The sequence below is a fragment of the Dendropsophus ebraccatus genome, unplaced genomic scaffold (assembly GCF_027789765.1).
Source record: "Dendropsophus ebraccatus isolate aDenEbr1 unplaced genomic scaffold, aDenEbr1.pat pat_scaffold_83_ctg1, whole genome shotgun sequence".
NCBI lineage: Eukaryota > Metazoa > Chordata > Amphibia > Anura > Hylidae > Dendropsophus > Dendropsophus ebraccatus.
Window position 1 is genome coordinate 1,538,643 of NW_027210439.1, and position 72,089 is coordinate 1,610,731.

Below are 72,089 nucleotides of genomic sequence, written 5' to 3' on the forward strand. Positions count from 1 at the left end.
GGGGTCCCCCCTGGGCACCGCAGACCTAAGCTTGTTTAACTCCTACCTCTTAAAGGGACCGAGAAAAAATGACCTTTTCTGCACTCCAATGTAAGTCAATGGGGCGATTTTTTGGCTATGTGCTAGAAATGAAATTCAGTGCGGATTGGATGACAGGCACCCTAGGCACCCAGGATCGGCTTTAGTTTCACGTGTATCTCTTAAGCCGGCAGAGAAAACCCACCTGATATGCGCTCCACACAATTGAATAGAGACGCCGTTGATTTTCTATGGGAATTGCAGAAATGACTTCTAAGCCTCAAAATAATGACTTTTTTTCCTAAGGTGGTAGGAATGAAACTCAGTGCGGGCTGGATGGGGTCCCCCCTGGGCACCGCAGACCTAAGCTTGTTTAACTCCTACCTCTTAAAGGGACCGAGAAAAAATGACCTTTTCTGCACTCCAATGTAAGTCAATGGGGCGATTTTTTGGCTATGTGCTAGAAATGAAATTCAGTGCGGATTGGATGACAGGCACCCTAGGCACCCAGGATCGGCTTTAGTTTCACGTGTATCTCTTAAGCCGGCAGAGAAAACCCACCTGATATGCGCTCCACACAATTGAATAGAGACGCCGTTGATTTTCTATGGGAATTGCAGAAATGACTTCTAAGCCTCAAAATAATGACTTTTTTTCCTAAGGTGGTAGGAATGAAACTCAGTGCGGGCTGGATGGGGTCCCCCCTGGGCACCGCAGACCTAAGCTTGTTTAACTCCTACCTCTTAAAGGGACCGAGAAAAAATGACCTTTTCTGCACTCCAATGTAAGTCAATGGGGCGATTTTTTGGCTATGTGCTAGAAATGAAATTCAGTGCGGATTGGATGACAGGCACCCTAGGCACCCAGGATCGGCTTTAGTTTCACGTGTATCTCTTAAGCCGGCAGAGAAAACCCACCTGATATGCGCTCCACACAATTGAATAGAGACGCCGTTGATTTTCTATGGGAATTGCAGAAATGACTTCTAAGCCTCAAAATAATGACTTTTTTTCCTAAGGTGGTAGGAATGAAACTCAGTGCGGGCTGGATGGGGTCCCCCCTGGGCACCGCAGACCTAAGCTTGTTTAACTCCTACCTCTTAAAGGGACCGAGAAAAAATGACCTTTTCTGCACTCCAATGTAAGTCAATGGGGCGATTTTTTGGCTATGTGCTAGAAATGAAATTCAGTGCGGATTGGATGACAGGCACCCTAGGCACCCAGGATCGGCTTTAGTTTCACGTGTATCTCTTAAGCCGGCAGAGAAAACCCACCTGATATGCGCTCCACACAATTGAATAGAGACGCCGTTGATTTTCTATGGGAATTGCAGAAATGACTTCTAAGCCTCAAAATAATGACTTTTTTTCCTAAGGTGGTAGGAATGAAACTCAGTGCGGGCTGGATGGGGTCCCCCCTGGGCACCGCAGACCTAAGCTTGTTTAACTCCTACCTCTTAAAGGGACCGAGAAAAAATGACCTTTTCTGCACTCCAATGTAAGTCAATGGGGCGATTTTTTGGCTATGTGCTAGAAATGAAATTCAGTGCGGATTGGATGACAGGCACCCTAGGCACCCAGGATCGGCTTTAGTTTCACGTGTATCTCTTAAGCCGGCAGAGAAAACCCACCTGATATGCGCTCCACACAATTGAATAGAGACGCCGTTGATTTTCTATGGGAATTGCAGAAATGACTTCTAAGCCTCAAAATAATGACTTTTTTTCCTAAGGTGGTAGGAATGAAACTCAGTGCGGGCTGGATGGGGTCCCCCTGGGCACCGCAGACCTAAGCTTGTTTAACTCCTACCTCTTAAAGGGACCAAGAAAAAATGACCTTTTCTGCACTCCAATGTAAGTCAATGGGGCGATTTTTTGGCTATGTGCTAGAAATGAAATTCAGTGCGGATTGGATGACAGGCACCCTAGGCACCCAGGATCGGCTTTAGTTTCACGTGTATCTCTTAAGCCGGCAGAGAAAACCCACCTGATATGCGCTCCACACAATTGAATAGAGACGCCGTTGATTTTCTATGGGAATTGCAGAAATGACTTCTAAGCCTCAAAATAATGACTTTTTTTCCTAAGGTGGTAGGAATGAAACTCAGTGCGGGCTGGATGGGGTCCCCCCTGGGCACCGCAGACCTAAGCTTGTTTAACTCCTACCTCTTAAAGGGACCGAGAAAAAATGACCTTTTCTGCACTCCAATGTAAGTCAATGGGGCGATTTTTTGGCTATGTGCTAGAAATGAAATTCAGTGCGGATTGGATGACAGGCACCCTAGGCACCCAGGATCGGCTTTAGTTTCACGTGTATCTCTTAAGCCGGCAGAGAAAACCCACCTGATATGCGCTCCACACAATTGAATAGAGACGCCGTTGATTTTCTATGGGAATTGCAGAAATGACTTCTAAGCCTCAAAATAATGACTTTTTTTCCTAAGGTGGTAGGAATGAAACTCAGTGCGGGCTGGATGGGGTCCCCCCTGGGCACCGCAGACCTAAGCTTGTTTAACTCCTACCTCTTAAAGGGACCGAGAAAAAATGACCTTTTCTGCACTCCAATGTAAGTCAATGGGGCGATTTTTTGGCTATGTGCTAGAAATGAAATTCAGTGCGGATTGGATGACAGGCACCCTAGGCACCCAGGATCGGCTTTAGTTTCACGTGTATCTCTTAAGCCGGCAGAGAAAACCCACCTGATATGCGCTCCACACAATTGAATAGAGACGCCGTTGATTTTCTATGGGAATTGCAGAAATGACTTCTAAGCCTCAAAATAATGACTTTTTTTCCTAAGGTGGTAGGAATGAAACTCAGTGCGGGCTGGATGGGGTCCCCCCTGGGCACCGCAGACCTAAGCTTGTTTAACTCCTACCTCTTAAAGGGACCGAGAAAAAATGACCTTTTCTGCACTCCAATGTAAGTCAATGGGGCGATTTTTTGGCTATGTGCTAGAAATGAAATTCAGTGCGGATTGGATGACAGGCACCCTAGGCACCCAGGATCGGCTTTAGTTTCACGTGTATCTCTTAAGCCGGCAGAGAAAACCCACCTGATATGCGCTCCACACAATTGAATAGAGACGCCGTTGATTTTCTATGGGAATTGCAGAAATGACTTCTAAGCCTCAAAATAATGACTTTTTTTCCTAAGGTGGTAGGAATGAAACTCAGTGCGGGCTGGATGGGGTCCCCCCTGGGCACCGCAGACCTAAGCTTGTTTAACTCCTACCTCTTAAAGGGACCGAGAAAAAATGACCTTTTCTGCACTCCAATGTAAGTCAATGGGGCGATTTTTTGGCTATGTGCTAGAAATGAAATTCAGTGCGGATTGGATGACAGGCACCCTAGGCACCCAGGATCGGCTTTAGTTTCACGTGTATCTCTTAAGCCGGCAGAGAAAACCCACCTGATATGCGCTCCACACAATTGAATAGAGACGCCGTTGATTTTCTATGGGAATTGCAGAAATGACTTCTAAGCCTCAAAATAATGACTTTTTTTCCTAAGGTGGTAGGAATGAAACTCAGTGCGGGCTGGATGGGGTCCCCCCTGGGCACCGCAGACCTAAGCTTGTTTAACTCCTACCTCTTAAAGGGACCGAGAAAAAATGACCTTTTCTGCACTCCAATGTAAGTCAATGGGGCGATTTTTTGGCTATGTGCTAGAAATGAAATTCAGTGCGGATTGGATGACAGGCACCCTAGGCACCCAGGATCGGCTTTAGTTTCACGTGTATCTCTTAAGCCGGCAGAGAAAACCCACCTGATATGCGCTCCACACAATTGAATAGAGACGCCGTTGATTTTCTATGGGAATTGCAGAAATGACTTCTAAGCCTCAAAATAATGACTTTTTTTCCTAAGGTGGTAGGAATGAAACTCAGTGCGGGCTGGATGGGGTCCCCCCTGGGCACCGCAGACCTAAGCTTGTTTAACTCCTACCTCTTAAAGGGACCGAGAAAAAATGACCTTTTCTGCACTCCAATGTAAGTCAATGGGGCGATTTTTTGGCTATGTGCTAGAAATGAAATTCAGTGCGGATTGGATGACAGGCACCCTAGGCACCCAGGATCGGCTTTAGTTTCACGTGTATCTCTTAAGCCGGCAGAGAAAACCCACCTGATATGCGCTCCACACAATTGAATAGAGACGCCGTTGATTTTCTATGGGAATTGCAGAAATGACTTCTAAGCCTCAAAATAATGACTTTTTTTCCTAAGGTGGTAGGAATGAAACTCAGTGCGGGCTGGATGGGGTCCCCCCTGGGCACCGCAGACCTAAGCTTGTTTAACTCCTACCTCTTAAAGGGACCGAGAAAAAATGACCTTTTCTGCACTCCAATGTAAGTCAATGGGGCGATTTTTTGGCTATGTGCTAGAAATGAAATTCAGTGCGGATTGGATGACAGGCACCCTAGGCACCCAGGATCGGCTTTAGTTTCACGTGTATCTCTTAAGCCGGCAGAGAAAACCCACCTGATATGCGCTCCACACAATTGAATAGAGACGCCGTTGATTTTCTATGGGAATTGCAGAAATGACTTCTAAGCCTCAAAATAATGACTTTTTTTCCTAAGGTGGTAGGAATGAAACTCAGTGCGGGCTGGATGGGGTCCCCCCTGGGCACCGCAGACCTAAGCTTGTTTAACTCCTACCTCTTAAAGGGACCGAGAAAAAATGACCTTTTCTGCACTCCAATGTAAGTCAATGGGGCGATTTTTTGGCTATGTGCTAGAAATGAAATTCAGTGCGGATTGGATGACAGGCACCCTAGGCACCCAGGATCGGCTTTAGTTTCACGTGTATCTCTTAAGCCGGCAGAGAAAACCCACCTGATATGCGCTCCACACAATTGAATAGAGACGCCGTTGATTTTCTATGGGAATTGCAGAAATGACTTCTAAGCCTCAAAATAATGACTTTTTTTCCTAAGGTGGTAGGAATGAAACTCAGTGCGGGCTGGATGGGGTCCCCCCTGGGCACCGCAGACCTAAGCTTGTTTAACTCCTACCTCTTAAAGGGACCGAGAAAAAATGACCTTTTCTGCACTCCAATGTAAGTCAATGGGGCGATTTTTTGGCTATGTGCTAGAAATGAAATTCAGTGCGGATTGGATGACAGGCACCCTAGGCACCCAGGATCGGCTTTAGTTTCACGTGTATCTCTTAAGCCGGCAGAGAAAACCCACCTGATATGCGCTCCACACAATTGAATAGAGACGCCGTTGATTTTCTATGGGAATTGCAGAAATGACTTCTAAGCCTCAAAATAATGACTTTTTTTCCTAAGGTGGTAGGAATGAAACTCAGTGCGGGCTGGATGGGGTCCCCCCTGGGCACCGCAGACCTAAGCTTGTTTAACTCCTACCTCTTAAAGGGACCGAGAAAAAATGACCTTTTCTGCACTCCAATGTAAGTCAATGGGGCGATTTTTTGGCTATGTGCTAGAAATGAAATTCAGTGCGGATTGGATGACAGGCACCCTAGGCACCCAGGATCGGCTTTAGTTTCACGTGTATCTCTTAAGCCGGCAGAGAAAACCCACCTGATATGCGCTCCACACAATTGAATAGAGACGCCGTTGATTTTCTATGGGAATTGCAGAAATGACTTCTAAGCCTCAAAATAATGACTTTTTTTCCTAAGGTGGTAGGAATGAAACTCAGTGCGGGCTGGATGGGGTCCCCCCTGGGCACCGCAGACCTAAGCTTGTTTAACTCCTACCTCTTAAAGGGACCGAGAAAAAATGACCTTTTCTGCACTCCAATGTAAGTCAATGGGGCGATTTTTTGGCTATGTGCTAGAAATGAAATTCAGTGCGGATTGGATGACAGGCACCCTAGGCACCCAGGATCGGCTTTAGTTTCACGTGTATCTCTTAAGCCGGCAGAGAAAACCCACCTGATATGCGCTCCACACAATTGAATAGAGACGCCGTTGATTTTCTATGGGAATTGCAGAAATGACTTCTAAGCCTCAAAATAATGACTTTTTTTCCTAAGGTGGTAGGAATGAAACTCAGTGCGGGCTGGATGGGGTCCCCCCTGGGCACCGCAGACCTAAGCTTGTTTAACTCCTACCTCTTAAAGGGACCGAGAAAAAATGACCTTTTCTGCACTCCAATGTAAGTCAATGGGGCGATTTTTTGGCTATGTGCTAGAAATGAAATTCAGTGCGGATTGGATGACAGGCACCCTAGGCACCCAGGATCGGCTTTAGTTTCACGTGTATCTCTTAAGCCGGCAGAGAAAACCCACCTGATATGCGCTCCACACAATTGAATAGAGACGCCGTTGATTTTCTATGGGAATTGCAGAAATGACTTCTAAGCCTCAAAATAATGACTTTTTTTCCTAAGGTGGTAGGAATGAAACTCAGTGCGGGCTGGATGGGGTCCCCCCTGGGCACCGCAGACCTAAGCTTGTTTAACTCCTACCTCTTAAAGGGACCGAGAAAAAATGACCTTTTCTGCACTCCAATGTAAGTCAATGGGGCGATTTTTTGGCTATGTGCTAGAAATGAAATTCAGTGCGGATTGGATGACAGGCACCCTAGGCACCCAGGATCGGCTTTAGTTTCACGTGTATCTCTTAAGCCGGCAGAGAAAACCCACCTGATATGCGCTCCACACAATTGAATAGAGACGCCGTTGATTTTCTATGGGAATTGCAGAAATGACTTCTAAGCCTCAAAATAATGACTTTTTTTCCTAAGGTGGTAGGAATGAAACTCAGTGCGGGCTGGATGGGGTCCCCCCTGGGCACCGCAGACCTAAGCTTGTTTAACTCCTACCTCTTAAAGGGACCGAGAAAAAATGACCTTTTCTGCACTCCAATGTAAGTCAATGGGGCGATTTTTTGGCTATGTGCTAGAAATGAAATTCAGTGCGGATTGGATGACAGGCACCCTAGGCACCCAGGATCGGCTTTAGTTTCACGTGTATCTCTTAAGCCGGCAGAGAAAACCCACCTGATATGCGCTCCACACAATTGAATAGAGACGCCGTTGATTTTCTATGGGAATTGCAGAAATGACTTCTAAGCCTCAAAATAATGACTTTTTTTCCTAAGGTGGTAGGAATGAAACTCAGTGCGGGCTGGATGGGGTCCCCCCTGGGCACCGCAGACCTAAGCTTGTTTAACTCCTACCTCTTAAAGGGACCGAGAAAAAATGACCTTTTCTGCACTCCAATGTAAGTCAATGGGGCGATTTTTTGGCTATGTGCTAGAAATGAAATTCAGTGCGGATTGGATGACAGGCACCCTAGGCACCCAGGATCGGCTTTAGTTTCACGTGTATCTCTTAAGCCGGCAGAGAAAACCCACCTGATATGCGCTCCACACAATTGAATAGAGACGCCGTTGATTTTCTATGGGAATTGCAGAAATGACTTCTAAGCCTCAAAATAATGACTTTTTTTCCTAAGGTGGTAGGAATGAAACTCAGTGCGGGCTGGATGGGGTCCCCCCTGGGCACCGCAGACCTAAGCTTGTTTAACTCCTACCTCTTAAAGGGACCGAGAAAAAATGACCTTTTCTGCACTCCAATGTAAGTCAATGGGGCGATTTTTTGGCTATGTGCTAGAAATGAAATTCAGTGCGGATTGGATGACAGGCACCCTAGGCACCCAGGATCGGCTTTAGTTTCACGTGTATCTCTTAAGCCGGCAGAGAAAACCCACCTGATATGCGCTCCACACAATTGAATAGAGACGCCGTTGATTTTCTATGGGAATTGCAGAAATGACTTCTAAGCCTCAAAATAATGACTTTTTTTCCTAAGGTGGTAGGAATGAAACTCAGTGCGGGCTGGATGGGGTCCCCCCTGGGCACCGCAGACCTAAGCTTGTTTAACTCCTACCTCTTAAAGGGACCGAGAAAAAATGACCTTTTCTGCACTCCAATGTAAGTCAATGGGGCGATTTTTTGGCTATGTGCTAGAAATGAAATTCAGTGCGGATTGGATGACAGGCACCCTAGGCACCCAGGATCGGCTTTAGTTTCACGTGTATCTCTTAAGCCGGCAGAGAAAACCCACCTGATATGCGCTCCACACAATTGAATAGAGACGCCGTTGATTTTCTATGGGAATTGCAGAAATGACTTCTAAGCCTCAAAATAATGACTTTTTTTCCTAAGGTGGTAGGAATGAAACTCAGTGCGGGCTGGATGGGGTCCCCCCTGGGCACCGCAGACCTAAGCTTGTTTAACTCCTACCTCTTAAAGGGACCGAGAAAAAATGACCTTTTCTGCACTCCAATGTAAGTCAATGGGGCGATTTTTTGGCTATGTGCTAGAAATGAAATTCAGTGCGGATTGGATGACAGGCACCCTAGGCACCCAGGATCGGCTTTAGTTTCACGTGTATCTCTTAAGCCGGCAGAGAAAACCCACCTGATATGCGCTCCACACAATTGAATAGAGACGCCGTTGATTTTCTATGGGAATTGCAGAAATGACTTCTAAGCCTCAAAATAATGACTTTTTTTCCTAAGGTGGTAGGAATGAAACTCAGTGCGGGCTGGATGGGGTCCCCCCTGGGCACCGCAGACCTAAGCTTGTTTAACTCCTACCTCTTAAAGGGACCGAGAAAAAATGACCTTTTCTGCACTCCAATGTAAGTCAATGGGGCGATTTTTTGGCTATGTGCTAGAAATGAAATTCAGTGCGGATTGGATGACAGGCACCCTAGGCACCCAGGATCGGCTTTAGTTTCACGTGTATCTCTTAAGCCGGCAGAGAAAACCCACCTGATATGCGCTCCACACAATTGAATAGAGACGCCGTTGATTTTCTATGGGAATTGCAGAAATGACTTCTAAGCCTCAAAATAATGACTTTTTTTCCTAAGGTGGTAGGAATGAAACTCAGTGCGGGCTGGATGGGGTCCCCCCTGGGCACCGCAGACCTAAGCTTGTTTAACTCCTACCTCTTAAAGGGACCGAGAAAAAATGACCTTTTCTGCACTCCAATGTAAGTCAATGGGGCGATTTTTTGGCTATGTGCTAGAAATGAAATTCAGTGCGGATTGGATGACAGGCACCCTAGGCACCCAGGATCGGCTTTAGTTTCACGTGTATCTCTTAAGCCGGCAGAGAAAACCCACCTGATATGCGCTCCACACAATTGAATAGAGACGCCGTTGATTTTCTATGGGAATTGCAGAAATGACTTCTAAGCCTCAAAATAATGACTTTTTTTCCTAAGGTGGTAGGAATGAAACTCAGTGCGGGCTGGATGGGGTCCCCCTGGGCACCGCAGACCTAAGCTTGTTTAACTCCTACCTCTTAAAGGGACCGAGAAAAAATGACCTTTTCTGCACTCCAATGTAAGTCAATGGGGCGATTTTTTGGCTATGTGCTAGAAATGAAATTCAGTGCGGATTGGATGACAGGCACCCTAGGCACCCAGGATCGGCTTTAGTTTCACGTGTATCTCTTAAGCCGGCAGAGAAAACCCACCTGATATGCGCTCCACACAATTGAATAGAGACGCCGTTGATTTTCTATGGGAATTGCAGAAATGACTTCTAAGCCTCAAAATAATGACTTTTTTTCCTAAGGTGGTAGGAATGAAACTCAGTGCGGGCTGGATGGGGTCCCCCTGGGCACCGCAGACCTAAGCTTGTTTAACTCCTACCTCTTAAAGGGACCGAGAAAAAATGACCTTTTCTGCACTCCAATGTAAGTCAATGGGGCGATTTTTTGGCTATGTGCTAGAAATGAAATTCAGTGCGGATTGGATGACAGGCACCCTAGGCACCCAGGATCGGCTTTAGTTTCACGTGTATCTCTTAAGCCGGCAGAGAAAACCCACCTGATATGCGCTCCACACAATTGAATTAGAGACGCCGTTGATTTTCTATGGGAATTGCAGAAATGACTTCTAAGCCTCAAAATAATGACTTTTTTTCCTAAGGTGGTAGGAATGAAACTCAGTGCGGGCTGGATGGGGTCCCCCCTGGGCACCGCAGACCTAAGCTTGTTTAACTCCTACCTCTTAAAGGGACCGAGAAAAAATGACCTTTTCTGCACTCCAATGTAAGTCAATGGGGCGATTTTTTGGCTATGTGCTAGAAATGAAATTCAGTGCGGATTGGATGACAGGCACCCTAGGCACCCAGGATCGGCTTTAGTTTCACGTGTATCTCTTAAGCCGGCAGAGAAAACCCACCTGATATGCGCTCCACACAATTGAATAGAGACGCCGTTGATTTTCTATGGGAATTGCAGAAATGACTTCTAAGCCTCAAAATAATGACTTTTTTTCCTAAGGTGGTAGGAATGAAACTCAGTGCGGGCTGGATGGGGTCCCCCTGGGCACCGCAGACCTAAGCTTGTTTAACTCCTACCTCTTAAAGGGACCGAGAAAAAATGACCTTTTCTGCACTCCAATGTAAGTCAATGGGGCGATTTTTTGGCTATGTGCTAGAAATGAAATTCAGTGCGGATTGGATGACAGGCACCCTAGGCACCCAGGATCGGCTTTAGTTTCACGTGTATCTCTTAAGCCGGCAGAGAAAACCCACCTGATATGCGCTCCACACAATTGAATAGAGACGCCGTTGATTTTCTATGGGAATTGCAGAAATGACTTCTAAGCCTCAAAATAATGACTTTTTTTCCTAAGGTGGTAGGAATGAAACTCAGTGCGGGCTGGATGGGGTCCCCCCTGGGCACCGCAGACCTAAGCTTGTTTAACTCCTACCTCTTAAAGGGACCGAGAAAAAATGACCTTTTCTGCACTCCAATGTAAGTCAATGGGGCGATTTTTTGGCTATGTGCTAGAAATGAAATTCAGTGCGGATTGGATGACAGGCACCCTAGGCACCCAGGATCGGCTTTAGTTTCACGTGTATCTCTTAAGCCGGCAGAGAAAACCCACCTGATATGCGCTCCACACAATTGAATAGAGACGCCGTTGATTTTCTATGGGAATTGCAGAAATGACTTCTAAGCCTCAAAATAATGACTTTTTTTCCTAAGGTGGTAGGAATGAAACTCAGTGCGGGCTGGATGGGGTCCCCCCTGGGCACCGCAGACCTAAGCTTGTTTAACTCCTACCTCTTAAAGGGACCGAGAAAAAATGACCTTTTCTGCACTCCAATGTAAGTCAATGGGGCGATTTTTTGGCTATGTGCTAGAAATGAAATTCAGTGCGGATTGGATGACAGGCACCCTAGGCACCCAGGATCGGCTTTAGTTTCACGTGTATCTCTTAAGCCGGCAGAGAAAACCCACCTGATATGCGCTCCACACAATTGAATAGAGACGCCGTTGATTTTCTATGGGAATTGCAGAAATGACTTCTAAGCCTCAAAATAATGACTTTTTTTCCTAAGGTGGTAGGAATGAAACTCAGTGCGGGCTGGATGGGGTCCCCCCTGGGCACCGCAGACCTAAGCTTGTTTAACTCCTACCTCTTAAAGGGACCGAGAAAAAATGACCTTTTCTGCACTCCAATGTAAGTCAATGGGGCGATTTTTTGGCTATGTGCTAGAAATGAAATTCAGTGCGGATTGGATGACAGGCACCCTAGGCACCCAGGATCGGCTTTAGTTTCACGTGTATCTCTTAAGCCGGCAGAGAAAACCCACCTGATATGCGCTCCACACAATTGAATAGAGACGCCGTTGATTTTCTATGGGAATTGCAGAAATGACTTCTAAGCCTCAAAATAATGACTTTTTTTCCTAAGGTGGTAGGAATGAAACTCAGTGCGGGCTGGATGGGGTCCCCCCTGGGCACCGCAGACCTAAGCTTGTTTAACTCCTACCTCTTAAAGGGACCGAGAAAAAATGACCTTTTCTGCACTCCAATGTAAGTCAATGGGGCGATTTTTTGGCTATGTGCTAGAAATGAAATTCAGTGCGGATTGGATGACAGGCACCCTAGGCACCCAGGATCGGCTTTAGTTTCACGTGTATCTCTTAAGCCGGCAGAGAAAACCCACCTGATATGCGCTCCACACAATTGAATAGAGACGCCGTTGATTTTCTATGGGAATTGCAGAAATGACTTCTAAGCCTCAAAATAATGACTTTTTTTCCTAAGGTGGTAGGAATGAAACTCAGTGCGGGCTGGATGGGGTCCCCCCTGGGCACCGCAGACCTAAGCTTGTTTAACTCCTACCTCTTAAAGGGACCGAGAAAAAATGACCTTTTCTGCACTCCAATGTAAGTCAATGGGGCGATTTTTTGGCTATGTGCTAGAAATGAAATTCAGTGCGGATTGGATGACAGGCACCCTAGGCACCCAGGATCGGCTTTAGTTTCACGTGTATCTCTTAAGCCGGCAGAGAAAACCCACCTGATATGCGCTCCACACAATTGAATAGAGACGCCGTTGATTTTCTATGGGAATTGCAGAAATGACTTCTAAGCCTCAAAATAATGACTTTTTTTCCTAAGGTGGTAGGAATGAAACTCAGTGCGGGCTGGATGGGGTCCCCCCTGGGCACCGCAGACCTAAGCTTGTTTAACTCCTACCTCTTAAAGGGACCGAGAAAAAATGACCTTTTCTGCACTCCAATGTAAGTCAATGGGGCGATTTTTTGGCTATGTGCTAGAAATGAAATTCAGTGCGGATTGGATGACAGGCACCCTAGGCACCCAGGATCGGCTTTAGTTTCACGTGTATCTCTTAAGCCGGCAGAGAAAACCCACCTGATATGCGCTCCACACAATTGAATAGAGACGCCGTTGATTTTCTATGGGAATTGCAGAAATGACTTCTAAGCCTCAAAATAATGACTTTTTTTCCTAAGGTGGTAGGAATGAAACTCAGTGCGGGCTGGATGGGGTCCCCCCTGGGCACCGCAGACCTAAGCTTGTTTAACTCCTACCTCTTAAAGGGACCGAGAAAAAATGACCTTTTCTGCACTCCAATGTAAGTCAATGGGGCGATTTTTTGGCTATGTGCTAGAAATGAAATTCAGTGCGGATTGGATGACAGGCACCCTAGGCACCCAGGATCGGCTTTAGTTTCACGTGTATCTCTTAAGCCGGCAGAGAAAACCCACCTGATATGCGCTCCACACAATTGAATAGAGACGCCGTTGATTTTCTATGGGAATTGCAGAAATGACTTCTAAGCCTCAAAATAATGACTTTTTTTCCTAAGGTGGTAGGAATGAAACTCAGTGCGGGCTGGATGGGGTCCCCCCTGGGCACCGCAGACCTAAGCTTGTTTAACTCCTACCTCTTAAAGGGACCGAGAAAAAATGACCTTTTCTGCACTCCAATGTAAGTCAATGGGGCGATTTTTTGGCTATGTGCTAGAAATGAAATTCAGTGCGGATTGGATGACAGGCACCCTAGGCACCCAGGATCGGCTTTAGTTTCACGTGTATCTCTTAAGCCGGCAGAGAAAACCCACCTGATATGCGCTCCACACAATTGAATAGAGACGCCGTTGATTTTCTATGGGAATTGCAGAAATGACTTCTAAGCCTCAAAATAATGACTTTTTTTCCTAAGGTGGTAGGAATGAAACTCAGTGCGGGCTGGATGGGGTCCCCCCTGGGCACCGCAGACCTAAGCTTGTTTAACTCCTACCTCTTAAAGGGACCGAGAAAAAATGACCTTTTCTGCACTCCAATGTAAGTCAATGGGGCGATTTTTTGGCTATGTGCTAGAAATGAAATTCAGTGCGGATTGGATGACAGGCACCCTAGGCACCCAGGATCGGCTTTAGTTTCACGTGTATCTCTTAAGCCGGCAGAGAAAACCCACCTGATATGCGCTCCACACAATTGAATAGAGACGCCGTTGATTTTCTATGGGAATTGCAGAAATGACTTCTAAGCCTCAAAATAATGACTTTTTTTCCTAAGGTGGTAGGAATGAAACTCAGTGCGGGCTGGATGGGGTCCCCCCTGGGCACCGCAGACCTAAGCTTGTTTAACTCCTACCTCTTAAAGGGACCGAGAAAAAATGACCTTTTCTGCACTCCAATGTAAGTCAATGGGGCGATTTTTTGGCTATGTGCTAGAAATGAAATTCAGTGCGGATTGGATGACAGGCACCCTAGGCACCCAGGATCGGCTTTAGTTTCACGTGTATCTCTTAAGCCGGCAGAGAAAACCCACCTGATATGCGCTCCACACAATTGAATAGAGACGCCGTTGATTTTCTATGGGAATTGCAGAAATGACTTCTAAGCCTCAAAATAATGACTTTTTTTCCTAAGGTGGTAGGAATGAAACTCAGTGCGGGCTGGATGGGGTCCCCCCTGGGCACCGCAGACCTAAGCTTGTTTAACTCCTACCTCTTAAAGGGACCGAGAAAAAATGACCTTTTCTGCACTCCAATGTAAGTCAATGGGGCGATTTTTTGGCTATGTGCTAGAAATGAAATTCAGTGCGGATTGGATGACAGGCACCCTAGGCACCCAGGATCGGCTTTAGTTTCACGTGTATCTCTTAAGCCGGCAGAGAAAACCCACCTGATATGCGCTCCACACAATTGAATAGAGACGCCGTTGATTTTCTATGGGAATTGCAGAAATGACTTCTAAGCCTCAAAATAATGACTTTTTTTCCTAAGGTGGTAGGAATGAAACTCAGTGCGGGCTGGATGGGGTCCCCCCTGGGCACCGCAGACCTAAGCTTGTTTAACTCCTACCTCTTAAAGGGACCGAGAAAAAATGACCTTTTCTGCACTCCAATGTAAGTCAATGGGGCGATTTTTTGGCTATGTGCTAGAAATGAAATTCAGTGCGGATTGGATGACAGGCACCCTAGGCACCCAGGATCGGCTTTAGTTTCACGTGTATCTCTTAAGCCGGCAGAGAAAACCCACCTGATATGCGCTCCACACAATTGAATAGAGACGCCGTTGATTTTCTATGGGAATTGCAGAAATGACTTCTAAGCCTCAAAATAATGACTTTTTTTCCTAAGGTGGTAGGAATGAAACTCAGTGCGGGCTGGATGGGGTCCCCCCTGGGCACCGCAGACCTAAGCTTGTTTAACTCCTACCTCTTAAAGGGACCGAGAAAAAATGACCTTTTCTGCACTCCAATGTAAGTCAATGGGGCGATTTTTTGGCTATGTGCTAGAAATGAAATTCAGTGCGGATTGGATGACAGGCACCCTAGGCACCCAGGATCGGCTTTAGTTTCACGTGTATCTCTTAAGCCGGCAGAGAAAACCCACCTGATATGCGCTCCACACAATTGAATAGAGACGCCGTTGATTTTCTATGGGAATTGCAGAAATGACTTCTAAGCCTCAAAATAATGACTTTTTTTCCTAAGGTGGTAGGAATGAAACTCAGTGCGGGCTGGATGGGGTCCCCCCTGGGCACCGCAGACCTAAGCTTGTTTAACTCCTACCTCTTAAAGGGACCGAGAAAAAATGACCTTTTCTGCACTCCAATGTAAGTCAATGGGGCGATTTTTTGGCTATGTGCTAGAAATGAAATTCAGTGCGGATTGGATGACAGGCACCCTAGGCACCCAGGATCGGCTTTAGTTTCACGTGTATCTCTTAAGCCGGCAGAGAAAACCCACCTGATATGCGCTCCACACAATTGAATAGAGACGCCGTTGATTTTCTATGGGAATTGCAGAAATGACTTCTAAGCCTCAAAATAATGACTTTTTTTCCTAAGGTGGTAGGAATGAAACTCAGTGCGGGCTGGATGGGGTCCCCCCTGGGCACCGCAGACCTAAGCTTGTTTAACTCCTACCTCTTAAAGGGACCGAGAAAAAATGACCTTTTCTGCACTCCAATGTAAGTCAATGGGGCGATTTTTTGGCTATGTGCTAGAAATGAAATTCAGTGCGGATTGGATGACAGGCACCCTAGGCACCCAGGATCGGCTTTAGTTTCACGTGTATCTCTTAAGCCGGCAGAGAAAACCCACCTGATATGCGCTCCACACAATTGAATAGAGACGCCGTTGATTTTCTATGGGAATTGCAGAAATGACTTCTAAGCCTCAAAATAATGACTTTTTTTCCTAAGGTGGTAGGAATGAAACTCAGTGCGGGCTGGATGGGGTCCCCCCTGGGCACCGCAGACCTAAGCTTGTTTAACTCCTACCTCTTAAAGGGACCGAGAAAAAATGACCTTTTCTGCACTCCAATGTAAGTCAATGGGGCGATTTTTTGGCTATGTGCTAGAAATGAAATTCAGTGCGGATTGGATGACAGGCACCCTAGGCACCCAGGATCGGCTTTAGTTTCACGTGTATCTCTTAAGCCGGCAGAGAAAACCCACCTGATATGCGCTCCACACAATTGAATAGAGACGCCGTTGATTTTCTATGGGAATTGCAGAAATGACTTCTAAGCCTCAAAATAATGACTTTTTTTCCTAAGGTGGTAGGAATGAAACTCAGTGCGGGCTGGATGGGGTCCCCCCTGGGCACCGCAGACCTAAGCTTGTTTAACTCCTACCTCTTAAAGGGACCGAGAAAAAATGACCTTTTCTGCACTCCAATGTAAGTCAATGGGGCGATTTTTTGGCTATGTGCTAGAAATGAAATTCAGTGCGGATTGGATGACAGGCACCCTAGGCACCCAGGATCGGCTTTAGTTTCACGTGTATCTCTTAAGCCGGCAGAGAAAACCCACCTGATATGCGCTCCACACAATTGAATAGAGACGCCGTTGATTTTCTATGGATTTGCAGAAATGACTTCTAAGCCTCAAAATAATGACTTTTTTTCCTAAGGTGGTAGGAATGAAACTCAGTGCGGGCTGGATGGGGTCCCCCCTGCACCGCAGACCTAAGCTTGTTTAACTCCTACCTCTTAAAGGGACCGAGAAAAAATGACCTTTTCTGCACTCCAATGTAAGTCAATGGGGCGATTTTTTAATAAGTGCTAGGGTGAAATTCAGTGCGGATTCAATGACAGGCACCCGTTAGGCAAGGATCAAAATTAGTTATTGCATCCTTAAGCCGGGAGAAAAATGATACCTCCACACAATGAATAAAGACACCTTGATGGGAATTGCAGAAATGACTTAGCCTCAAAATAATGACTTTTCCTTAAGGTGGTAGGAATGAAACTCCCGTGGAAGGGGTCCCCCCTGGGCACCGCAGACCTAAGCTGAAGAAGCCTCACCCTCTTGAAGAACCGAGAAAAAATCCAGGCAGTCCAATGTACAATGGCCCGATTTTTAAGCTATGTCCCAGAAATGAAATTGAGGCGGATTGGTGACAAGCCCCTAGGCACTATTTTCGGCTTTAGTTGACGTGTATTCTCTTAAGCCGCAGAAAAAACCCACCTGATTTCGCTCCAGAAATTGAATTCTAGACGCCGTTGATTGATTGGGAATCTGCAGAAATGACTTCTAAGCCTCAAAATAATCCTTTTTTCCTAAGGCTAAATGAAACTTAGTGCGGCTGGATGGGGAAAATTGAAGCAGACCAAGCTTCTGAACTCCTACCTCTAAAGACAGAAGAGACCTTTTGACTTTTCAATCCATGTAAGTCAAAGAATTATCGGTGCTGAAGTGACACCCCTATCTCAGCCGGTTTAATCCCGGCGAGAAGGGGGCAGAGAAAACCACCTAGAGGGGCGTTCCAGCTGAGGCGAGTGACTTCGTCAAATTAAAGACATTTGGACTTCTAAACCAGATGTTGGTTTTTTTCCCTCTGTACAAATAAAAACTAGATTATAAGCCCACTGAAACATATTTTCTTGGTTAAATGTAACCAAATAGTCACTACAAGGGTCCATTGAAGCCTGTAGGTCCGTGGGAAGGCCCTGGCAATGTGCTTAAAAAAATGGAAAGGATTTTGAAAACACACTATGCGCCATATATAAAAGAGACGGAATCTCAGAAGGGTTAGAAGGAACCTCCGAGCCTTTCAGAAATTGACAATTTCTTTAGCTAAGAGTTGTCCTTGGATACAGAAATCTAGTGCGAGAGGATGCCCCCCTGGGCACCGCAGACCTAAGCTTGTTTAACTCACCTCTTAGAGGGACCTGAGAAATCACCTTTTCTGTCACTCCATGTAAGTCAAAACTAAAGGGCTATGTGAAGAAATGAACTTCAGTTCGGATTGGATCTCTTCCTAGGGTAGTCGGCTTCAGTGGGAGTATCTCAAGGCAGAGAACCCCCGGCTGATATTACAAAGTAATAGAGACGCATGATGGGAATTGCAGAGAATGGTTCTCTTCAAAAAAGACTTTTTTAAGGTGGTAGGAATGAATCTCAGTGCGGGCTGGATGGGGTCCCCCCTGGGCACCGCAGACCTAAGCTTGTTTAACTCCTACCTCTTAGAAAAAGAGCCGCATCAAAAAAAACAATATACATAGTCTCCCTTAGAATGTCGGTATTAACAATACTAGGAGGCTTCCACTGTAAAGCCGGTGGAGAAGGATGAATCGCCTAACAAAAAGGACTCCTTTAGCAGGGTAGACTGCCGCAGGGAAAGCCATTAGAATTCTTCCTAGGCATATGAATGAAACTCCGAAAGGTTAGATGACAGAAAGTAATGGGTCCCAGATCTAAACTGGATAATGTAAAACACATACAGTAAAACATTTATCTGACTAATGGTCAATGGATAGAGCTAGGCTGCTCAAGGTTCCCGTCGAGGGCTGTGAAATCCTAAAACAGGGTAGCAGTCATTTATTTTAATGCAATAAGTTTGATGTGGGCTACCACACAGAAGGGATTAGTTCTACCTTACGAGACCCTAAGTGTAGCTCACTAAGGGGTAACAAAAAATTTTTTTTTTTTTTTTTTTCAGGGGCAGCAGAATTTAATGTCTTCTAACTAGCTAATGTGCCGGAAAATTTACTTAATTTTGAAGAGTGGCGATGTAGCGTCCTCTAGAAACGAGCAGCGCCTTTGGATATTGTTTCCCTATCAGCCATATCCACTATAGGGCAGTGTATGCTAAGCAAAAACTGGACGTGAAGGTGCGGCGTGTAACAGAGGAGAACGGTTGATAATTCTATTAGCAGAATGCAGTAATGGTGCTTTTCACTAAGTCCGGAATACCTTAGTCGGACTGATACTTAGCCCCAAACATCCCTAGGTTCCCTCTCCAAACTCAGAGTAGTAGTGACAACAGCCATCCTTTTCGGATTTTCTCAGTCCAATAAATGAAACATCCTGCCCATTGGATGAAAGGGGAAGAGGGATAATGAGGTTTTTTCATAGATCTAAGATAGAGATCATCCTGATAGCTTAGCCATTAAGGGCGAGAAAGCCTCCACTCGTACGCAGAAATTTCTTCTAGAAGCCAGTTAATCGTGCTTTCCAAATGGAGGGAACTCTCCCGTGGAAACGTTCTTCTGGCGCACCCCCCTTGAGCTTTTTAGTTCTCCCTGAAAAAACGGGGTGAGGTAACGAGAAAGTGCACTCAAAAACACATTTTCCAGTACTAGTTTAGAGCATAATGGATGACGTATTCCGAGACTCCGGCTTCAGTATCCTTAAGCGGGGAAAAATTTCACATGGCAAGAGCACCTCCTTGTGCGTTAATCTGGAGGGGACTGTGATGGTGCTCAGAACCTGATGGACGGCCTTTAGTGTAGGCTGAAAAGTCAGATGGCTTTTTTGAGCCAGAAGTTTAAAACTTGCATCCAATAAAGAGGATTGTAGCTGGTATCCACTGCCCCCAGTAGAATTTGCATTTGGAAGTAATGTGTGATATGAGGGAATAATCACCGTAATCCAAGTGCATTATATGTAGCAATACATGTCCCCTGTGTGATTTCATGCATGAGGTCTGAATCCGTTCATCGAGTAGGGGACGGCAAAGACAGGAAAGCAAATCCTGCGATCCGAATGCAAGAGGAAACTGATAACGATTGTCCACAGGAATGGCAGATCTGGATTAATAAGACCTTGGGAGAACCATAGATTATATTTCTGATTGATACCTGATATTTCAGCCGTTCTGCGAGATTGTAAGTTGCAGAGTGGTCACAAGCCTACTGGTTACTGTTTCCCAAACTGTAAGCAAACTCAGTGCAGGCAATTTGCAGAAGGATCCTATGGAAGAAAATCTGAAAATATCCTGTAAAATTCTGTGACTCTCCTGCTGATTATCATTTGGCAGAGAGTTCATATGTAACAGAAAATAGAAATTTGGATAAGCAGGCAACATTCAGGGATATATATGGAGTCCTCTTAAGTTGCACAAAATCAAAAAACCCAGTGAACAAACCTTAGAACTACCCAGAAAGTGAATAGGCATATGACTTGACTACTCCATCTAGGCGCCTTATACAGAAATCCCATCTGTATGTGTAGATGGAGGGAAGCAAAAAAAACACAGGGTGGACAAACTCTTAACAACTCCAAATAGTATAATTCTTTTAATAAATCAGTACAACTGGTGTGAAATATCCCCGAGTTCAGAAAAAAATTCATTCCCCTATGGCGTCACTGCAAAAAGCAGATTAGAACAGTGATCGTCCAAATTATAACCAGTCAGGGATTCCCCTCAGCGTTGGGGTGAAAGAAAGCAGAAAAAGCTTCCAACTCAATCAAAGTATAGAATCACCCTTTAAGCTGGCTCTGGGAATTTTGGAGTAGAAACTCCTCTCCAGCAGGCTCAGTGATACCCAGATCTCCCTAAAAGTAGATGATGGGAAGTAGTAAAACAAGCTCATCATCAAACACTTCCAAATATTTTACGCTGTAACTCAGGATAATTTGATTCAATGATTAAGGAGGGGAGCAGATAACAAAAAAAAGCATAATTTTCCAGCTGGATCGCAGCAAAAACATAAGCCTCTGTCAGATCTAATCTTAGATGAAAAAGGGAAGTACAGAGATGTGTTCCAGGGATGCCTATATTAGACTCCAAGTAGTAAAGGGGGGGCGGAAAATTACGTGCAAATGTGTGACAGAAATATCTACCTTTACTAGCATATAGTGCGGTTAGGGAATTCAGTGTCATGAAGATAACTATGCTGGAACTCTAGGGGATGGTACGTGGTACCGTGCATAGAGTGAGGGTTTTCAGACGGGCGTCTTTGGCCCATTAAGATACAATGTGTAATTGGCAATGTCAGTCACCGTAACTTGGCTAATGAAGAATAAATGGGAAAACCCACTATCAGTCTGAGCGTTTTGTCTTCACCATGTCCACGCAATGTTAGGTTGCCAAGGACGTAGTAGGTATGACAGGACCATGGATCAATGAATGTCGTGGTGGTCCGTACTAGGTCCTAGGATATCAGGTCATAAGATGTCAGTACACCAGGAGGATGAAGGGCAATAGGAACAGACCCATTCTCAGAGGAGGAGATAAAACAAACAGGAACCATGCAATCAAATGAATATAAATGGCCAGACATTAGGACCTCCGCAATGGTCTCTGCAAGCAAGACATCACCGGGAGGACTTGGAGGGCATGTAGTCCTGTCCCATTAATGAGAACGGGTAGGTATTGGAACCATGCCCAAATGAATATGGTGGACGACATAGTCCTCCGCATATAGGTAATAGATATCAGGTATTAGGGAGGACTATGCGGAATGGATCGATAAAAACATCTATCCAAAAATCCCATTACCTGTTACCCATATAGATAGCAACCCTCGAGCTCCAATGCAACTGATAATTATCTAAAATATGTTAAAACAACAAACAGAAGCTCCAAGATTGCTACCAATCTAATAAAGTCCTTCCCCTAAAACACTTCTCTATCACTATGGGAACTATCCTTAGTACTGACGTTTAAACAATAAAATATCTGAATAAAACTAACAATCCGCTGCTACTCAAGGAGGAAAAAAAAAATGCACAGCAACAAAAACATCATATAAACAACTTAGTCAGGGAGTAGCATCTCGGTCCAATCTTCAACGCGGTCTCGGTTGTTGGTTCCTCTGCGTCTTCCTCTCCCTCTCTCTTTGCGGCAATGGTGGCAGGTCCCGTCTCTCGGCGTCCTCCGTGTCTTCAGGTCTTGGTCTCGAGATATAGCTAGGCGGAGGTAATATCATGGTCTCGTGTAGCTCGCACCACTCATGTAGATAAAGATTTTGAAGCTTTAACGCAGTCAGGAACTCCGGCAGGTCTTTGGGTTCTCTTAAAGTAAGAGTGCCTCCCTCGAATCTCACCGATAAAGAGAACGGGAATCCCCACTTATATTGAATATTGAGCTCCTGCAATTTTTGCGTTAATGGTCTAAGCGTAGCTCTTTGTCTCAGAGTCAGTAGTGATAAATCTGTAAAAAGCTGGATCTTAGCACCATTAAAATCAATATTATGGATTTCTCTCGCCCTCTTCATGATGTCTTCCTTTAATGAGTAATAATGCACTCTGCATATGGTATCTCTGGGCCGTCTTGCATCTTTTCCCTTTGGCTTTAGAGCTCTGTGAACCCTATCCAATTCTATATGGGTATCAAGAGGTCTTCCCAGAATCTTGTTAAATAAAGACGACACCGCACCATATAGTTCCGCCGACTTAACCTCTTCTGGTAGCCCTCTAATCCTTATATTGTTACGACGGCTCCTATTCTCGACGTCATCAAGTCTGAGGGTTATCATCTTCTGGGAAATTTTTAGGGTTTCTGTAATGTAGGTCAGTTCCCTTATTTTATCCTCGTGTTTCGTCTGAGATTTTTCAATGCCCACTGTTTTTTTCTCCAGGATTGTAACTTTATCCTGCACCTCAGTGAGATCTCTTTTCCATGCTGCCTTAAGATCTTTTCCTAGATTATTCAAATCTTGCTTGGTAGGGATTAGCGACAGCAACGCCTGTAGCTCAGGATGACCCTCTAAGGCCTTCATAGCATTTTCCGAAGTGGCTGTATGCACATGCACATTTGTCATAGGCTGATGTATTACAGAGTCAGCAGAGGAGGTCGAGGATTCATCAGATGATGATAAGTCATGAGCGTAGAACGACTTATTCATCTCCAACTTATTTGGCGTTTTCAATAGCTTCCTCTTATTTGGGGGCGTGCTTTCCTCATCTGAATCATATGGAGTTGAATAACCCTCTGAAACATCGGATTCCTGCGATCCCCTTTTACATTGCGCAGATTTATGTAAAAGAGCGGAGTCTTGCCCCATGATACTATTTTCGCCTTGAGATCGGGATATATCCATATCGCAGATCTGATCTCCATGGGATATGACAGCTTTTGGGGCTGGGAGTGCAAACACTTTATCAGTAAGCTTATTACTAGAGAGCAGCCTTTTCCTGTGCTCCTCATCCAATATGGCCGACTGAGCACATGCTGCTATGGCAGGCCTCTCTTGGGCATCAGCGCCTTCAACAGGGGGTACTTTTAAATCTGCGGGCTGCCTCTGCATCAGCGGGTCCCATTTAACAGTAATCAAGTTCTTTTTAGGGACTGCACCCAAATCCCCTTTGCCGTTGATTTTCTATGGGAATTGCAGAAATGACTTCTAAGCCTCAAAATAATGACTTTTTTTCCTAAGGTGGTAGGAATGAAACTCAGTGCGGGCTGGATGGGGTCCCCCCTGGGCACCGCAGACCTAAGCTTGTTTAACTCCTACCTCTTAAAGGGACCGAGAAAAAATGACCTTTTCTGCACTCCAATGTAAGTCAATGGGGCGATTTTTGGGCTATGTGCTAGAAATGAAATTCAGTGCGGATTGCATGACAGGCACCCTAGGCACCCAGGATCAGCTTTAGTTTCACGTGTATCTCTTAAGCCGGCAGAGAAAACCCACCTGATATGCGCTCCACACAATTGAATAGAGACGCCATTGATTTTCTATGGGAATTGCAGAAATGACTTCTAAGCCTCAAAATAATGACTTTTTTTCCTAAGGTGGTAGGAATGAAACTCAGTGCGGGCTGGATGGGGTCCCCCCTGGGCACCGCAGACCTAAGCTTGTTTAACTCCTACCTCTTAAAGGGACCGAGAAAAAATGACCTTTTCTGCACTCCAATGTAAGTCAATGGGGCGATTTTTTGGCTATGTGCTAGAAATGAAATGCAGTGCGGATTGGATGACAGGCACCCTAGGCACCCAGGATCGGCTTTAGTTTCACGTGTATCTCTTAAGCCGGCAGAGAAAACCCACCTGATATGCGCTCCACACAATTGAATTAGAGACGCCGTTGATTTTCTATGGGAATTGCAGAAATGACTTCTAAGCCTCAAAATAATGACTTTTTTTCCTAAGGTGGTAGGAATGAAACTCAGTGCGGGCTGGATGGGGTCCCCCCTGGGCACCGCAGACCTAAGCTTGTTTAACTCCTACCTCTTAAAGGGACCGAGAAAAAAATGACCTTTTCTGCACTCCAATGTAAGTCAATGGGGCGATTTTTTGGCTATGTGCTAGAAATGAAATGCAGTGCGGATTGGATGACAGGCACCCTAGGCACCCAGGATCAGCTTTAGTTTCACGTGTATCTCTTAAGCCGGCAGAGAAAACCCACCTGATATGCGCTCCACACAATTGAATTAGAGACGCCGTTGATTTTCTATGGGAATTGCAGAAATGACTTCTAAGCCTCAAAATAATGACTTTTTTTCCTAAGGTGGTAGGAATGAAACTCAGTGCGGGCTGGATGGGGTCCCCCCTGGGCACCGCAGACCTAAGCTTGTTTAACTCCTACCTCTTAAAGGGACCGAGAAAAAAATGACCTTTTCTGCACTCCAATGTAAGTCAATGGGGCGATTTTTTGGCTATGTGCTAGAAATGAAATTCAGTGCGGATTGGATGACAGGCACCCTAGGCACCCAGGATCAGCTTTAGTTTCACGTGTATCTCTTAAGCCGGCAGAGAAAACCCACCTGATATGCGCTCCACACAATTGAATAGAGACGCCGTTGATTTTCTATGGGAATTGCAGAAATGACTTCTAAGCCTCAAAATAATGACTTTTTTTCCTAAGGTGGTAGGAATGAAACTCAGTGCGGGCTGGATGGGGTCCCCCCTGGGCACCGCAGACCTAAGCTTGTTTAACTCCTACCTCTTAAAGGGACCGAGAAAAAATGACCTTTTCTGCACTCCAATGTAAGTCAATGGGGCGATTTTTTGGCTATGTGCTAGAAATGAAATGCAGTGCGGATTGGATGACAGGCACCCTAGGCACCCAGGATCGGCTTTAGTTTCACGTGTATCTCTTAAGCCGGCAGAGAAAACCCACCTGATATGCGCTCCACACAATTGAATTAGAGACGCCGTTGATTTTCTATGGGAATTGCAGAAATGACTTCTAAGCCTCAAAATAATGACTTTTTTTCCTAAGGTGGTAGGAATGAAACTCAGTGCGGGCTGGATGGGGTCCCCCCTGGGCACCGCAGACCTAAGCTTGTTTAACTCCTACCTCTTAAAGGGACCGAGAAAAAATGACCTTTTCTGCACTCCAATGTAAGTCAATGGGGCGATTTTTTGGCTATGTGCTAGAAATGAAATGCAGTGCGGATTGGATGACAGGCACCCTAGGCACCCAGGATCGGCTTTAGTTTCACGTGTATCTCTTAAGCCGGCAGAGAAAACCCACCTGATATGCGCTCCACACAATTGAATAGAGACGCCGTTGATTTTCTATGGGAATTGCAGAAATGACTTCTAAGCCTCAAAATAATGACTTTTTTTCCTAAGGTGGTAGGAATGAAACTCAGTGCGGGCTGGATGGGGTCCCCCCTGGGCACCGCAGACCTAAGCTTGTTTAACTCCTACCTCTTAAAGGGACCGAGAAAAAATGACATTTTCTGCACTCCAATGCAAGTCAATGGGGCGATTTTTTGGCTATGTGCTAGAAATGAAATTCAGTGCGGATTGGATGACAGGCACCCTAGGCACCCAGGATCAGCTTTAGTTTCACGTGTATCTCTTAAGCCGGCAGAGAAAACCCACCTGATATGCGCTCCACACAATTGAATAGAGACGCCGTTGATTTTCTATGGGAATTGCAGAAATGACTTCTAAGCCTCAAAATAATGACTTTTTTTCCTAAGGTGGTAGGAATGAAACTCAGTGCGGGCTGGATGGGGTCCCCCCTGGGCACCGCAGACCTAAGCTTGTTTAACTCCTACCTCTTAAAGGGACCGAGAAAAAAATGACCTTTTCTGCACTCCAATGTAAGTCAATGGGGCGATTTTTGGGCTATGTGCTAGAAATGAAATTCAGTGCGGATTGCATGACAGGCACCCTAGGCACCCAGGATCAGCTTTAGTTTCACGTGTATCTCTTAAGCCGGCAGAGAAAACCCACCTGATATGCGCTCCACACAATTGAATAGAGACACCGTTAATTTTCTATGGGAATTGCAGAAATGACTTCTAAGCCTCAAAATAATGACTTTTTTTCCTAAGGTGGTAGGAATGAAACTCAGTGCGGGCTGGATGGGGTCCCCCCTGGGCACCGCAGACCTAAGCTTGTTTAACTCCTACCTCTTAAAGGGACCGAGAAAAAATGACCTTTTCTGCACTCCAATGCAAGTCAATGGGGCGATTTTTTGGCTATGTGCTAGAAATAAAATGCAGTGCGGATTGGATGACAGGCACCCTAGGCACCCAGGATCAGCTTTAGTTTCACGTGTATCTCTTAAGCCGGCAGAGAAAACCCACCTGATATGCGCTCCACACAATTGAATTAGAGACGCCGTTTATTTTCTATGGGAATTGCAGAAATGACTTCTAAGCCTCAAAATAATGACTTTTTTTCCTAAGGTGGTAGGAATGAAACTCAGTGCGGGCTGGATGGGGTCCCCCCTGGGCACCGCAGACCTAAGCTTGTTTAACTCCTACCTCTTAAAGGGACCGAGAAAAAATGACCTTTTCTGCACTCCAATGCAAGTCAATGGGGCGATTTTTTGGCTATGTGCTAGAAATAAAATGCAGTGCGGATTGGATGACAGGCACCCTAGGCACCCAGGATCAGCTTTAGTTTCACGTGTATCTCTTAAGCCGGCAGAGAAAACCCACCTGATATGCGCTCCACACAATTGAATTAGAGACGCCGTTGATTTTCTAACAAATTTAAATTTTATTAAAGAAATTAAAGATTAACAAAGAGCACCATAATAAAGCAATCTATAAGCTACAATAACAACTTAACGGTGAATTAAGGAGAGGAGTAGGTAAAGAGAAAGGGGAAATAAAGGGGAAGGGAAAAAATAAAAAGGGGGGTCAGGGGGTCATCAGGGAAATCAAATAAATCTACCGTTAAATTTTAATGCAGAGTAACAATAGGTAGTTTATTTTACATATCCGGGTGTGTTTCCATAAAATACCATATAAGCATGCTAAGTCTCACCCCTTAAATGACCTTACATAGGATAAGGATAAGGTAGGAACCATCCCAAAATAAACAAAGATAGGGTAGTAAGTGGAAACTAGAAAAAGAGATAGAATTGTGCATAAGTACTGCGGTTGTGTACTAATAAGGCCCATGGCCTATCTTGTTCCTATCTTCTTTATAGATATCATCTCATGTCCAACAGTAGACACAACGTACCTTTATAATTGTCGTTGGCAACAAAGAGGCACCGATCAGATCAAGGCTTCAAGAATTGGCTTCTTCTATGAAGTATGGACTAAATGAACGTCAATGTTCCTCCGTATGATGTATGTAAATGATTACTACTTTATATTGTCACTCTGTGGATCTATCTATGTTGTGTGATTGGTGGGATCTGCACTCAATAAAAATTTATATTGATCTGATTCTTTAAAATTTACCCAGTTAATCCATTTAGTGTGAAATTTCTTCCCAATATCCAAGTCCTCTGATACTAATTCTTCTAATCGATGAATCATATTTACTTCATCAACCCATTCAGATATATGGGGTGCTGAAGTGGATCTCCACTTTCTCGCTATTATTGCTCTAGCTGCGGTCAGGAGAAAGCCAACCATAGAGTTTTTCACAGTGTGTCTCTGTCCTGGGATCATTGATAATAAAACTTGTTTGGGCTGATTATCCACCTGTATATCCACGATGTTGTTTATGATATTAATTACATCTGACCAGAATCTTTTTACTATGGGACAAGCCCACCATATGTGTAACATAGTGCCTCTCCCCACACCACATCTCCAGCAGAGATCACTACGATTCGGGTACATTGAAGCTAATTTGGCCGGTACAAGGTACCATCTAGCCAAAATTTTAAAGTTCCTCTCTTGTATTTTGCAAGAGATGGAAGTCTTGTGCGTTATATAAAAGGCCATAGAGACCTCCTCAGATGTAAAGGAGACCTCTAGTTCCCTTTCCCAACTTGTGAGATAATCCGGGCGAGATTCCTCATCACTAGATACCAGTAATTTATAAATCACTGACACTGCCTTAGACGTGGCGGAAGGAGAGACACATAATTCTTCAAAGGGCAATAGATTCCTGACCAATCTGAGTGTATTTTTCTGTCTTTCAATAAACGAAACTAACTGTGCGTATTGGAGTCGTACTGTTTCCACTGGAAGAGCTTCTCTTTCCTCCTTAAAAGGGAGGTCCTCTAGTTGTTTAACACCGGTCTTGGAAAGTAGTGAGTGAAATGTGATGTTCCCTTCAGTAGGAATACCTAAGAAGGAGCTTTTGTGTAAGGCTGGAAGGAATCTCAGATTTCTGCCTAACGGTATAAGGGGGCCGTCCGGTTTAAATTGTTCAGACACCATATGTTTGGGAGAATTTATTAAAGATGCAATGGAGGCACTAATTGGAGATGAATAAATAGATCTAATATCCTTCAATATGTCTTTAGGGGTCCACAAGATAGCTGCTGGTTCAAAATTTGTAATATGTGCTTCCAATTGTATCCACAATTTGTCATTTCTATGTTTGAAAGCATCCAACACCCTATTCAGAATAGCCGCCTGGTAGTATGCTTTACAACTTGGCAATGTTAAACCTCCCTCTAATTTGGGTCTGATGAGTGTCTTGGAAGCTATGCGTGCAGGTTTTTGGGCCCAAACAAATTTAGTGAAGGTCGAGTTCATCCTGGATAGATAGGGCTGCTTCAAGGTTGCCGGTACAGCTTGAAATAGATACAACAAGCGTGGCAGAACATTCATTTTTAGAATATTAATCCTTCCTATCCAGGAGAACTCCTTCCTTTCCCACCCTCCCATATCACTTTTTATTTTTTTCATTAAGGGGTCAAAGTTCTCTTTTATTATAGTTTCTGGGGAAGTCGCTATTTGTGTCCCTAAATAGCTAAGTGCATTTGTCCTCCAATTAAACGGGTAATTTTCCATTAAATGTTTCCTGATCTCGTCTGATAGAGCGATGGTAAGCGCCTCACATTTGTTTACATTAAGTTTATAATTACTATGAAGGGCAAATTCCTCAATGGTGGCCAATAGGGAGGGCAAGGATGTATGTGGCTGTGTAATAAAAAGGAGAAGATCATCTGCATAGGCTGAGCAGACATGGTGTCTTTTCCCTAACCTGATACCTCTAATGTCCGGATTATTTCTTATCGAGATCAGCAAGTGTTCCATGCATAAAACATAGAGAATTGGTGAAAGAGGGCATCCCTGACGTGTTCCATTTCTAATATTTATTGTACGGGATAATGTGCCGTTAATTTTTAATTTAGCGGTAGGGTTATTATAAAGTGCCATTATTTTAGATGTTAGATTTGGGCCTAATCCAATTTGTTTTAGCGAGAGCTCCAAAAACCTCCAATCGACCCTATCAAACGCTTTCTCGGCATCTAGAGCAAGAAGCACTGTGCCGAGTTTTGCGTTGTGTGAGTAATTAGCAAGAGCAAACGCTCTAAGCGTATTGTCTCTTGCTTCTCTATTTTGAATAAATCCCACTTGATCCGGATCGATTAAAGACCCCAAGAGCCCCGCAAGTCTATTCGAAATGATTTTTGAGTATATTTTTGTGTCTACGTTCAGCAAGGAGATCGGCCTATAGTTGTTACAAGAGCTAGAGTCCTTGCCTTCTTTCGGGATTACTGTAATGAATGCTTCTAAAGCTGATGGAGGAAACTTTTGCAATGTGGAGATGGAGTTAAATGCTTTTAGGAGATATGGAGATATGAAATCTAAAAATAATTTATAAAATTTAGCTGTGTAACCATCTGGGCCCGGGGATTTGCCATTTGGAAGATTTTTAATGACTTCTTTAATCTCAATTAACGTGAAATCTTTATCTAGCATACTACTCTCATCAGGGGATATTTCAGGGAGTCTAGTTTTGTTGATATACTCTGTCAGGGAATCAGAAGAGGACGCTATATCTGAAGATCTGTTGTTCTTGGGAAGCTGATATAGTTTATCATAGAAATTTTTAAATGTATCTGAGATTTCTTCTGTCTTATATGTGATCACCCCTTTTGTATTTCTGATAGAGGGTATGATATTAGCCGTTCTTTTATTATTTAGGGCGTTTGCCAAAAATCTACTAGGCCTGTTACTCCAAATATAAAAACTCTTACCACAAATTTGTACAGTCCTTTTATACTGCTCGTGAATTATATCCTTTATTTTACTTCTAGTTTCATTCAGCTCTATTAACGTCTCTGACAGCAAGGACGTTTTATGTACAGCTTCTAAGTCGTTCAATTTGGATAAGAGGCCATTCAGCTTTTTTGTTTTGTCCCTTTTAAGTCTTGCCCCGTGTGAAATCAAAATACCCCTTGCAGAGGCCTTAAAGGCTTCCCACTTAAAAACATCTGCAGTAGAATCTCCTTTATGTGCCTGTTCAAAAATATCAAATGTGTTTTTGAGGTCTGCAACACAAACCGCATCGTCTAACAGAGACTCATTCAATCTCCATATCGCAGCCGGCTTCTTTTTAGGAAGAAGGGCCAAAGTGGTGTGAACTGGTGCGTGATCAGACAGGACTATATTTCCTATTATGGCGTCTTTAACTGAACTCAGAAGGGAATGTGCTGTGAAAATATAATCCAGTCTAGAGTATGAGGCGGTTGGGGCTGAAAAAAAAGAATAATCTCTTCCAGTGGCATTCAGCAGTCTCCATGAATCATACAATTTAAGCTCCCTCAAGGATTTTTGGATCTTTTTAATTTCTCTAAAGGCAATTTTTGTTTTACCTGATGATGTGTCTACCAGCGGATTCATAGGAATATTAAAATCCCCTCCAAGTAGTATCTGACCCTTCGCAAATATTTGTAGCGCGTTAAGTGTCTCAGTGATAAATTTGGCCTGATTTTGGTTTGGAGCATATAGGTTTGCTAAGGTTAGTGTCTCTTCTGCTATTATGCAATTGATAAAAATATATCTGGCCTCTAGATCGATTTTTACATCTACTAGTTTGTAAGGAAGTGTTCTATGGATGCCTATAGAGACCCCCTTTGTCTTTTTATCGGGGGAGGTTGCGTGAAACCAGTTTGAGAAATATCTATTTTTCCCTAGGTCAGGGATTTTGCCTGTTTTAAAATGGGTTTCTTGAAGCATAACTATGTGTGATTTCCTTTTATGTAGTGAGTATAGTATGTTTGAGCGTTTTTCAGGTGTATTAAACCCATTAACGTTTAATGTTGTGATGGTGATGTCTGTCATCGTGCTTGTGAGAATGTATGACTTACAATTGGGCGGATGTCTATGTCTGTCGTGTTGTCTTGTTCTTGTCGTTCAAAGATGTCCTCTGTGTTGCCAAGGACTGTTCGTAACCACAACCGCAGGAGGATGAAGGGTGAAGGGAAGGACTAGACGGAACTAGGAAAAAGGAGAAGATAAGATTAAGCACTTCAGAAAGAAAAATACAATCAATATGAACAGATAAAATTAAACAGAGGAAAAGAGAAAAACAAAAACTAAACTAACAAAAAAAGCGATATAAATCGCAAGGAACTATTTATGACAATTAGTCAATGAGTCTTGTTAAGCAAGACAAACTATTGGGAGGGTGGGTTGGAACGTTGATAGGCCTAAATGAGAACAAAAGTGTCTTGGCCTATTCTACATCATAATACCGTTTAGGAGGGAATAGAAAAGCAGTGTAATTAAAATATTTATTAGAAAGTCCTATATGGAATCTTTTGATAAAACATCTATCCAAAAATCCCATTACCTGTTACCCATATAGATAGCAACCCTCGAGCTCCAATGCAAATGATAATTATCTAAAATATGTTAAAACAACAAACAGAAGCTCCAAGATTGCTACCAATCTAATAAAGTCCTTCCCCTAAAACACTTCTCTATCACTATGGGAACTATCCTTAGTACTGACGTTTAAACAATAAAATATCTGAATAAAACTAACAATCCGCTGCTACTCAAGGAGGAAAAAAAAAATGCACAGCAATAAAAACATCATATAAACAACTTAGTCAGGGAGTAGCATCTCGGTCCAATCTTCAACGCGGTCCAGGCTGTTGGTTCCTCTGCGTCTTCCTCTCTCTTTTCGGCAGTGGTGGCAGGTCCCGTCTCTCAACATCATCTGTGTCTTCAGGTCTTGATCTCGAAATATAGCTAGGCGGAGGTAGTATCATGGTCTCATGTAGATCGCACCATTCATGGAGGTAGAGATTTTGAAGCTTTAACACTGTCAGGAACTCCGGCAGGTCCTTGGGTTCTCTTAAAATAAGAGTGCTTCCCTCAAATCTCACAGATAAAGAAAACGGAAATCCCCACTTATATGGAATATTGAGCTCCTGCAATTTTTGCGTAAGTGGTCTCAGCGTAGCTCTTTGTCTCAGAGTCAGTAGTGATAAATCTGTAAAAAGCTGGATCTTCGCACCATTAAAATCAATATTATGGATTTCTCTCGCCCTCTTCATGATGTCTTCCTTTAGTGCGTAATAATGCACTCTGCATATGGTATCTCTAGGCCTTCTTGAATCTTTTCCCTTTGGCTTTAGAGCTCGATGGTCCCTATCAAGTTCTATGTGGGTATCAAGGGATCTTCCTAGAATCTTGTTGAATAATGAAGACACCGCGCCATATAGTTCCGCAGACTTAACCTCCTCTGGTAGCCCTCTAATCCTTATATTGTTACGACGACTCCTATTCTCGACGTCATCAAGTCTGAGGGTTATCATCTTCTGGGAAATTTTTAGGGTTTCTGTAATGTAGGTCAGTTCCCTTATTTTATCCTCGTGTTTCGTCTGAGATTTTTCAATGCCCACTGTTTTTTTCTCCAGGATTGTAACTTTATCCTGCACCTCAGTGAGATCTCTTTTCCATGCTGCCTTAAGATCTTTTCCTAGATTATTCAAATCTTGCTTGGTAGGGATTAGCGACAGCAACGCCTGTAGCTCAGGATGACCCTCTAAGGCCTTCATAGCATTTTCCGAAGTGGCTGTATGCACATGCACATTTGTCATAGGCTGATGTATTACAGAGTCAGCAGAGGAGGTCGAGGATTCATCAGATGATGATAAGTCATGAGCGTAGAACGACTTATTCATCTCCAACTTATTTGGCGTTTTCAATAGCTTCCTCTTATTTGGGGGCGTGCTTTCCTCATCTGAATCATACGGAGTTGAATAACCCTCTGAAACATCGGCTTCCTGCGATCCCCTTTTACATTGCACAGATTTAAGTAAAAGAGCGGAGTCTTGCCCCATGATACTATTTTCGCCTTGGGATTGGGATATATCCATATCGCAGGTCTGATCTCCATGGGATATGACAGCTTTTGGGGCTGGGAGTGCAAACACTTTATCAGTAAGCTTATTACTAGAGTGCAGCCTTTTCCTGTGCTCCTCATCCAATATGGCCGACTGAGCACATGCTGCTATGGCAGGCCTCTCTTGGGCATCAGCGCATTCAACAGGGGGTACTTTTAAATCTGCGGGCTGCCTCTGCATCAGCGGGTCCCATTGAACAGTAATAAAGTTCTTTTTAGGGACTGCACCCAAATCCCCTTTGCCGTTGATTTTCTATGGGAATTGCAGAAATGACTTCTAAGCCTCAAAATAATGACTTTTTTTCCTAAGGTGGTAGGAATGAAACTCAGTGCGGGCTGGATGGGGTCCCCCCTGGGCACCGCAGACCTAAGCTTGTTTAACTCCTACCTCTTAAAGGGACCGAGAAAAAATGACCTTTTCTGCACTCCAATGTAAGTCAATGGGGCGATTTTTGGGCTATGTGCTAGAAAATGAAATTCAGTGCGGATTGCATGACAGGCACCCTAGGCACCCAGGATCAGCTTTAGTTTCACGTGTATCTCTTAAGCCGGCAGAGAAAACCCACCTGATATGCGCTCCACACAATTGAATAGAGACACCGTTAATTTTCTATGGGAATTGCAGAAATGACTTCTAAGCCTCAAAATAATGACTTTTTTTCCTAAGGTGGTAGGAATGAAACTCAGTGCGGGCTGGATGGGGTCCCCCCTGGGCACCGCAGACCTAAGCTTGTTTAACTCCTACCTCTTAAAGGGACCGAGAAAAAATGACCTTTTCTGCACTCCAATGTAAGTCAATGGGGCGATTTTTTGGCTATGTGCTAGAAATGAAATGCAGTGCGGATTGGATGACAGGCACCCTAGGCACCCAGGATCGGCTTTAGTTTCACGTGTATCTCTTAAGCCGGCAGAGAAAACCCACCTGATATGCGCTCCACACAATTGAATTAGAGACGCCGTTGATTTTCTATGGGAATTGCAGAAATGACTTCTAAGCCTCAAAATAATGACTTTTTTTCCTAAGGTGGTAGGAATGAAACTCAGTGCGGGCTGGATGGGGTCCCCCCTGGGCACCGCAGACCTAAGCTTGTTTAACTCCTACCTCTTAAAGGGACCGAGAAAAAATGACCTTTTCTGCACTCCAATGCAAGTCAATGGGGCGATTTTTTGGCTATGTGCTAGAAATAAAATGCAGTGCGGATTGGATGACAGGCACCCTAGGCACCCAGGATCAGCTTTAGTTTCACGTGTATCTCTTAAGCCGGCAGAGAAAACCCACCTGATATGCGCTCCACACAATTGAATTAGAGACGCCGTTGATTTTCTATGGGAATTGCAGAAATGACTTCTAAGCCTCAAAATAATGACTTTTTTTCCTAAGGTGGTAGGAATGAAACTCAGTGCGGGCTGGATGGGGTCCCCCCTGGGCACCGCAGACCTAAGCTTGTTTAACTCCTACCTCTTAAAGGGACCGAGAAAAAATGACCTTTTCTGCACTCCAATGTAAGTCAATGGGGCGATTTTTGGGCTATGTGCTAGAAATGAAATTCAGTGCGGATTGCATGACAGGCACCCTAGGCACCCAGGATCGGCTTTAGTTTCACGTGTATCTCTTAAGCCGGCAGAGAAAACCCACCTGATATGCGCTCCACACAATTGAATTAGAGACAGCGTTGATTTTCTATGGGAATTGCAGAAATGACTTCTAAGCCTCAAAATAATGACTTTTTTTCCTAAGGTGGTAGGAATGAAACTCAGTGCGGGCTGGATGGGGTCCCCCCTGGGCACCGCAGACCTAAGCTTGTTTAACTCCTACCTCTTAAAGGGACCGAGAAAAAATGACCTTTTCTGCACTCCAATGTAAGTCAATGGGGCGATTTTTTGGCTATGTGCTAGAAATGAAATGCAGTGCGGATTGGATGACAGGCACCCTAGGCACCCAGGATCGGCTTTAGTTTCACGTGTATCTCTTAAGCCGGCAGAGAAAACCCACCTGATATGCGCTCCACACAATTGAATTAGAGACGCCGTTGATTTTCTATGGGAATTGCAGAAATGACTTCTAAGCCTCAAAATAATGACTTTTTTTCCTAAGGTGGTAGGAATGAAACTCAGTGCGGGCTGGATGGGGTCCCCCCTGGGCACCGCAGACCTAAGCTTGTTTAACTCCTACCTCTTAAAGGGACCGAGAAAAAAATGACCTTTTCTGCACTCCAATGTAAGTCAATGGGGCGATTTTTTGGCTATGTGCTAGAAATGAAATTCAGTGCGGATTGGATGACAGGCACCCTAGGCACCCAGGATCGGCTTTAGTTTCACGTGTATCTCTTAAGCCGGCAGAGAAAACCCACCTGATATGCGCTCCACACAATTGAATAGAGACGCCATTGATTTTCTATGGGAATTGCAGAAATGACTTCTAAGCCTCAAAATAATGACTTTTTTTCCTAAGGTGGTAGGAATGAAACTCAGTGCGGGCTGGATGGGGTCCCCCCTGGGCACCGCAGACCTAAGCTTGTTTAACTCCTACCTCTTAAAGGGACCGAGAAAAAATGACCTTTTCTGCACTCCAATGTAAGTCAATGGGGCGATTTTTTGGCTATGTGCTAGAAATGAAATGCAGTGCGGATTGGATGACAGGCACCCTAGGCACCCAGGATCGGCTTTAGTTTCACGTGTATCTCTTAAGCCGGCAGAGAAAACCCACCTGATATGCGCTCCACACAATTGAATTAGAGACGCCGTTGATTTTCTATGGGAATTGCAGAAATGACTTCTAAGCCTCAAAATAATGACTTTTTTTCCTAAGGTGGTAGGAATGAAACTCAGTGCGGGCTGGATGGGGTCCCCCCTGGGCACCGCAGACCTAAGCTTGTTTAACTCCTACCTCTTAAAGGGACCGAGAAAAAAATGACCTTTTCTGCACTCCAATGTAAGTCAATGGGGAGATTTTTTGGCTATGTGCTAGAAATGAAATTCAGTGCGGATTGGATGACAGGCACCCTAGGCACCCAGGATCAGCTTTAGTTTCACGTGTATCTCTTAAGCCGGCAGAGAAAACCCACCTGATATGCGCTCCACACAATTGAATAGAGACGCCATTGATTTTCTATGGGAATTGCAGAAATGACTTCTAAGCCTCAAAATAATGACTTTTTTTCCTAAGGTGGTAGGAATGAAACTCAGTGCGGGCTGGATGGGGTCCCCCCTGGGCACCGCAGACCTAAGCTTGTTTAACTCCTACCTCTTAAAGGGACCGAGAAAAAATGACCTTTTCTGCACTCCAATGTAAGTCAATGGGGCGATTTTTTGGCTATGTGCTAGAAATGAAATGCAGTGCGGATTGGATGACAGGCACCCTAGGCACCCAGGATCGGCTGTAGTTTCACGTGTATCTCTTAAGCCGGCAGAGAAAACCCACCTGATATGCGCTCCACACAATTGAATTAGAGACGCCGTTGATTTTCTATGGGAATTGCAGAAATGACTTCTAAGCCTCAAAATAATGACTTTTTTTCCTAAGGTGGTAGGAATGAAACTCAGTGCGGGCTGGATGGGGTCCCCCCTGGGCACCGCAGACCTAAGCTTGTTTAACTCCTACCTCTTAAAGGGACCGAGAAAAAAATGACCTTTTCTGCACTCCAATGTAAGTCAATGGGGCGATTTTTTGGCTATGTGCTAGAAATGAAATTCAGTGCGGATTGGATGACAGGCACCCTAGGCACCCAGGATCAGCTTTAGTTTCACGTGTATCTCTTAAGCCGGCAGAGAAAACCCACCTGATATGCGCTCCACACAATTGAATAGAGACGCCATTGATTTTCTATGGGAATTGCAGAAATGACTTCTAAGCCTCAAAATAATGACTTTTTTTCCTAAGGTGGTAGGAATGAAACTCAGTGCGGGCTGGATGGGGTCCCCCCTGGGCACCGCAGACCTAAGCTTGTTTAACTCCTACCTCTTAAAGGGACCGAGAAAAAATGACCTTTTCTGCACTCCAATGTAAGTCAATGGGGCGATTTTTTGGCTATGTGCTAGAAATGAAATGCAGTGCGGATTGGATGACAGGCACCCTAGGCACCCAGGATCGGCTGTAGTTTCACGTGTATCTCTTAAGCCGGCAGAGAAAACCCACCTGATATGCGCTCCACACAATTGAATTAGAGACGCCGTTGATTTTCTATGGGAATTGCAGAAATGACTTCTAAGCCTCAAAATAATGACTTTTTTTCCTAAGGTGGTAGGAATGAAACTCAGTGCGGGCTGGATGGGGTCCCCCCTGGGCACCGCAGACCTAAGCTTGTTTAACTCCTACCTCTTAAAGGGACCGAGAAAAAATGACCTTTTCTGCACTCCAATGTAAGTCAATGGGGCGATTTTTTGGCTATGTGCTAGAAATGAAATTCAGTGCGGATTGCATGACAGGCACCCTAGGCACCCAGGATCAGCTTTAGTTTCACGTGTATCTCTTAAGCCGGCAGAGAAAACCCACCTGATATGCGCTCCACACAATTGAATAGAGACGCCGTTGATTTTCTATGGGAATTGCAGAAATGACTTCTAAGCCTCAAAATAATGACTTTTTTTCCTAAGGTGGTAGGAATGAAACTCAGTGCGGGCTGGATGGGGTCCCCCCTGGGCACCGCAGACCTAAGCTTGTTTAACTCCTACCTCTTAAAGGGACCGAGAAAAAATGACCTTTTCTGCACTCCAATGCAAGTCAATGGGGCGATTTTTTGGCTATGTGCTAGAAATGAAATTCAGTGCGGATTGGATGACAGGCACCCTAGGCACCCAGGATCAGCTTTAGTTTCACGTGTATCTCTTAAGCCGGCAGAGAAAACCCACCTGATATGCGCTCCACACAATTGAATAGAGACGCCGTTGATTTTCTTTGGGAATTGCAGAAATGACTTCTAAGCCTCAAAATAATGACTTTTTTTCCTAAGGTGGTAGGAATGAAACTCAGTGCGGGCTGGATGGGGTCCCCCCTGGGCACCGCAGACCTAAGCTTGTTTAACTCCTACCTCTTAAAGGGACCGAGAAAAAATGACCTTTTCTGCACTCCAATGTAAGTCAATGGGGCGATTTTTTGGCTATGTGCTAGAAATGAAATGCAGTGCGGATTGGATGACAGGCACCCTAGGCACCCAGGATCGGCTTTAGTTTCACGTGTATCTCTTAAGCCGGCAGAGAAAACCCACCTGATATGCGCTCCACACAATTGAATTAGAGACGCCGTTGATTTTCTATGGGAATTGCAGAAATGACTTCTAAGCCTCAAAATAATGACTTTTTTTCCTAAGGTGGTAGGAATGAAACTCAGTGCGGGCTGGATGGGGTCCCCCCTGGGCACCGCAGACCTAAGCTTGTTTAACTCCTACCTCTTAAAGGGACCGAGAAAAAATGACCTTTTCTGCACTCCAATGTAAGTCAATGGGGCGATTTTTTGGCTATGTGCTAGAAATGAAATGCAGTGCGGATTGGATGACAGGCACCCTAGGCACCCAGGATCGGCTTTAGTTTCACGTGTATCTCTTAAGCCGGCAGAGAAAACCCACCTGATATGCGCTCCACACAATTGAATAGAGACGCCGTTGATTTTCTATGGGAATTGCAGAAATGACTTCTAAGCCTCAAAATAATGACTTTTTTTCCTAAGGTGGTAGGAATGAAACTCAGTGCGGGCTGGATGGGGTCCCCCCTGGGCACCGCAGACCTAAGCTTGTTTAACTCCTACCTCTTAAAGGGACCGAGAAAAAATGACCTTTTCTGCACTCCAATGTAAGTCAATGGGGCGATTTATTGGCTATGTGCTAGAAATGAAATGCAGTGCGGATTGGATGACAGGCACCCTAGGCACCCAGGATCAGCTTTAGTTTCACGTGTATCTCTTAAGCCGGCAGAGAAAACCCACCTGATATGCGCTCCACACAATTGAATAGAGACGCCATTGATTTTCTATGGGAATTGCAGAAATGACTTCTAAGCCTCAAAATAATGACTTTTTTTCCTAAGGTGGTAGGAATGAAACTCAGTGCGGGCTGGATGGGGTCCCCCCTGGGCACCGCAGACCTAAGCTTGTTTAACTCCTACCTCTTAAAGGGACCGAGAAAAATGACCTTTTCTGCACTCCAATGTAAGTCAATGGGGCGATTTTTTGGCTATGTGCTAGAAATGAAATGCAGTGCGGATTGGATGACAGGCACCCTAGGCACCCAGGATCGGCTTTAGTTTCACGTGTATCTCTTAAGCCGGCAGAGAAAACCCACCTGATATGCGCTCCACACAATTGAATAGAGACGCCGTTGATTTTCTATGGGAATTGCAGAAATGACTTCTAAGCCTCAAAATAATGACTTTTTTTCCTAAGGTGGTAGGAATGAAACTCAGTGCGGGCTGGATGGGGTCCCCCCTGGGCACCGCAGACCTAAGCTTGTTTAACTCCTACCTCTTAAAGGGACCGAGAAAAAATGACCTTTTCTGCACTCCAATGTAAGTCAATGGGGCGATTTTTTGGCTATGTGCTAGAAATGAAATGCAGTGCGGATTGGATGACAGGCACCCTAGGCACCCAGGATCGGCTTTAGTTTCACGTGTATCTCTTAAGCCGGCAGAGAAAACCCACCTGATATGCGCTCCACACAATTGAATAGAGACGCCGTTGATTTTCTATGGGAATTGCAGAAATGACTTCTAAGCCTCAAAATAATGACTTTTTTTCCTAAGGTGGTAGGAATGAAACTCAGTGCGGGCTGGATGGGGTCCCCCCTGGGCACCGCAGACCTAAGCTTGTTTAACTCCTACCTCTTAAAGGGACCGAGAAAAAATGACCTTTTCTGCACTCCAATGTAAGTCAATGGGGCGATTTTTTGGCTATGTGCTAGAAATGAAATGCAGTGCGGATTGGATGACAGGCACCCTAGGCACCCAGGATCGGCTTTAGTTTCACGTGTATCTCTTAAGCCGGCAGAGAAAACCCACCTGATATGCGCTCCACACAATTGAATAGAGACGCCGTTGATTTTCTATGGGAATTGCAGAAATGACTTCTAAGCCTCAAAATAATGACTTTTTTTCCTAAGGTGGTAGGAATGAAACTCAGTGCGGGCTGGATGGGGTCCCCCCTGGGCACCGCAGACCTAAGCTTGTTTAACTCCTACCTCTTAAAGGGACCGAGAAAAAATGACCTTTTCTGCACTCCAATGTAAGTCAATGGGGCGATTTTTTGGCTATGTGCTAGAAATGAAATGCAGTGCGGATTGGATGACAGGCACCCTAGGCACCCAGGATCGGCTTTAGTTTCACGTGTATCTCTTAAGCCGGCAGAGAAAACCCACCTGATATGCGCTCCACACAATTGAATAGAGACGCCGTTGATTTTCTATGGGAATTGCAGAAATGACTTCTAAGCCTCAAAATAATGACTTTTTTTCCTAAGGTGGTAGGAATGAAACTCAGTGCGGGCTGGATGGGGTCCCCCCTGGGCACCGCAGACCTAAGCTTGTTTAACTCCTACCTCTTAAAGGGACCGAGAAAAAATGTTCTTTTCTGCACTCCAATGTAAGTCAATGGGGCGATTTTTTGGCTATGTGCTAGAAATGAAATGCAGTGCGGATTGGATGACAGGCACCCTAGGCACCCAGGATCGGCTTTAGTTTCACGTGTATCTCTTAAGCCGGCAGAGAAAACCCACCTGATATGCGCTCCACACAATTGAATAGAGACGCCGTTGATTTTCTATGGGAATTGCAGAAATGACTTCTAAGCCTCAAAATAATGACTTTTTTTCCTAAGGTGGTAGGAATGAAACTCAGTGCGGGCTGGATGGGGTCCCCCCTGGGCACCGCAGACCTAAGCTTGTTTAACTCCTACCTCTTAAAGGGACCGAGAAAAAATGACCTTTTCTGCACTCCAATGTAAGTCAATGGGGCGATTTTTTGGCTATGTGCTAGAAATGAAATGCAGTGCGGATTGGATGACAGGCACCCTAGGCACCCAGGATCAGGCTTTAGTTTCACGTGTATCTCTTAAGCCGGCAGAGAAAACCCACCTAATATGCGCTCCACACAATTGAATAGAGACGCCATTGATTTTCTATGGGAATTGCAGAAATGACTTCTAAGCCTCAAAATAATGACTTTTTTTCCTAAGGTGGTAGGAATGAAACTCAGTGCGGGCTGGATGGGGTCCCCCCTGGGCACCGCAGACCTAAGCTTGTTTAACTCCTACCTCTTAAAGGGACCGAGAAAAAATGTACCTTTTCTGCACTCCAATGTAAGTCAATGGGGCGATTTTTTGGCTATGTGCTAGAAATGAAATGCAGTGCGGATTGGATGACAGGCACCCTAGGCACCCAGGATCGGCTTTAGTTTCACGTGTATCTCTTAAGCCGGCAGAGAAAACCCACCTGATATGCGCTCCACACAATTGAATAGAGACGCCGTTGATTTTCTATGGGAATTGCAGAAATGACTTCTAAGCCTCAAAATAATGACTTTTTTTCCTAAGGTGGTAGGAATGAAACTCAGAGCGGGCTGGATGGGGTCCCCCCTGGGCACCGCAGACCTAAGCTTGTTTAACTCCTACCTCTTAAAGGGACCGAGAAAAAATGACCTTTTCTGCACTCCAATGTAAGTCAATGGGGCGATTTTTTGGCTATGTGCTAGAAATGAAATGCAGTGCGGATTGGATGACAGGCACCCTAGGCACCCAGGATCGGCTTTAGTTTCACGTGTATCTCTTAAGCCGGCAGAGAAAACCCACCTGATATGCGCTCCACACAATTGAATAGAGACGCCGTTGATTTTCTATGGGAATTGCAGAAATGACTTCTAAGCCTCAAAATAATGACTTTTTTTCCTAAGGTGGTAGGAATGAAACTCAGTGCGGGCTGGATGGGGTCCCCCCTGGGCACCGCAGACCTAAGCTTGTTTAACTCCTACCTCTTAAAGGGACCGAGAAAAAATGACCTTTTCTGCACTCCAATGTAAGTCAATGGGGCGATTTTTTGGCTATGTGCTAGAAATGAAATGCAGTGCGGATTGGATGACAGGCATCCTAGGCACCCAGGATCGGCTTTAGTTTCACGTGTATCTCTTAAGCCGGCAGAGAAAACCCACCTGATATGCGCTCCACACAATTGAATAGAGACGCCATTGATTTTCTATGGGAATTGCAGAAATGACTTCTAAGCCTCAAAATAATGACTTTTTTTCCTAAGGTGGTAGGAATGAAACTCAGTGCGGGCTGGATGGGGTCCCCCCTGGGCACCGCAGACCTAAGCTTGTTTAACTCCTACCTCTTAAAGGGACCGAGAAAAAATGTTCTTTTCTGCACTCCAATGTAAGTCAATGGGGCGATTTTTTGGCTATGTGCTAGAAATGAAATGCAGTGCGGATTGGATGACAGGCACCCTAGGCACCCAGGATCGGCTTTAGTTTCACGTGTATCTCTTAAGCCGGCAGAGAAAACCCACCTGATATGCGCTCCACACAATTGAATAGAGACGCCGTTGATTTTCTATGGGAATTGCAGAAATGACTTCTAAGCCTCAAAATAATGACTTTTTTTCCTAAGGTGGTAGGAATGAAACTCAGTGCGGGCTGGATGGGGTCCCCCCTGGGCACCGCAGACCTAAGCTTGTTTAACTCCTACCTCTTAAAGGGACCGAGAAAAAATGACCTTTTCTGCACTCCAATGTAAGTCAATGGGGCGATTTTTTGGCTATGTGCTAGAAATGAAATGCAGTGCGGATTGGATGACAGGCACCCTAGGCACCCAGGATCGGCTTTAGTTTCACGTGTATCTCTTAAGCCGGCAGAGAAAACCCACCTGATATGCGCTCCACACAATTGAATAGAGACGCCGTTGATTTTCTATGGGAATTGCAGAAATGACTTCTAAGCCTCAAAATAATGACTTTTTTTTCCTAAGGTGGTAGGAATGAAACTCAGTGCGGGCTGGATGGGGTCCCCCCTGGGCACCGCAGACCTAAGCTTGTTTAACTCCTACCTCTTAAAGGGACCGAGAAAAAATGACCTTTTCTGCACTCCAATGTAAGTCAATGGGGCGATTTTTTGGCTATGTGCTAGAAATGAAATGCAGTGCGGATTGGATGACAGGCATCCTAGGCACCCAGGATCGGCTTTAGTTTCACGTGTATCTCTTAAGCCGGCAGAGAAAACCCACCTGATATGCGCTCCACACAATTGAATAGAGACGCCATTGATTTTCTATGGGAATTGCAGAAATGACTTCTAAGCCTCAAAATAATGACTTTTTTTCCTAAGGTGGTAGGAATGAAACTCAGTGCGGGCTGGATGGGGTCCCCCCTGGGCACCGCAGACCTAAGCTTGTTAAACTCCTACCTCTTAAAGGGACCGAGAAAAAATGTTCTTTTCTGCACTCCAATGTAAGTCAATGGGGCGATTTTTTGGCTATGTGCTAGAAATGAAATGCAGTGCGGATTGGATGACAGGCACCCTAGGCACCCAGGATCGGCTTTAGTTTCACGTGTATCTCTTAAGCCGGCAGAGAAAACCCACCTGATATGCGCTCCACACAATTGAATAGAGACGCCGTTGATTTTCTATGGGAATTGCAGAAATGACTTCTAAGCCTCAAAATAATGACTTTTTTTCCTAAGGTGGTGGGAATGAAACTCAGTGCGGGCTGGATGGGGTCCCCCCTGGGCACCGCAGACCTAAGCTTGTTTAACTCCTACCTCTTAAAGGGACCGAGAAAAAATGTTCTTTTCTGCACTCCAATGTAAGTCAATGGGGCGATTTTTTGGCTATGTGCTAGAAATGAAATGCAGTGCGGATTGGATGACAGGCACCCTAGGCACCCAGGATCGGCTTTAGTTTCACGTGTATCTCTTAAGCCGGCAGAGAAAACCCACCTGATATGCGCTCCACACAATTGAATAGAGACGCCGTTGATTTTCTATGGGAATTGCAGAAATGACTTCTAAGCCTCAAAATAATGACTTTTTTTCCTAAGGTGGTAGGAATGAAACTCAGTGCGGGCTGGATGGGGTCCCCCCTGGGCACCGCAGACCTAAGCTTGTTTAACTCCTACCTCTTAAAGGGACCGAGAAAAAATGACCTTTTCTGCACTCCAATGTAAGTCAATGGGGCGATTTTTTGGCTATGTGCTAGAAATGAAATGCAGTGCGGATTGGATGACAGGCACCCTAGGCACCCAGGATCGGCTTTAGTTTCACGTGTATCTCTTAAGCCGGCAGAGAAAACCCACCTGATATGCGCTCCACACAATTGAATAGAGACGCCGTTGATTTTCTATGGGAATTGCAGAAATGACTTCTAAGCCTCAAAATAATGACTTTTTTTCCTAAGGTGGTAGGAATGAAACTCAGTGCGGGCTGGATGGGGTCCCCCCTGGGCACCGCAGACCTAAGCTTGTTTAACTCCTACCTCTTAAAGGGACCGAGAAAAAATGTTCTTTTCTGCACTCCAATGTAAGTCAATGGGGCGATTTTTTGGCTATGTGCTAGAAATGAAATGCAGTGCGGATTGGATGACAGGCACCCTAGGCACCCAGGATCGGCTTTAGTTTCACGTGTATCTCTTAAGCCGGCAGAGAAAACCCACCTGAGGGGCGTGGCTTGGCACTGGAGGAAGATGGCTGCTTGAACTCAGAGCTCCTGCTCAGCAACTAGTAAATACAGCATTTTGGACCTCTCCTCCTGCTTTAAATCGGCTGGAAAGACCCTTGACAACTCAGGATGTCTTCAGGAACCAGAAGGAATACAAAGAAGTCCTCAGAGATCTCTAAGCTTCCAGATTTCTTTGTTGTTAAAGAAGCTGGGGATTTTCAAGATGGCTCCCGTCCTAAAACAAGACAGAGCCAGAAGCACAACAAAGCTCCATCAGAGATCATGTCTTCTGCACAGAAGAAAAAAACTGTGAGTAGACGCCGAAGCAGTTCAGTTCCACCTCAACCAAAGGTCCCAGGTATGAAAGATTGGGGCACAGATGATAGTAGAGAAAGTGAAGATATGGCAAGATCAGTGAGGAAGCGCACAGTACAAAAGATTAGAGATGATACTGAATCACCATCATGTTCTCCCCCTTTAGAAAGCCCTGATAAACACAGATTGAGACTTCAGGAAGAGATTGAGGGGGCTGTGGGAGGTATGGATTCAGATGAAGAAACTGACTCTTTAATGCTAGAACTGGATAATGTGGAGACCTCCAGTGCACCTCTGTCTGGAGACTCTATGAAGCTTATGCTTTGTGCGTTTAAAAAATCTATACGATCTGACTTTATGAATATGCTGAATCCTGTTAAAAAAGCTGTTGCTGCGGCTGAAGCTAGAATATTACACATAGAAAATAAAATGTCTGATATGACAACATCTCACAACGATTTAATTGATGCCCATTATGAACTTGAAAATCAGACACAAAGTATTAAAATGAAAATCGCCGATCTAGAAGATAGAGCGAGAAGGAACAACATCAAATTTAGAGGCATCCCAGAGAGTGTGGTAAATACAGATCTAAAAAACTACGTACAAGAATACGTAATGCTGCTTCTACCAGATTGCTCGGCTACAGATGTGCTAATTGACAGAATTCATCGCATTCCGAAACCAAATTTTCTCCCAGATGATGTCCCTAGGGATGTCTTAGCAAGGTTTCATTTTTATCACATAAAAGAATCTCTGATGTCGTCTTCAAGGAACGCTCCAGACCTTCCTGAAAGATTCAAAAAATTGCAGTTATTCACGGACTTATCTGCAGATACTTTACAGCAGAGACGAAAATTATTACCAATCACAAAAGCCCTCAGAGAGAATAAAATAATATACCGTTGGGGCTTTCCGGTCAAACTTCTCGTGTTAAAAGATGGAAAAACTTTTATCATTAAGAATTTAGAAGAAGGCATGGCAATGCTGAACAGATGGAATATTGCAGTGAAGGAAATAAATCAACGTCCTAAACCAACGCATGTCCCGCCAGATTGGAGGAAAGTTGGTCGCTGATAAGCATTTTGCAGGAAACTTTGAGTTCATCCTTGACCTTGTTCATAATGACTATGTTCAAGAAGTTGATTTCAAGATCCCGTTTCAAGTGGACTAAACCCCCCCACAAAGAGTTATTCTGCTACATTTGCAGAGTTATTTTGTTTTTTGTTCTGTTTTTCTGCTTTGATTGTTATATATCTCTAATGTCTTTTTTTTTGTGTGAGCAGAATTGCGTGGAAATCCGAGAAATTTCAAGTGCATCTATGATAAGTATCAAGGCTGTTATTTGCGATATCTATGTGTATAAGTATGGTTGTTAAGTTCATGTCTTTGAATGTTAATGGGCTTAATACCCCTTATAAGAGATCTCAACTTTGGAGGGAAATCCATAAGTCTAAATGCGATGTTGTCGCTATTCAGGAGACCCATTTAGTGGAAAAAGATAATATAAGAATTCAAAACAAAAATTTTCCCAACATCTTCTATTCAAACTTTAAGTCTAAATCTAGAGGTATATTTATAGCTATCAAAAATACTATAGCATTTAAACTGATTAAAACTATTAGCGACCCTAACGGTCGATATATATCTTGTTGATAGCTGAACTTAATAATGTATTATATACCATTCTTTCAATCTATGCACCTTGTAAAGGACAAATTAAATTTCTTAACAAAATGGTTAAATTAGCCAACAAACACAAACAAGGATATCTCTTACTGTTAGGTGATTTCAATGTAACCCCTGATAATGAATGGGACTCCAGCTTTCCTGATAGAAGGAAAACCTCTGCTTTTACAGACGTTTTATATAATAATGATCTATATGACATATGGAGAGTTAATCACGGCTCAGAAAGAGACTATTCTTTTTATTCTGTAGCGTATAATAGCTATTCGAGAATAGATCTATTTTTGTCAGATAAGAATCTGCTATTACAGGTTGATTCTGTATCTATTGGTCATAGAGAGTGGACAGACCATGCCCCTATTAATCTATCTATCAAAGAAAAAATCAATACCTATCCCACATATCTATGGAGAGCAAATACATTTATTTTAAATCACCCCATATATGGCAATGAGTTGGAAAAATATCTCCAAGAGTATTTTCAAATTAACACAAGAGAAGATACACATATAAATTCCATATGGAATGCACACAAAGCATACATCAGGGGAGAATTTATCAAAATAGGTAGTAAGGCCAAAAAAATCAAGAATAAAGAAATGGATGATATTCTAAAAAAAATACATGACACTGAAATATTAAATAAAAAGAAACCATCTGCCTTACTTAGAGATGAGATAAGAACCTTAAGAGATCAATTAAGCACATTTCTTTTTGCAGAGTATGAAAAAAAGCATAGGAAAACAGGCGCTAATTATTATAATTTTAATAATAAATCAAGCAAACTTTTGGCCCACAGGTTTAAACAACAACATAAAAAGAATAGAATCCCCTTCCTGTGGAATAAAGATAAATCTGGGAAAGTTTTTGCCCCACATGATATAGCTAACGAATTTATGGAATATTATAAAAGTCTTTATAACCTTAAAAACGACCCCAAAATCATACAACCTACTATAACCTCCATAAATGAATTTTTAAACAAAGTATCCCTACCAAAAATATCCCAAGAACAATTAGATATCCTGAACCTCCCTATCCTGGAACTAGAAATCAAACAAGCTATCTCCTCTTTGCCTCTAAATAAATCCCCTGGCCAAGATGGCCTATCCAATGAATATTATAAACGATTTATAGATATTTTAACCCCCATCCTGACCCCTTTTTTCCAAAATTGTATGAGTACTGGGTCTTTTCCTGAAGAAAATCTTCAAGCTATCATTGTTACTCTACCCAAACAAGGAAAAGACCCAGACACCCCTCCCAATTTTAGGCCTATCTCATTATTGAATTGTGATCTAAAAATTTACGCAAAAATAGTGGCCTCTAGATTAAATAAAATCATTCCATTGCTGGTTGGAGGGGATCAAGTAGGATTCGTAAAAAGGAGACATGGTGCTGACAACACTAGAAGGGTATTGAATATATTACACTATGTGGAATATAGGAAGATGGAGGCAGTTTTCTTGGCCCTAGATGCCGAGAAGGCCTTTGACAGAATTAACTGGCAATATACCTTCTCGGCTCTAGGTGCTATGGGTTTTGATGGTCCCATTTTAAATGCTATTCACGCTCTGTATGTCAATCCATCTGCAAAAGTATTTTGTAATGGTTCTTTATCAGATGCTTTTCCAATCTCCAATGGAACCCGTCAGGGTTGTCCCTTATCCCCTACTATTTTCATCTTGTCAATAGAACCTTTGGCCCAAATGTTAAGATCCCATCAAAAAATTGATGGTATTAAAATAGGGGATGACTCTCACTTGATTTCTCTATATGCAGATGACATCATTCTTACAATGGCCAACCCTCTCACATCACTAACCAATGTGATGACTACACTCAATGAATTTGGCTCAGTGTCTTACTATTCTTTAAATCAATCAAAATCTCAGGCACTCCCAATTAATATCCCTAAAGAAGACATTGATAGACTCCGCATAAATTTCCCTTTGGATTGGCAACTCACTTCGATAAATTATTTGGGAATACAAGTACCTAGCTCTTCTAAATTAACATACAAACTAAATTTCATTCCTTTTATCAAAAAAATGAAAGAAGATATCACCTATTTTACTAAAATTGAGGCCTCCTGGTTGGGTAGGATTGCATCCTACAAAATGCTCCTCCTTCCGAAGCTGTTGTATCTCTTTAGGAATGTCCCTATCACTTTACCTACTTCCTTCTTTTCCAAAATTAGATCCATATTATCAAAATACATTTGGTCTGGTAAACAACCGAGGATTGCATATAATATTATGTCTAAACATAAATCTGTTGGCGGCCTAGGGGTACCTGACGCTAAAAGGTACCACATAGCAACTCTAGTTTCATCAATTAAAAAATGGAACAATACACTTGATCCACCACATTGGGTAAAGATTGAAAAATTTTTTATGAATGACATTGAACCTGCATTATTTATCTATTTACATTTTTGGAAAATCCCTACACCAAAACATTTAACACCTAGTACCTATGCCACTATATATAATTGGAAATTGGCTCATAATTTTTCATATATTGAATCCAATAAATACATACAACACTCTCCTCTTAGTATATTAAGCTATGCCATTCAAGACATTGACCTGTGCTGTTGGTCAGAAAAGGGTATAGATACAGTGGACAAGATCCTTTCCAATTTTCAAATTATTGATTTTGCCACACTGAAAGACAGATTTCATTTGAGAGACAGGGAAATTTTTACATATTTACGTATAAAAGATTTCTTGGAAAACCATAACTACGAACCTATTATGTGTTGTCCATCATTATTTATCCATATTAAAAATAACTCGTTAGGCCTGAGGCCTATATATAATTTATTGGACAACTACATGGAATTCCAAAATGATAAACCACTCTCTACATGGGGAAAGGAACTGGACATAACTATTACTCCTGAACAATGGACTGAAGCAATATCTTTCACTTTGAAGTGCTTAAAAAGCGTTACTCATGTTGAAGCTATCACAAAAACGTGGCTGTATTGGTACTATACCCCTGTGAAAATAAGTAAAATGTACCCCAATAATTCTGACCTATGTTGGAGGAACTGTGGGTGTGTAGGTAACCTGTCTCATCTACTATGGTATTGCCCAAATATCAGTAGATTTTGGAGAGATGTATTTGATCTTTTATCAAAAATTGTTGGTCATGATGTGTTTTATACTCCTCAATTGGTATTGCTTATGATAGATATCTTAACTGTACCTATTAATGAGAGATTTATAACATGCAAATTACTGGTCATAGCCAAACTAGTTCTCACCAGATACTGGAGAACTACTACATGCCCCTCTATAGTAGAAGTTAAAAACAGTATGAAACTGTGCTACTCATATGAAGAATATATAGCAATTGGTTCGAACACATCTACCAAGTTTTACAAAAACTGGGATTTATGGAGGAAATTTTATGAAACAGATTGTAATATCTTACTATCGCCTCCATTAGTGATATAACCTGGCTTTTGACTATTTTATCTTTTCTCAAGTATATTACACAAATATATCTATGTTCCTCAAATATTTTCTTTTCATATTCCACGCAACTCTGCTTTTTAATCTTAATTTGAATTCGATTTGACCTTGACCTGAAATATCTGCTCTGTTCTTTTCTTTTGATTAGTTGCACTAGTTTGTTTCTTGTTTCTTTTATGTTATGTGAGTTTTTGAGTTTTGTGTGTTTTGACATATAATTTTCTGGAAGCCTGTTGTTTCCAGAATATTTGGAAATTGTTTTATTTGCATCAATGTATGTCTTTGCTATGTATAAAACTTTCTTAAAAAATTCCAATAAAAACATTGTAACGAGAAAACCCACCTGATATGCGCTCCACACAATTGAATAGAGACGCCGTTGATTTTCTATGGGAATTGCAGAAATGACTTCTAAGCCTCAAAATAATGACTTTTTTTTCCTAAGGTGGTAGGAATGAAACTCAGTGCGGGCTGGATGGGGTCCCCCCTGGGCACCGCAGACCTAAGCTTGTTTAACTCCTACCTCTTAAAGGGACCGAGAAAAAATGACCTTTTCTGCACTCCAATGTAAGTCAATGGGGCGATTTTTTGGCTATGTGCTAGAAATGAAATGCAGTGCGGATTGGATGACAGGCATCCTAGGCACCCAGGATCGGCTTTAGTTTCACGTGTATCTCTTAAGCCGGCAGAGAAAACCCACCTGATATGCGCTCCACACAATTGAATAGAGACGCCATTGATTTTCTATGGGAATTGCAGAAATGACTTCTAAGCCTCAAAATAATGACTTTTTTTCCTAAGGTGGTAGGAATGAAACTCAGTGCGGGCTGGATGGGGTCCCCCCTGGGCACCGCAGACCTAAGCTTGTTAAACTCCTACCTCTTAAAGGGACCGAGAAAAAATGTTCTTTTCTGCACTCCAATGTAAGTCAATGGGGCGATTTTTTGGCTATGTGCTAGAAATGAAATGCAGTGCGGATTGGATGACAGGCACCCTAGGCACCCAGGATCGGCTTTAGTTTCACGTGTATCTCTTAAGCCGGCAGAGAAAACCCACCTGATATGCGCTCCACACAATTGAATAGAGACGCCGTTGATTTTCTATGGGAATTGCAGAAATGACTTCTAAGCCTCAAAATAATGACTTTTTTTCCTAAGGTGGTGAGAATGAAACTCAGTGCGGGCTGGATGGGGTCCCCCCTGGGCACCGCAGACCTAAGCTTGTTTAACTCCTACCTCTTAAAGGGACCGAGAAAAAATGTTCTTTTCTGCACTCCAATGTAAGTCAATGGGGCGATTTTTTGGCTATGTGCTAGAAATGAAATGCAGTGCGGATTGGATGACAGGCACCCTAGGCACCCAGGATCGGCTTTAGTTTCACGTGTATCTCTTAAGCCGGCAGAGAAAACCCACCTGATATGCGCTCCACACAATTGAATAGAGACGCCGTTGATTTTCTATGGGAATTGCAGAAATGACTTCTAAGCCTCAAAATAATGACTTTTTTTCCTAAGGTGGTAGGAATGAAACTCAGTGCGGGCTGGATGGGGTCCCCCCTGGGCACCGCAGACCTAAGCTTGTTTAACTCCTACCTCTTAAAGGGACCGAGAAAAAATGACCTTTTCTGCACTCCAATGTAAGTCAATGGGGCGATTTTTTGGCTATGTGCTAGAAATGAAATGCAGTGCGGATTGGATGACAGGCACCCTAGGCACCCAGGATCGGCTTTAGTTTCACGTGTATCTCTTAAGCCGGCAGAGAAAACCCACCTGATATGCGCTCCACACAATTGAATAGTGACGCCGTTGATTTTCTATGGGAATTGCAGAAATGACTTCTAAGCCTCAAAATAATGACTTTTTTTTCCTAAGGTGGTAGGAATGAAACTCAGTGCGGGCTGGATGGGGTCCCCCCTGGGCACCGCAGACCTAAGCTTGTTTAACTCCTACCTCTTAAAGGGACCGAGAAAAAATGACCTTTTCTGCACTCCAATGTAAGTCAATGGGGCGATTTTTTGGCTATGTGCTAGAAATGAAATGCAGTGCGGATTGGATGACAGGCATCCTAGGCACCCAGGATCGGCTTTAGTTTCACGTGTATCTCTTAAGCCGGCAGAGAAAACCCACCTGATATGCGCTCCACACAATTGAATAGAGACGCCATTGATTTTCTATGGGAATTGCAGAAATGACTTCTAAGCCTCAAAATAATGACTTTTTTTCCTAAGGTGGTAGGAATGAAACTCAGTGCGGGCTGGATGGGGTCCCCCCTGGGCACCGCAGACCTAAGCTTGTTAAACTCCTACCTCTTAAAGGGACCGAGAAAAAATGTTCTTTTCTGCACTCCAATGTAAGTCAATGGGGCGATTTTTTGGCTATGTGCTAGAAATGAAATGCAGTGCGGATTGGATGACAGGCACCCTAGGCACCCAGGATCGGCTTTAGTTTCACGTGTATCTCTTAAGCCGGCAGAGAAAACCCACCTGATATGCGCTCCACACAATTGAATAGAGACGCCGTTGATTTTCTATGGGAATTGCAGAAATGACTTCTAAGCCTCAAAATAATGACTTTTTTTCCTAAGGTGGTAGGAATGAAACTCAGTGCGGGCTGGATGGGGTCCCCCCTGGGCACCGCAGACCTAAGCTTGTTTAACTCCTACCTCTTAAAGGGACCGAGAAAAAATGACCTTTTCTGCACTCCAATGTAAGTCAATGGGGCGATTTTTTGGCTATGTGCTAGAAATGAAATGCAGTGCGGATTGGATGACAGGCACCCTAGGCACCCAGGATCGGCTTTAGTTTCACGTGTATCTCTTAAGCCGGCAGAGAAAACCCACCTGATATGCGCTCCACACAATTGAATAGAGACGCCGTTGATTTTCTATGGGAATTGCAGAAATGACTTCTAAGCCTCAAAATAATGACTTTTTTTCCTAAGGTGGTAGGAATGAAACTCAGTGCGGGCTGGATGGGGTCCCCCCTGGGCACCGCAGACCTAAGCTTGTTTAACTCCTACCTCTTAAAGGGACCGAGAAAAAATGACCTTTTCTGCACTCCAATGTAAGTCAATGGGGCGATTTTTTGGCTATGTGCTAGAAATGAAATGCAGTGCGGATTGGATGACAGGCACCCTAGGCACCCAGGATCAGCTTTAGTTTCACGTGTATCTCTTAAGCCGGCAGAGAAAACCCACCTAATATGCGCTCCACACAATTGAATAGAGACGCCATTGATTTTCTATGGGAATTGCAGAAATGACTTCTAAGCCTCAAAATAATGACTTTTTTTCTTAAGGTGGTAGGAATGAAACTCAGTGCGGGCTGGATGGGGTCCCCCCTGGGCACCGCAGACCTAAGCTTGTTTAACTCCTACCTCTTAAAGGGACCGAGAAAAAATGTTCTTTTCTGCACTCCAATGTAAGTCAATGGGGCGATTTTTTGGCTATGTGCTAGAAATGAAATGCAGTGCGGATTGGATGACAGGCACCCTAGGCACCCAGGATCGGCTTTAGTTTCACGTGTATCTCTTAAGCCGGCAGAGAAAACCCACCTGATATGCGCTCCACACAATTGAATAGAGACGCCGTTGATTTTCTATGGGAATTGCAGAAATGACTTCTAAGCCTCAAAATAATGACTTTTTTTCCTAAGGTGGTAGGAATGAAACTCAGTGCGGGCTGGATGGGGTCCCCCCTGGGCACCGCAGACCTAAGCTTGTTTAACTCCTACCTCTTAAAGGGACCGAGAAAAAATGACCTTTTCTGCACTCCAATGTAAGTCAATGGGGCGATTTTTTGGCTATGTGCTAGAAATGAAATGCAGTGCGGATTGGATGACAGGCACCCTAGGCACCCAGGATCAGCTTTAGTTTCACGTGTATCTCTTAAGCCGGCAGAGAAAACCCACCTAATATGCGCTCCACACAATTGAATAGAGACGCCATTGATTTTCTATGGGAATTGCAGAAATGACTTCTAAGCCTCAAAATAATGACTTTTTTTCCTAAGGTGGTAGGAATGAAACTCAGTGCGGGCTGGATGGGGTCCCCGCTGGGCACCGCAGACCTAAGCTTGTTTAACTCCTACCTCTTAAAGGGACCGAGAAAAAATGTTCTTTTCTGCACTCCAATGTAAGTCAATGGGGCGATTTTTTGGCTATGTGCTAGAAATGAAATGCAGTGCGGATTGGATGACAGGCACCCTAGGCACCCAGGATCGGCTTTAGTTTCACGTGTATCTCTTAAGCCGGCAGAGAAAACCCACCTGATATGCGCTCCACACAATTGAATAGAGACGCCGTTGATTTTCTATGGGAATTGCAGAAATGACTTCTAAGCCTCAAAATAATGACTTTTTTTCCTAAGGTGGTAGGAATGAAACTCAGTGCGGGCTGGATGGGGTTCCCCCTGGGCACCGCAGACCTAAGCTTGTTTAACTCCTACCTCTTAAAGGGACCGAGAAAAAATGACCTTTTCTGCACTCCAATGTAAGTCAATGGGGCGATTTTTTGGCTATGTGCTAGAAATGAAATGCAGTGCGGATTGGATGACAGGCACCCTAGGCACCCAGGATCAGCTTTAGTTTCACGTGTATCTCTTAAGCCGGCAGAGAAAACCCACCTAATATGCGCTCCACACAATTGAATAGAGACGCCATTGATTTTCTATGGGAATTGCAGAAATGACTTCTAAGCCTCAAAATATTGACTTTTTTTCCTAAGGTGGTAGGAATGAAACTTAGTGCGGGCTGGATGGGGTCCCCCCTGGGCACCGCAGACCTAAGCTTGTTTAACTCCTACCTCTTAAAGGGACCGAGAAAAAATGTTCTTTTCTGCACTCCAATGTAAGTCAATGGGGCGATTTTTTGGCTATGTGCTAGAAATGAAATGCAGTGCGGATTGGATGACAGGCACCCTAGGCACCCAGGATCGGCTTTAGTTTCACGTGTATCTCTTAAGCCGGCAGAGAAAACCCACCTGATATGCGCTCCACACAATTGAATAGAGACGCCGTTGATTTTCTATGGGAATTGCAGAAATGACTTCTAAGCCTCAAAATAATGACTTTTTTTCCTAAGGTGGTAGGAATGAAACTCAGTGCGGGCTGGATGGGGTCCCCCCTGGGCACCGCAGACCTAAGCTTGTTTAACTCCTACCTCTTAAAGGGACCGAGAAAAAATGTTCTTTTCTGCACTCCAATGTAAGTCAATGGGGCGATTTTTTGGCTATGTGCTAGAAATGAAATGCAGTGCGGATTGGATGACAGGCACCCTAGGCACCCAGGATCGGCTTTAGTTTCACGTGTATCTCTTAAGCCGGCAGAGAAAACCCACCTGATATGCGCTCCACACAATTGAATAGAGACGCCGTTGATTTTCTAACTAATTTAAATTTTATTAAAGGAAAAATTTTTTAACATTTTGTTCAATAAAAGACAAAATAGCAAAAGCATCCAGAATAAATGTTAATAAACAGAAAGCGAGGCAGTAAAATCTTTATGGATTCTGAATCAGGAACATATTATGTATATAAAACAACAAGGAAGAAGTAAGAAAAAAGAAAAAGGAAAAAGAAAAGGAGAAGGGGAGAGGGAATTGTATAGGTGTATGGAATACGTGATCTCATTAATAGTAAGTTCACCTAAGGTATACACTAAAACTGAGCATGAAGGAGTATGAAAAGAAGACAGGAAATAAGGGGGGGGGGAGGGTGCAGCTGCTGTTAATACAGGTAGCATATACCTTGAGGCTAAAAGAATCCATACTCATCAAATTTTATCTATATTATAACTATTAGTGGATCATATTTCCTTACCTAAAGGTTGCTCGTTGGCGCCACAGAGTCAAATCCCCAGTTCAGGAACTCGGGAATATACACCCTAAATTGACTTCTAGTGTATATAGGAGTGTGAGTGAAATGTTACAACACGTTTAAAGTGACAATACTTCTTTAGTTGTTAAGAGAGATAGATTGTTGTAAGAATGGGGTAGATGTTGTGTTCAAGCCAAAGTTTCTTTCTCTATTTGTGACCCAGGGTAGCCACCGTGCATAAAATATTGTATTAGTATTTGCTTCCTCTGAGACCAATTCCTCCAGCCTGCGATATTTATCCACTTCATCTGCCCATTCAGTTATGGAGGGGATGTGCGTGTTTTTCCAATTTCTCGCTATTACGGCTTTTGCTGCTGTGAGCAGTAAGCCCAACAAAGAAGATTTGCAGAGGTGTCGTGGGATCGGTACCATTAGAAGCAAAGCTTGTTGAGGGGTGTTGCCCACATGAATGTCGGATATCTGATTAATTATTTTTATTACCTCCCCCCAAAATGATTGAAGCAACGGACAGCTCCACCAAGTATGTAGCATTGTCCCTCTATCTCTTCCACATCTCCAGCAAGTATCATTCCGATTAGGATATAAAGATTTCAGTTTGGTGGGAACCATGTACCACCTGGCTAAAACCTTATAATTTTTCTCCTGTAAATTACAGGAGATCGAGATTTTGTGTGTTAGATGAAACGCCTTTCTGATATCTTCCTCAGAAAAGGAAACATTTAGTTCTCTTTCCCAACTTTTAATGAAATCTGGGAGTGCGTCATCTGAGTTCGATAGAAGCATATTATATATTACTGATATTGCATTTGGAGTGGGCGAGTTAGTGGTACAAAGCCTTTCAAACGGCAGAAGCTTTCTAGTAAGATTAAGGTTATTCTTCTGTCTTTCTACAAAATCATTCAATTGTTGGTATTGTTTTAATGTGACGGCTTCGTTTTCCGAAGTTCTATTCTCTTTATATGGCAGCTCTTCAAGTGGTTTGGTCCCTTCCGTATTCATTATTGAATAAAAAGTGACTCCCTCATTAGTGGGAATACCTAAAAACCTGTCTGCGTGTAATGCTGCTATGAATCTCTGGTTGTTTCCTAGCGGGATTAGAGGACCATCTGGACGGAACAGATTTTGAAAAACCTGAGGATGTGATTTGACTAGGGCAGCAATTGAGGCACTAATAGGTGATTGTGGTAGGGAGATTATATCTTTCAGAATATTTCTGGGGGTCCATAATATCGCAGCAGTATCGAAGTTCGTTATAGAGGATTCTATGTGTATCCAGAGTTTCTTGTCCCTTTGTTGGAAGCATTCAAGGATTCTATTGAGAATAGCCGCTTGATAATAATATTTGCAGCTTGGGAGGGCGAGACCACCGTCTGTTTTGGGTTTAATGAGAGTTTTGGTGTTTAAACGGGCGGGTTTGTTAGACCATATAAACTTAGTCAGAATGGAGTTCATCCTGGTTAGGAAAGTGTGGGAGAGAACAGCTGGTACCGCTTGAAATAGGTAAAGGAGTCTCGGTAGAACGTTCATTTTAATGATATTAATCTTTCCCAACCAGGAGAACTCCCTCATTCCCCATTTCTGAAGATCTTCTCTAATGGTTTTCAATATGGGCCGGAAATTCTTATCTATAATATTTTTCTGCGTTATAGCTATGTGTGTGCCTAAATAGTTAATTGAGGTGGTACTCCATTTGAAAGGGAAATTTGATTGTAAGGTTCCCATATCTTTGTCAGAGATATTTATACAAAGGGCTTCGCATTTATTCATATTTAATTTGTAGTTGCTAAAATAGGAATATTCCCTGATTGTAGCTAATAGGGAAGGAAGGGAGATATGAGGATTGGATAAAAAGAGTAAAAGATCATCCGCATATGCGGAACAGAGGTGATGTTTCCCACCCACTTGCATGCCTGTAATGTCTGGGTTGTTTCTTATAGCTGTGAGCAAATGCTCCATACATAGGACATACAATAGAGGTGACAGTGGGCAACCTTGTCTCGTTCCATTCCCTATGGTTACTTTCTCAGAGATAGTCCCATTGATTTTAATTTTAGCATATGGTGCTTTGTATAACGCCTTGATTTTTGATATGATGTTTGGTCCCAATCCAATCTGAACTAGAGTGGCTTCCATGAACCTCCAATCAATCCGGTCGAATGCCTTTTCTGCGTCAAGGGCCAAAAATATCATTTGCTTCTTGGCATTGTGGGCAAAGTTGGCAAGGGCGAAAGCTCTTAAGGTGTTATCATTAGCCTTCCTGTTTGGTATAAAGCCCACTTGATCCGGATTGATTAGAGGCTCAAGAAGCGGGGAGAGTCTATTTGCTATAGCTTTAGAGTATATTTTGGTGTCAATGTTTAATAAGGAAATGGGCCTATAATTGCTGCACAGATTGTGGTCTCTTCCCTCCTTCGGAATCACCGTTATAAATGCCTCCAAGAAGGATGGGGGGAAAGTGTGTAGTTCTGAAATTGAATTGAAGGAGTCTACTAAATGTGGGGTAATCTCTTCTGCAAATTGCTTGAAAAATTTTGTAGTAAAGCCATCAGGGCCTGGGCTCTTTCCTGTGGGGAGGTTTTTGATGATATTTTTAATTTCCTCAGTCGTGAATTTATCTTCTAAATGGGTTCTTGTTTCAATGGTGATGGTAGGGAGTTTAGTTTTATTCATATATTGTTCTAATGAGATGGGAGAGGAGGGGGGAGGATTATTTTTATCGGGGGGTGGCAATTGATACAGATTGTTGTAATAGTTCTTAAAAGTCTCCGCAATGGTGTGTGTGTTATATGAGAGAGTTCCCTGTGGTGTTCTGATGGAGGGGATTATCATGGATGTCTTTTTGTTTTTCAGGGCATTAGCGAGAAGTCTGCTGGGCCTATTGCCCCATATATAAAAGTTCTTTCCACAGATTTGTAGTACTTTTTTATATTTATTATGTAAAATGTCTTTAACTTTACATCTTGTGGCATTAAGCTCCAGCAGAGTTTCTTCTAGTAAAGATTTTTTGTGTGTCGTCTCTAATTCGTGGATTTTAGTGAACAGGTTAGATAACTGTTTTGCATTATCCCTCTTGATTCTGGTTCCGTGGGAGATTAGTGTGCCCCTGACCGTGGCCTTTAGTGCTTCCCATTTAATGGTTGCTGCTGTGGGGTCGTTTTCGTGTGTGATTTTAAAAGTCTCCAATGTGTCTTTGATTGAAGCAGAGCACGATATATCATCTTGTAACGCCCGGAGTAGTGGATCCACTGGACCGGCACCAGCGATGGCACAAACCTCACCAGGGAGCGGAGTCTAAGGGGCCGCTGGTTTTCACCAGAGCCCGCCGCAAGGCGGGATGGACTTGCTGCGGCAGGCGACCCCCAGGTCGCTACCCCTGGCTTGGTTGCTGGTGTCGGCAGGCGAGGCGTGGCAGGAGATGGCACAGGCAATAGTCTGCAGATGAGAGAGCACGTGAGAGGCTGGATACAGGAACAGGTGGAGTGACAGGGGAACAGGAACCAGGAACAGGGACTAGGGACCAGGTAACGGACAGGACTCAGGAACAGGGACTAGGGACCAGGTAACGGACAGGACACAGGAACAACAGGGAGCTGGGCCAAACGCTATGGGAAGCATGTAGAGGCTCCAACACAGGGGACAGGGCATGCTGGGATTTATAGGGGAGTGATTAGGTGCAACTACCAATTAGGAGCGCACTGCCCCTTTAAATCTGAGACAGCCGGCGCGCGCGCGCCCGAGGAGGCGGGGACGCGCGCGCCGGCCGGCACAGCGGGAGACAGGAGCGTGGAGAGGTGAGGCGCCCCCCGGGGCCGAGGTGATAGCAGCGCCGGGTCCCCGACTATGGACACCGGCTGCTGCATGGGGCAGGAAGCGGTCGCGGCGGCGGCCCGGAACGCGGGACGCCGCCGCGGCCGTGACAGTACCCCCCCCCTTTGGCCTCCCCCTCTTTCTTGCCTGCAGATGGCACAGGAAGCCACAAAGTCTTTGACATCTTGAAACAGACTAGGCCACCAGTAGTGGCGAGAGATCCGTTGGCCGGTCTTACGGACTCCAGGGTGCCCGGCCTCCAACGAGGAATGACCCCACTTCAAAATACCTCTTCGAAGCGCAGGGTGAACATGAGTCTTTCCGGGGGGTACTCTCTGAAGCGAGGAGGTGACGACTGGTGCTAGGCGATCAGGCGGTAAAACATGGCAAGGGACTGTGGGTCTGTGGACGAGGACCTTCTGTAAGTTCTCCCGGTGGTGAGAGGACACGACCTTAGTCTTGGGTACGGAGAGAGGGTACACCTCGGCAGAGAAGGCATCCGCCGAGTCTTGGTCTTCTGCCGGTAGGTCGGGTAGAGGCTTGGCTGGGACAGGAAACGACATAGTACTCTTGGTCTGAGGTGACCTGAGACACTGGTTGGAACAGTCCTGACCCCAACTGAGAATCTCCCCGGTTCTCCAGTCCAGTTGAGGGGCATGTTCTTGCAGCCACGGGAGTCCCAGGAGGACCGCGGGGGAAGAATGGGGCAGGACGTAGAAGGATATCTCTTCTTGATGTAAAGGACCCACCTGGAGGACTAAAGGTGCGGTCTGGTAGTACACACGGTCGGTAAGAATTTCGCCTGTGACCGAGGAGATAGACAGGGGCCTGGCTAGTCGGGTCACGGGTAGCCGCCATCTTTGGACCAATGTTGCCGCAATAAAACTGCCTGCTGACCCAGAATCGAGGAAGGCAGTAGTCTGATGATTTCGTCCTGAGAGAGTCCGGATGGAAACTGGCATAGACAGACTTGGAATGGTGGCATTCACACCTAGGGACACCTGTCCCACCGGACCTAGATGCGAGCATTTTCCGGATGTTTGGGGACGTAGGGGACATCCCAGCCGGAAGTGATCGGAACCACCGCAATAGAGACAGAGATTCTGCTCCAGGCGCCGGATTCTTTCATCAGGCGTCAGGTGAGCCCGTTCCACCTGCATAGGAATCTCAGGAGAGGGTTGGGACATCGAAAGGTCAGGATTCTGGAAAACCGGCGCCAGCTGGGGATGGCGACGGGAACGGGTTAGTAAATGTTCATGCCGAACCTCCTCCTCCCTCTCCGAAAAACGAGTATCAACTCGGGTGGCCAGTAGAATGAGTTCGTTCAGGGAGGTAGGCAGGTCTCGGGCAGCGAGCACGTCCGCTCACTGCGCTCATCTCCATCCACATTGGCAGTAAAATATCAGGAGGGGAAAAGCGGCTTTTATTGTGTATTTTATGTATAAATGAATGGGGGCAAATCAGGTCTAATGGTAAGTACCTATCAAAGGTGCTCCAAGGAAGGACACATGGTGACCTGGCCATAGGGTCATGGGTGCCCCAAGCTTATTGATGTGCATGGAGGGCAAAATACACAGCCCATCTATTCTGGTTCCACAAAACACTGAAAAGCTCACTGTGACAGAATAATGTCCTTACAGTCTGCTGCATATAGGACCACAGACCGGTCACAGTACACGTGCTGACCCGTCTACTGCAATGGGAACTGAGCATCAGAACCTAAGAAGGTAGGCTGGTCTAATACATGATGTTCTTGTAACGCCCGGAGTAGTGGATCCACTGGACCGGCACCAGCGATGGCACAAACCTCACCAGGGAGCGGAGTCTAAGGGGCCGCTGGTTTTCACCAGAGCCCGCCGCAAGGCGGGATGGACTTGCTGCGGCAGGCGACCCCCAGGTCGCTACCCCTGGCTTGGTTGCTGGTGTCGGCAGGCGAGGCGTGGCAGGAGATGGCACAGGCAATAGTCTGCAGATGAGAGAGCACGTGAGAGGCTGGATACAGGAACAGGTGGAGTGACAGGGGAACAGGAACCAGGAACAGGGACTAGGGACCAGGTAACGGACAGGACTCAGGAACAGGGACTAGGGACCAGGTAACGGACAGGACACAGGAACAACAGGGAGCTGGGCCAAACGCTATGGGAAGCATGTAGAGGCTCCAACACAGGGGACAGGGCATGCTGGGATTTATAGGGGAGTGATTAGGTGCAACTACCAATTAGGAGCGCACTGCCCCTTTAAATCTGAGACAGCCGGCGCGCGCGCGCCCTAGGAGGCGGGGACGCGCGCGCCGGCCGGCACAGCGGGAGACAGGAGCGTGGGGAGGTGAGGCGCCCCCCGGGGCCGAGGTGATAGCAGCGCCGGGTCCCCGACTATGGACACCGGCTGCTGCATGGGGCAGGAAGCGGTCGCGGCGGCGGCCCGGAACGCGGGACGCCGCCGCGGCCGTGACACATCTAAAAGAGACTCATTTAATCTCCATGAAAATGATTGTTTACTTTTCGGTAAGAGTGTGAAGGAGGAGTATACTGGGGCGTGATCAGTAAGAATTATATTCCCTATATATGAGTCTCTGAGAAGACTCAGGGCAGCATGAGAGGAGAGAATGAAATCTATTCTGCTATACGAATTTGTAGGAGCAGAGAAGTGTGAGTAATCCTTGGTTGTAGGATTGATGATTCTCCAAGTATCATACAGCTTGAGTTCTCTCAGAGTTTTGTGTAAAAGTCTTATTTTTTTGAACGCTAGTTTAGTTTTCCCAGACGATGTGTCTAAAAATGGATTTAGAGGAGTATTAAAATCCCCTCCTATTATAATGTGCCCTTTGGCGAAGGAATGCAGATCTTGTAAGGTGTTTATGAGGAATGTTATCTGGTCATGATTAGGGGCGTATATGTTTGCTAATGTAAGAGTTTCTTCTGCGATCGAACAGTTTAGAAAGATATATCTGCTTTCTGGATCTATTTTGGTATCTAATATTTTCACAGGGAGTGTTTTATGCATACCAATTGAAACCCCTTTCGTTTTTTTATCTGGGGAGGTAGCGTGAATCCATGATGAGTAGTATCTGTTTTTATCTAGGTTTGGCGTGTGATTTGTGTGGAAATGGGTTTCTTGTAAGAAGATTATTTTTGCTTTTTGTTTATGAAGTGAATATAGAATGTTTGAGCGCTTTTCTGGCACGTTAAAGCCATTGACATTTAACGTGCAGAAAACTATGTCTGTCATTTTGTGTGTGTGTATATTGTACTCACTGAATTAGATGAGATCTGCTTGATATCCGGTCGATTATCTCTTTGTTTTGGGGAGTTGACTCTGCGCCGTCAAGTAGTACTGTGTTGCAGCTGCACTGAGGAGGAAGGAAAAGATATAGGGTTAGAGGTGTAAAATTAGAAAGAGCAAGAAGAGGTTCAACAAAATCTTAAACTAACAACAAAAAGAGAAAAAAAAAAGCGTAAACTAAACGCGGGGAATTATTTGTGACAAAATGTCACTAGGTCTTGATAAACAAGACAAACTATTGGGTCGGTGAGTTGGAGCGCTGGTGGGTCTAAATAAAATTGCGAGTGTGTGTCCAGGCCTATATGACACGAGATGATAAATTTTGGGGGAGTAACTAGTTACAACCGGCCATTATGTCTAAATACTCGACAAATTAACTAGATTAAACTACTTAATAGTATTGCTACTCAAGGGAAAAAAAAAACATTTAATTCACAGAAAACATAGCACAGACAACTTATTCAGAAGACGGCTCCTCTTCATGATCTTCAACGCGATCTTGTCTTTTCGTTCCTTGATGTTTTCTTCTCCCTCTCTCTTGGTGGTAAGGGCGGTAGGTCCGGTCTCCTGATGTCATCTGCGTCTTCAGGTCTCTGTCTTGAAGTATAGCTGGGAGGAGGCAGAATCATGGTCTCATGTAGATCGCACCACTCAGGGAGATATAAATTCTGGAGATTTAGCGCTTTCAGGAAGTCAGGTAAATCCTTGGGTTCTCTCAAAAGAAACGTGTTTCCCTCATACCTTACAGACAATGAGAATGGGAACCCCCACTTGTACTGAATGTTGAGCTCTTGTAATTTTTGTGTGAGGGGTCTGAGAGTGGCTCTCTGTCTCAGGGTTAGCAATGACAAATCCGTAAAGAGTTGGATTCTGGCTCCATTAAAATCAATATTATGGATTTCTCTAGCTCTCCTCATAATGTCTTCCTTCAGCACGAAGTAGTGGACTCTGCATATAACATCTCTAGGTCGCCTCGAATCCTTCCCCTTTGGTTTTAGAGCTCTATGCACTCTATCAAGCTCAATATGGGTATCAAGAGGTCTCCCTAGGATCTTATTAAACAGTGAGGTTACAGCATCATATAAATCCGCCGTTCTGACTTCTTCCGGTAAACCTCTAATTCTTACATTGTTGCGACGGCTCCTATTTTCCACATCGTCAAGCCTGAGAGTTAGCATCTTTTGGGAAATTTTTAAAGATTCTGTGACATATGACAATTCTTTTAATTCATCGTCATGTTTCAATTGGGCTTTCTCAAGACCCACGGTTTTCTTTTCCAGGGTCTTAACTTTGTCGTGTACTACACCTAAATCCCTTTGCCACGACGCTTTGAGTTCTTTCCCTAGGTTGCTCAGATCTTGTTTTGAGGGAATTAGTGATAATAGAGCTTGTAACTCAGGGTGCCCCTGCAATGCCTTTAAAGCATTTTCCGAAGCTGCTGTTTGCATAGGCATACTTGGTGAGGGGTTATGTATCACTGAGTCTGCAGAAGACACCGAGGACTCGTCAGAGGAAGATAGACCCTGAGCATAAAAAGATTTATTCAAATTCAATTTATTCGGCGTCTTCATAAGCTTCCTCTTAATTGGGGGAGTAATTTCCTCGTCTGATTCATTCGGGGTTAAATATCCTTCCGAAACATCAGAATCCTGCGAACTTCTTTTACATTGCGCAGGTTTGTGTGCGAGGTTGGAATCATGCCCCCTATTACTGTTAGCATCCTCATTTTGGGTCAGATCCATTCTATCAGCCTCCTCTTGGTTACTCAAATCAGTTGGCATATCTGATAGAGCAGGAGACTCTGTAGCAGATGTCGTGACCTTATATGGCTCTTTCCTGTGTGCCTCCTCAAATATGGCCGATCTTGCTACTTTCAATGCAGCTGACATCTCATTTGTTTCATTAACCCCTTCTAGGCATTTAATCAAGTTTGGGGGCTGCCTGATCATCTGAGGATCCCATTTTAGTGACATATAGCCCTTTTTGGGGATTGTACCAGTGTCACTTTTAATTATTTGTGCAGCCTTTTCCCCTGCCCCATCCAAGATGGCCGCCGTCCCTGCACTCAATGTGGCCTCAGCTGGCCGGTTATCGGGACTTGTATGTGTTAGCTCTGCAGCTTCTGGGGTCTTACGGGGCACAGTGGGTTCCCTACTCACTGTTAGGAGCTCTCCTCTCATCGCCGGGGCCGCTGTCACTCTCCGCTCTGTCTCTTCTCCCCTGCACGGAGCTTCCAATATGGCCGCCGCAGCTGCATGCACGGAGCTGCGGCCGGTCTTCTCCGTCGGGTCTCCCTTCTGCCGCTCTGATGTTCTTGCGGCACTGCTCATCCTGTTCCCCGACGGCTCCTTTACTTGTGCCTTCTTGTCGGGCTTCATGCTGAATGCGATGCCGGCACTAGTACTCTCATTAGCTGAGGCCGCGGACGGAGCTCCGGTCAGACGCTGCTTCTCATCAGCGCTCCAAGCCCCGCCTGCCGTTGATTTTCTATGGGAATTGCAGAAATGACTTCTAAGCCTCAAAATAATGACTTTTTTTCCTAAGGTGGTAGGAATGAAACTCAGTGCGGGCTGGATGGGGTCCCCCCTGGGCACCGCAGACCTAAGCTTGTTTAACTCCTACCTCTTAAAGGGACCGAGAAAAAATGACCTTTTCTGCACTCCAATGTAAGTCAATGGGGCGATTTTTTGGCTATGTGCTAGAAATGAAATGCAGTGCGGATTGGATGACAGGCACCCTAGGCACCCAGGATCAGCTTTAGTTTCACGTGTATCTCTTAAGCCGGCAGAGAAAACCCACCTAATATGCGCTCCACACAATTGAATAGAGACGCCATTGATTTTCTATGGGAATTGCAGAAATGACTTCTAAGCCTCAAAATAATGACTTTTTTTCCTAAGGTGGTAGGAATGAAACTCAGTGCGGGCTGGATGGGGTCCCCGCTGGGCACCGCAGACCTAAGCTTGTTTAACTCCTACCTCTTAAAGGGACCGAGAAAAAATGTTCTTTTCTGCACTCCAATGTAAGTCAATGGGGCGATTTTTTGGCTATGTGCTAGAAATGAAATGCAGTGCGGATTGGATGACAGGCACCCTAGGCACCCAGGATCGGCTTTAGTTTCACGTGTATCTCTTAAGCCGGCAGAGAAAACCCACCTGATATGCGCTCCACACAATTGAATAGAGACGCCGTTGATTTTCTATGGGAATTGCAGAAATGACTTCTAAGCCTCAAAATAATGACTTTTTTTCCTAAGGTGGTAGGAATGAAACTCAGTGCGGGCTGGATGGGGTCCCCCCTGGGCACCGCAGACCTAAGCTTGTTTAACTCCTACCTCTTAAAGGGACCGAGAAAAAATGTTCTTTTCTGCACTCCAATGTAAGTCAATGGGGCGATTTTTTGGCTATGTGCTAGAAATGAAATGCAGTGCGGATTGGATGACAGGCACCCTAGGCACCCAGGATCGGCTTTAGTTTCACGTGTATCTCTTAAGCCGGCAGAGAAAACCCACCTGATATGCGCTCCACACAATTGAATAGAGACGCCGTTGATTTTCTATGGGAATTGCAGAAATGACTTCTAAGCCTCAAAATAATGACTTTTTTTCCTAAGGTGGTAGGAATGAAACTCAGTGCGGGCTGGATGGGGTCCCCCCTGGGCACCGCAGACCTAAGCTTGTTTAACTCCTACCTCTTAAAGGGACCGAGAAAAAATGACCTTTTCTGCACTCCAATGTAAGTCAATGGGGCGATTTTTTGGCTATGTGCTAGAAATGAAATGCAGTGCGGATTGGATGACAGGCATCCTAGGCACCCAGGATCGGCTTTAGTTTCACGTGTATCTCTTAAGCCGGCAGAGAAAACCCACCTGATATGCGCTCCACACAATTGAATAGAGACGCCATTGATTTTCTATGGGAATTGCAGAAATGACTTCTAAGCCTCAAAATAATGACTTTTTTTCCTAAGGTGGTAGGAATGAAACTCAGTGCGGGCTGGATGGGGTCCCCCCTGGGCACCGCAGACCTAAGCTTGTTAAACTCTTACCTCTTAAAGGGACCGAGAAAAAATGTTCTTTTCTGCACTCCAATGTAAGTCAATGGGGCGATTTTTTGGCTATGTGCTAGAAATGAAATGCAGTGCGGATTGGATGACAGGCACCCTAGGCACCCAGGATCGGCTTTAGTTTCACGTGTATCTCTTAAGCCGGCAGAGAAAACCCACCTGATATGCGCTCCACACAATTGAATAGAGACGCCGTTGATTTTCTATGGGAATTGCAGAAATGACTTCTAAGCCTCAAAATAATGACTTTTTTTCCTAAGGTGGTGGGAATGAAACTCAGTGCGGGCTGGATGGGGTCCCCCCTGGGCACCGCAGACCTAAGCTTGTTTAACTCCTACCTCTTAAAGGGACCGAGAAAAAATGTTCTTTTCTGCACTCCAATGTAAGTCAATGGGGCGATTTTTTGGCTATGTGCTAGAAATGAAATGCAGTGCGGATTGGATGACAGGCACCCTAGGCACCCAGGATCGGCTTTAGTTTCACGTGTATCTCTTAAGCCGGCAGAGAAAACCCACCTGATATGCGCTCCACACAATTGAATAGAGACGCCGTTGATTTTCTATGGGAATTGCAGAAATGACTTCTAAGCCTCAAAATAATGACTTTTTTTCCTAAGGTGGTAGGAATGAAACTCAGTGCGGGCTGGATGGGGTCCCCCCTGGGCACCGCAGACCTAAGCTTGTTTAACTCCTACCTCTTAAAGGGACCGAGAAAAAATGACCTTTTCTGCACTCCAATGTAAGTCAATGGGGCGATTTTTTGGCTATGTGCTAGAAATGAAATGCAGTGCGGATTGGATGACAGGCACCCTAGGCACCCAGGATCGGCTTTAGTTTCACGTGTATCTCTTAAGCCGGCAGAGAAAACCCACCTGATATGCGCTCCACACAATTGAATAGAGACGCCGTTGATTTTCTATGGGAATTGCAGAAATGACTTCTAAGCCTCAAAATAATGACTTTTTTTCCTAAGGTGGTAGGAATGAAACTCAGTGCGGGCTGGATGGGGTCCCCCCTGGGCACCGCAGACCTAAGCTTGTTTAACTCCTACCTCTTAAAGGGACCGAGAAAAAATGACCTTTTCTGCACTCCAATGTAAGTCAATGGGGCGATTTTTTGGCTATGTGCTAGAAATGAAATGCAGTGCGGATTGGATGACAGGCACCCTAGGCACCCAGGATCGGCTTTAGTTTCACGTGTATCTCTTAAGCCGGCAGAGAAAACCCACCTGATATGCGCTCCACACAATTGAATAGAGACGCCGTTGATTTTCTATGGGAATTGCAGAAATGACTTCTAAGCCTCAAAATAATGACTTTTTTTCCTAAGGTGGTAGGAATGAAACTCAGTGCGGGCTGGATGGGGTCCCCCCTGGGCACCGCAGACCTAAGCTTGTTTAACTCCTACCTCTTAAAGGGACCGAGAAAAAATGTTCTTTTCTGCACTCCAATGTAAGTCAATGGGGCGATTTTTTGGCTATGTGCTAGAAATGAAATGCAGTGCGGATTGGATGACAGGCACCCTAGGCACCCAGGATCGGCTTTAGTTTCACGTGTATCTCTTAAGCCGGCAGAGAAAACCCACCTGATATGCGCTCCACACAATTGAATAGAGACGCCGTTGATTTTCTATGGGAATTGCAGAAATGACTTCTAAGCCTCAAAATAATGACTTTTTTTCCTAAGGTGGTAGGAATGAAACTCAGTGCGGGCTGGATGGGGTCCCCCCTGGGCACCGCAGACCTAAGCTTGTTTAACTCCTACCTCTTAAAGGGACCGAGAAAAAATGACCTTTTCTGCACTCCAATGTAAGTCAATGGGGCGATTTTTTGGCTATGTGCTAGAAATGAAATGCAGTGCGGATTGGATGACAGGCACCCTAGGCACCCAGGATCGGCTTTAGTTTCACGTGTATCTCTTAAGCCGGCAGAGAAAACCCACCTGATATGCGCTCCACACAATTGAATAGAGACGCCGTTGATTTTCTATGGGAATTGCAGAAATGACTTCTAAGCCTCAAAATAATGACTTTTTTTCCTAAGGTGGTAGGAATGAAACTCAGTGCGCGCTGGATGGGGTCCCCCCTGGGCACCGCAGACCTAAGCTTGTTTAACTCCTACCTCTTAAAGGGACCGAGAAAAAATGTACCTTTTCTGCACTCCAATGTAAGTCAATGGGGCGATTTTTTGGCTATGTGCTAGAAATGAAATGCAGTGCGGATTGGATGACAGGCACCCTAGGCACCCAGGATCGGCTTTAGTTTCACGTGTATCTCTTAAGCCGGCAGAGAAAACCCACCTGATATGCGCTCCACACAATTGAATAGAGACGCCATTGATTTTCTATGGGAATTGCAGAAATGACTTCTAAGCCTCAAAATAATGACTTTTTTTCCTAAGGTGGTAGGAATGAAACTCAGTGCGGGCTGGATGGGGTCCCCCCTGGGCACCGCAGACCTAAGCTTGTTTAACTCCTACCTCTTAAAGGGACCGAGAAAACATTTTCTTTTCTGCACTCCAATGTAAGTCAATGGGGCGATTTTTTGGCTATGTGCTAGAAATGAAATGCAGTGCGGATTGGATGACAGGCACCCTAGGCACCCAGGATCGGCTTTAGTTTCACGTGTATCTCTTAAGCCGGCAGAGAAAACCCACCTGATATGCGCTCCACACAATTGAATAGAGACGCCGTTGATTTTCTATGGGAATTGCAGAAATGACTTCTAAGCCTCAAAATAATGACTTTTTTTCCTAAGGTGGTAGGAATGAAACTCAGTGCGGGCTGGATGGGGTCCCCCCTGGGCACCGCAGACCTAAGCTTGTTTAACTCCTACCTCTTAAAGGGACCGAGAAAAAATGTACCTTTTCTGCACTCCAATGTAAGTCAATGGGGCGATTTTTTGGCTATGTGCTAGAAATGAAATGCAGTGCGGATTGGATGACAGGCACCCTAGGCACCCAGGATCGGCTTTAGTTTCACGTGTATCTCTTAAGCCGGCAGAGAAAACCCACCTGATATGCGCTCCACACAATTGAATAGAGACGCCGTTGATTTTCTATGGGAATTGCAGAAATGACTTCTAAGCCTCAAAATAATGACTTTTTTTCCTAAGGTGGTAGGAATGAAACTCAGTGCGGGCTGGATGGGGTCCCCCCTGGGCACCGCAGACCTAAGCTTGTTTAACTCCTACCTCTTAAAGGGACCGAGAAAAAATGACCTTTTCTGCACTCCAATGTAAGTCAATGGGGCGATTTTTTGGCTATGTGCTAGAAATGAAATGCAGTGCGGATTGGATGACAGGCACCCTAGGCACCCAGGATCGGCTTTAGTTTCACGTGTATCTCTTAAGCCGGCAGAGAAAACCCACCTGATATGCGCTCCACACAATTGAATAGAGACGCCAGTTGATTTTCTATGGGAATTGCAGAAATGACTTCTAAGCCTCAAAATAATGACTTTTTTTCCTAAGGTGGTAGGAATGAAACTCAGTGCGGGCTGGATGGGGTCCCCCCTGGGCACCGCAGACCTAAGCTTGTTTAACTCCTACCTCTTAAAGGGACCGAGAAAAAATGTACCTTTTCTGCACTCCAATGTAAGTCAATGGGGCGATTTTTTGGCTATGTGCTAGAAATGAAATGCAGTGCGGATTGGATGACAGGCACCCTAGGCACCCAGGATCAGCTTTAGTTTCACGTGTATCTCTTAAGCCGGCAGAGAAAACCCACCTAATATGCGCTCCACACAATTGAATAGAGACGCCATTGATTTTCTATGGGAATTGCAGAAATGACTTCTAAGCCTCAAAATAATGACTTTTTTTCCTAAGGTGGTAGGAATGAAACTCAGTGCGGGCTGGATGGGGTCCCCCCTGGGCACCGCAGACCTAAGCTTGTTTAACTCCTACCTCTTAAAGGGACCGAGAAAAAATGTACCTTTTCTGCACTCCAATGTAAGTCAATGGGGCGATTTTTTGGCTATGTGCTAGAAATGAAATGCAGTGCGGATTGGATGACAGGCACCCTAGGCACCCAGGATCGGCTTTAGTTTCACGTGTATCTCTTAAGCCGGCAGAGAAAACCCACCTGATATGCGCTCCACACAATTGAATAGAGACGCCGTTGATTTTCTATGGGAATTGCAGAAATGACTTCTAAGCCTCAAAATAATGACTTTTTTTCCTAAGGTGGTAGGAATGAAACTCAGTGCGGGCTGGATGGGGTCCCCCCTGGGCACCGCAGACCTAAGCTTGTTTAACTCCTACCTCTTAAAGGGACCGAGAAAAAATGACCTTTTCTGCACTCCAATGTAAGTCAATGGGGCGATTTTTTGGCTATGTGCTAGAAATGAAATGCAGTGCGGATTGGATGACAGGCACCCTAGGCACCCAGGATCAGCTTTAGTTTCACGTGTATCTCTTAAGCCGGCAGAGAAAACCCACCTAATATGCGCTCCACACAATTGAATAGAGACGCCATTGATTTTCTATGGGAATTGCAGAAATGACTTCTAAGCCTCAAAATAAT